Raw genomic sequence first — 72,089 nt, forward strand, 5'->3', positions numbered from 1 at the left:
GCAGCTATGTTCAGATGTCTGTGGTAAGCCACTGAGCTTTAGTTTAAAGTGGAAGGATTACGTCAGTATTATAGAGGTTTTTCGAGACACAGATGTAGCATCTTTCAACGCAATCCCAGACACAACAAAGCATTTGAGCCCGTGTTTCAACCTCTTGTGGTCCTTTGAATTATAATGTTGTTGTGTCTGAGAGGCAAAAGGTGAAATTTTATATCTGTTGTAGCACTGCAAACCCCTTAAGTCAGGAGGCTGGGACAGGTATTTGTTGAACAAAGCCTTTCCCCTGGAACACACATCCTACCTCTACTGCGTGTCTGCGTCTGACTTTTTTCAGCGACTGTGTAAACACAGCAGCCACACAACCAACCTCGGACGCACTGCAGACGGCCGCTTCACTTCACCTCAGGAGGAGGAGCCTATTTTTTCAGGGGGACGCGCGTCTCTCTCTCGAGTCTCACTACGTTAATTGATAGAGAAATACTCTGTTGAGAGTCATACCAGCAGCATTCACTGTAGTTTCACAATTTCCCTGTTTGTTTCTTTCAAATGAAAACTTCCCAAAGGGAGGATTACTGTCGACATCAATATTAATCATATGCATCATAAAATGACATGAAACAACTTAATATGGGAATTATATATGAAAACTCTATGTAGAAAGACAGGGCTTTTAGGAGCAGCGCAGCAGCATTTGAGATGTTGTATGTGTGTCTGAAAACAGAGCGAGAGAGGCAGCAGTAACAGACACGCTCCAGAGGTAGACGCAGGATGTGTGTTCCAGGGGTTTGACTTTACGACCGTCCCCACACTGTCTCCTGCCAACACTCACCCTGCATTCCAATAGTAGTTGCACTTCCCCTTGTTCATTTACCCTCAGCCCTTGGCATGACGTAACAGCATACGTTGCACGGAGGGAACTTGGAGAGCGGAGGGAGACTGGGCGGGGGAGGAGCGGAGGATTTAAATGGAACCCACTTGCCCACTTGCCCTTGTAGTCGCAATGGACCGTCAGTTACATAGGTAGTTCTGAATGCAAATAATACAGAATTATAACATTCTGCTAAGGTAGCCTATGTTGCAGAAAGCCATTTTCATAGCATAACAAACATTGAATTTCGACACGTTAACTCAGATTATCAAGATATTGTTACTTACACATGTAAACAGTTTGCTCCGACATATTTTCTTATTTATACTTTCAACCAAAAACATTTGTTTTAAATAGTCCTCTAATTGGCAGCCATCGGTGTTATAGCAGCAATGTGTAAACTGCAATACATTCACTGGATTGTTCGTATGGAAATAGGATAGCCTAATTGAGGCGTTTTGGAATATATTTATATATATATATTTGTCCTGCGGGTGGCCGCGATGTCCCTAAAAGCATACAGTCTACCGGAAAATAAAAGGAGAAGAAGAAGAAGACGAACTGCAATGCACTGTGGGTGATATCCACCTCGGAGTGACCATCCATGTTGACTTGATCACTCAGCCCTCCGAGGGTCTATCTCACGAAGTTCACTTCAGTTTCCAGACTATTGGAACGACACTTAAGATGGCAGCGGGGATTCCCCCGAGGGCAAATGCCTAGGGCAAGTGAACGAGGGCCTGTTGAACGGGTATTGGAACGTACCCTCAGTCTTAGTTTCATTTAACCAGGAACCCAATCTTCCCCTTACCCCAGATGACCAGTTTAGAGTCATTTAACCTAGCCAAACATTACATTGCATTAATTGCCTTGCCAGATGGGCACCTCATTAAGCTTATATGGCAAACTTTTTCTGTCAGTCAACAGTTGCCTATTTACACTTGAAGCAGTCACAGAGCTTGTCAATACCCACCCTCATTTTAGTTCTGTTCTGGTCACCAACTGCTAATGTCTTTTTTCTTTCACATGTGTTAAATGTAGAAGCGTACAGTGGGTTTATCAGAGATGTTCGACTGACACAGCTTCTTTTTGCAGCTGTTAACGATGAAGTGAATATTTGCAATAGGGCCAGAAACAACTCCAAATGAATGATCATGTTGCTACATAACTGCTGGATGTGTAACTAGGCAACTGTTGCCAACAAGTTTGCCATATCAAGTTAAAAGGTGATGCTATGTGAAGCTTGTGTTCACAGATGAGTTATTTCAGACTGTAACCGAGAGATCAGAAAATAATCATATATTTATTTCAGATACAGTTTTTGAAAAAGCTGTTATACAATGTCATAATGTCATTCTTGTCTTCTTCTGAATGATCCAAATACTCTTGTACGATTAAAGGTAGAATATTTCACTCAGTTTTTAGACAGGATGGAACATTAACTGTGTGTGTGTGTGTGTGTGTGTGTGTGTGTGTGTGTGTGTGTGTGTGTGTGTGTGTGTGTGTGTGTGTGTGTGTGTGTGTGCAGCCTCACCTTTAACACACACACACACACACACACACACACACACACACAATGCATACAGGACACACTTTCTGGCACAATGCAGCCCTTAGGGATCAATTACCGCTCGCTCAGGTCTTTATCATCTCAAAGCTTTGACTATGAATACCTCCCCGCACCCCCGACTAGACACACGCTCTCTATCACACACACACACACACGGCAAGGCTATAAGCCCTTTTTGATAGTTGAGATGTATAAGCTTCTTTTCAGAATGCCCTGTCAGAGAATGTTATCTCCCGCCACAGCTAGCCAAACCGCACAATAGCCTTCATTGTAATGACTGACAGCGAGCGAGAATCCCATCTGTGGTCTGTATGTGTGTGTGTGTGTGTGTGTGTGTGTGTGTGTGTGTGTGTGTGTGTGTGTGTGTGTGTGTGTGTGTGTGTGTGTGTGTGAGACAGAGAAAGACACCCCTTCACCCCTTACTAGAGTTTACCTGTCGAATTTTTCAAGACCTCTCCATACACCTGAGACCAGTTTTGGGGGAATGATCAAACCCTGTTTATTACACACACACACACACACACACACACACACACACACACACACACACACACACACACACACACACACACACACACACACACACACACACACACACACACACAAAAGTATCTTGAGCTCTCACGTTCTCTTCCTGTCCAGATGCTACCACCATTTGTTATTATTTTGTTGGAATCAACTTTTTATCAAGGTCAGCTTACTGTGCAGTTCCAGTGAAACTGTGCGAGGGTGTGACAGCTCTAAAGGATGAACCACAGAGCTGCAGATGGGAGGACAGGAGCACAGGACATCTCATCAACATCTGGCTTTTATGGAGAATGTGAAAAACTGGTTTTAATTATAGGCACAGAGAAAACCTGCTCCATACAGTTACATGTCTCACATGGACTCAACAGATGACCTTACCAATTAAATATCCAGTAACAATCTTTAGTTTTTTTCTACTACATCTATCTTTTTTATTATCATAATCTCAGAAGTTCTCCCTAAGCTATACTGATTAAAAGATGTATGAATCAATGTTTCGCTCCAGTTTGAACACTTTAGTGTATTTGCGTCCACTCCATTCATACCCCCTCTAAAATACACCTCACATTCCGTATGGACAAAGAGTCAAACTCAGACTATCTGTATACTACATAACGTAGTATTCATTCAAAACACTGGCTTTGACGACCCCATCCTGATCAAGCTAGATCAGGAAGGGGTCCTACAGTCAGCTAGCTGTTAGCATGCTACCATTTGGTCTCTTTTGTCATGTTAAAAACGAGTCATTTTCAGACTGCTGTGGGGAATATAAACAGCGTGTTATGAGCAAAAGCTGGTTGCTTGTCCCAAAGCTAATAGCAATACACCAGTCAGGCAAAACTACCAATAAAAACTATTATTTTAGTTTCACCGTTTAAAAAAAAGCACAGGTAGCTTCCTATCCGTTGTGTTATTAAAAACGAGGCATTATTAGACTGCAAGGGGAAAGCTAAGTTAGTGTATTAGGAGCAAAACTTGGTGCTACAAATGAAGCTACATGGGCGCTAACGCTAAAAATAAGACTCAGACGATTTAAACCAGTGAAAACAGTAGCTTCAAAGTGTGATTGCTACAGGAATAGTTTCCCATCCTTTGTCCTGTTAAAAACGAGTCATTTTCAGACTGCTGTGGGGAATATAAACAGCGTGTTATGAGCAAAAGCTGGTTGCTTGTCCCAAAGCTAGTATACACCAGTCAGGCAAAACTACCAATAAGAACTATTATTTTAGTTTCACCATTTAAAAAAAAGCACAGGTAGCTTCCTATCCGTTGTGTTATTAAAAAACGAGGCATTAAAGCTGGGGTGGAGGATTTGGGGAGAAAATGGCAGTTGGGATAGAGATTTGAAACCAAATACCTCAACCGCTCCACTTGTTCTCTTTGGTCCCTCCCCTATGGTCCCTCCCTGACACGCTCTACACCAACAAAGTCGTGCCAAAGTGAATGGACAGTCCCAACAGCCAATAAGAACAGAGAATCGGAGCCTCGCTCTGATTGGTCAAAATGTACAGCTCATGTTAACTTTGACCAATCAGAAGCTGATGATTCGCCACCATCAGGCCTGACCCCCGCCTTCCCCTCGCTCATGCCGGCCGTCAGTCTCTGGCTGGGCCGTAGCCCAGCCAGAGATCTCTTCACATACTGCTGGTAGATAAGGAACCTCCATCGTGTCCCAACCATCACATCTAATGTCTTCTATTTTATTTTAATTTTTTAAACAGTCTCATTGGTGACCTGACAGCCTTTATGTTATTCAAATACAAATATTTACACACACGCACGCACACACACACGCACACGCACACACACAAAATCAGACTGTTGAATTCTTTAGTTATTTCCACAGTTTGAAAGCTTTTGAATCAAACCAAACTTTATATTTGACTAATTAAAACATTTCAGAATTGGAAGGCTTGGAAATTAATAATCAGCTCTTTTTTTTTCTTTTTTTTTTTTTTTTTTACCGTCTCATTGGTGACCTGACAGCCTTCTTTTAGTACAGTATAAGCAAACAGTTCTTTCCCATTCTCACTTTGCATGAAGTTTGAATGATGTGAAAGAAAGAAGTTAATGTTTAGTCGTTCCAGCAGCTTCATATCGACAGTCACAGACTAACAGAGGGCAGACGGGGAACAGACAACGATGGAGAAGGTTCTTCTGAGCATCATCCTGGCTTCAGGTAAGTCTTTTATATATTTATAAATGTTTTAATATAATGTATTGTGAGAAGAACACTATAGAAATAGATGTAGAAGTATTAGAAATATCGTTTTCATAAGTATTTGTTTTTATTGTTGTGTATGTTATAATCATAACCGTTTAGGAAAAATCAGTAAACGAAAACCTTTTTTTATACATTTATATAAATAAAGTTTTGAAAATTATTTCAATATGTTCTGGAGACACATTCATTAATTTCACATCACAAATAACACGTAAAAGTTAGTGTGCAGACTCTCTCTGTCCCTCTCAGTGTGTGTGTGTGTGTGTGTGTGTGTGTGTGTGTGTGTGTGTTTGTATGTGTATGTGTGTAAGTATTTGAATAACATAACACTCTCTCTCTCTCCCTCCCTCTCTCTCTCTTACACACACTCTCACTCACTCACTCACTCATGCACACACACACACACACACACACACACACACACACACACACACACACACACACACACACACACACACACAGGGAGTCGCCGTCAGGTTCCAGTCACGGAAGAGTGATGAAAGATAACCTAAAGATTAAAGTTACCCAGCTGACGTGAACTCCGCTCGTTAGTAGCTTGAGTGCAATAAAACCTTCAAAAGTAAAAAGCCTAAACTTTATAACACCTGTTCAACCAACAACCTGCATAAACGTGGACATGTAGAAAGCCATAGACTATATTAATCTGGAAATGAATGAAAGCGAACAAATGACCAATCTAACCTAAATACACTGAAGCTCCCTCTCTCTCTCAAACACTATCTCTCTCTCTCTCTCTCTCTCTCTCTTATACGCTCTTTCTCTCTCTCACACACACATACATACATACATACATACATACATACATACATACATACATACATACATACATACATACATACATACATACATACATACATACATACATACATACATACATACATACATACATACATACATACATATACACACACACACACACACACACTCTCCCTCTCCCATTCAGGAGATTAATGAAGGCAAACAAATGACCAATATAACCTAAATATACTGAACCCTGAAGACAAGACTATTATTTGGTTATTTAATATTGCCATTTTATCATTATTCATGTCTGTCTCTACAGGGCTGTGTGCTGTCTCGTCACATGCTGCACATACGTACCATTATGTTAATGAACGGAAGACCTGGACTGAAGCGCAGAGTTACTGCAGAGAACACTACACAGACCTGGCAACTGTAGACAACATGGAGGATATGAACATCCTGATCAACATGACATATACAGGGGGAGATGTAAGTTCACCTGTCTCTCTCTTTGACATTTCAAAGATTTCTTTTTAAATTTTTGAGATTATTATTTTTTTTTTCAACTTTGTAGATTTAAGGTATCGCTGTGTTCTTTTGTTTTGATGATGCCTCATGTCTTTGTCCATTTTGATGAAGAAAAAGTCAGTCTGTTTGCACAGTTTCAATCTTCAGACCCTTTTTTTTCTTGTACTCGATAGGCGTCTGTTTCAGCTTCATGTGACAGTTGAGGCTAAAGTAACACAATCAAATATTGCTTTCAGTGGGCCTGGATAGGGCTGCACCGTACTGACATGTACAGCTGGATGTGGTCACTGACAAACAGCAGTTTCTACAAACACGGAGAGATGGAGTTTAGAAAGTGGTCGCCCAGAGAACCAAACAATGAGTACAATAAAGAACACTGCGGATCGATGGGGGATGATGGACTATGGAACGATGCACCATGTAGCGAACTCTATAAGGCAGTCTGCTATTATGTCGGAGGTGAGGATATTAAGTCACACCATATAACACTCTCTTTGACATGTATGATGTATTAATCAGTGAAACAAACTAACTTTACAGTATAAAGTCATGGACACAAGTGTTGGCACCCCTGGAGTTCTGTCAGATAATGCTCCGTCTCACAGTGTTTTCCGTAGCGCCGGACGAATGGCCGTACATTAAAGCATTTCCAGCCGTCTACTCTTCCACCTCAGCTCCACAAAAAAAAATGTAAAAATTCTCTTTCCACTTGCGTCTGTCGCATAAACGTTAAACTGCGTTCTCGTGTTATACTGTTAAAGAAAGTCAGTTTAACTTAAGCTACGAACACGCAGCGAGTTTACATACAAAGTCAATTTAATATTTTGCGCTGCGCCGCGCGAATGGCCGGCCGGCATTGAGCAGTTCACGCGGCGGAGTTGAACATGATGATCTTTTTGCCGCCGGGCGCCGTGATAGCCAATCAGCATTGAGCTCCTCCCGACGTCACTCACTTCGGGACGATGGACAAAGGAAATTAAGATGAAAACATAATAGTCACAGTTTGCAGGATCCCGGTGCTCTATGACATCACCAGTGTCCTCTACAAGGACCGGAAAAAGGAGCAGGCGAGGCTCAGGGTCTTCTTTATATGTCCATGCCTTTTATATACTATCTATGGTCCATGCTCAGGGTGAGCAAGGAGGTCGGGCTCCCATAAGTTCTGTGAATATTTGTCTGTTGCCTGTGTACAGCTATCAGTTTTGCTTTATATGAACCAAGTTAGCACCGGTTAGCTTGGGTAAGGCACCATCAGCACAGCAGACTGGTCCCCTCAGCACCAGTTAGCACCAGCATATCCCCAGAGTAGAGAAGGCTACTCTGGTTGGGCGGCGGGCGGCGGACCCAATATGACCCAATATGATCACGCGGTGCGGAACCTGCTATTCGCGCGGCCAAGCGCTGCGCCGCGAGGTGCGGTGTGTTCGCACCTTCAGGGTTGTAAAGGGGTACTGGTAAATTTCCGGAAACTTTCCACAGGAACTTTTGCTTTGGAATTTTGGGAATATTCAAAATTGGGAATTATAGGAATTAACTAAATGGCGGTAATTTAAATGGTCCGTTTCATATCCAAACGTAAATATAAACAATATGTTTTGTCATAAGCAGACATCCATGCACAATCATACAATTCAAAAACATTACATATGAACAGATTTATTTGTATGTAGAACTTTATCAAGTTTTGATTATTTTATGAACAATCCATAATTTCACAGAACAACAAAAAGATGAATGTTGAGTAAAGTATTACTCATCTGTCTGACCCAACCCCAGTGTTGTGCCTGAACGCGTTCAATGAACTCGTTCATATTGGGGGCGAACGTGAACTGAACGTATGTATTTCTGCCTCATGAACGTTTTTGCGAACGCGCTCATTCTGGCGTTTGTGAACGGCGCTCTTACAGTCGTTCAATCGTTCATCGAGTGCCAGATTTCCATAGAAAACCCCCGCTAAAAGACATCGTAAACAGCCCTTAATATGTAGCTGAAAAACACCCAATCTGGCAACACATGCCACAACAGCGTCGCACCGCCGCTGCGTCATCAAAATGCGAAACACCGCGGGAAAAAAACAAAAACAAATTAATGCAGCAGCGCTTACTCAGACCCATGACTCAGACCATGGACCTAGCCTCAGGTTCTACCTCTTCTTCGTATGATTGTTACCTACCTCAGATTGTGTTTGTGTTAATAAGTATGTCAACACATCTTCTGGACTTTTTTGTTAACAGTAGGCCCTATACTGCAGTTTAGAATGGTCTCCTTGAGGGTTTTCCTAGTTTAAGTTGTAGGCTAATTTGTTTGTACAGTAGAACCTGCCTGGTATATTTTACAGTATTGCTTTCTTTGAATGAAATTTGATGTGAATTGTTTCCAGGTTTGGAAAATTATAAAAATGGAAAAACTTTTGCACCTTAACCGTTTTTGTTTGAATAATTCTTCATTTAAAAGACCATCAAACAGCAACTTTTTCCTCATGTTTTTGAGAATATACTGTAGGGGTAAAAGCTGCAGCTGGCTTCTAGTGTGGACTGAATGTTATTGAAATAATTTCTGTCAGTGGTTCTATATGGTATGTGGCAATTATTTAGAAAAATAATAGCCTGCAGCAACATATTGAAAAAAAAGAACTATGAACTAGTTCATTTTTGAACTGTGAACTTAGTTCAGAATTTTGAATTATGAACTATGAACTGAACTAGTTCATTTTAAAGTGTGTGAACTGAACTTTGAACTAGTTCAACACTGCCCAACCCATTCAATAAATTAAGTAAAATAAATAAATTCCCATGGAAAGTTTCCAACTTTGAAAATTTCCGAATTTTTCAACCCTAGTTAAACTTGAAGAGTTCAAGATCTAAACAGACCCCAGCCCCCACCCTTGCGTCTCTGAAGAATCTGCCTGCTCAACGCGGCGCTGTGTGTGTGTGTGTGTGTGTGTCTCAGTGCCGGTGCACAAATACACAAACACAAGCATGCACTCGCATGATTGTTGTGGATTTGAAAGACTTTGTAAAAAATTTTTGAACAAATTGAATGCTATCATACCTCTCCATAACAGTGCCTCTCTGTGGTTTATATTCAGGGTCAAATGTAGAGTATTATATCCTCACCAGAAACATGTCGTGGACTGAGGCTCAGAGCTACTGCAGAGAAAACTACACAGACCTGGTCAGTGTGAGAAACAATGCAGAGAACGAGAAGGTGAAAGAGCTGGTACCTCCAGGAACAGCAGTCTGGATCGGCCTTTTCAGAGACTCGTGGAAGTGGACGGACGGAAGTAATTCCTCATTTAGGTTCTGGGATAAGGGTGAACCTAATAACGACGCCGGGCCAGAGGATTGTGTGACAATAAACTTCCCCCACAACTCTGGAAAATGGCATGACTCCAACTGTAACTACAAGTTCACATTAATTTGCTACAATCTCACCGAAGGTAACCCATCTATTCAAACAAGATTTAGTATAATTTTAGCATCAAATGTCCAAAATTAGACTATAAAAATACACTTTAACAGTCTTTATGCAATTGATAGGTGTGTTCTGAAAATAAGCAACACAATGATGATCTAAATACCACATTTTCACAGTTATAACAAACAAGGCCGTATTTATAACAACATTTTAAGTGTATTAAAAAAAAAATTCAAAATGTGATTTTCAATTACAGAAAAAGTTTTTTTTTTAAATCTAAATTTTTTTATCCCTGGCAGAGTTGGCCCCCAAAGCCGCTGTGATGACAAGGCAAGTGTTCAAATTGCATCTGCGTGTAGAAGACGGTCAGGATCTGGATGACGAAGCGATGAAGGAAGCTCTCTTGGAGCAGGTAAACCATGTTTGGTTTAATTATTATTTTACGTTGAAACAGAATAACCTAATTACTCGTAAAAGGACATTTTTAAAAAGAGATTAAGAATGATTGATTCCAAGAAGAGCATTAGAAAACAGAGAAAGGGATTGCAGGTTGTAACTTCCAGGTGCACCGAGGAACTTTCAGTTTTTGTAAATTCTTGCACCCTGTGGACAAAAATGGTAGTGTTTTTACTATACCAGCTATAGTTCCAGAGTGAGCGTACCCATGACAAAGGCATACATTCAAACTATATAAAGTAGTATTCTTTGCACTGATGCTCTCGTTCTTACATGTCATTAATGATCATCAGACTAAAAATTTAATTTTTTCGGAAATATTAAAAAGTTCCTCGTAGCACCATTAAAGATGGAGTCAGCGATTCTTGAGTAATCTTGTTGGCAAAAAAGGCCATCTTGCCAGCTATTGTGGGTTATCATGACATTTGTTAACATGTCGGTTTACAGAGTCTAGGCTGTGTATAAACACTGGACTTTTTTTTCAGTGAACAAGAGTGCATTTAGCATTAGGTGTATCTATGTGAGTGATAATGCTGAGGAGTTTTGTGTCTCAGGTCAAACAGAAGCTGAAGGAGCAGGGGCTGGGACACGTCAAAGTGTCCTTCAGGAAGCAGGCGGATGGAAAGTTCTTCACCAAGGAAGAGAAGAAAAACGATGAGCTTTAAAGCCCCTGTAAACCCAAATCCACAAAATCCTTCTAACTCTATAATGTGGGGAGTTAGAAAGACTCTGAAAATAGTTAGGCGTATTTGTCAATCCAAATGAAAGATATTGGTATTTAATTTTGATACATTTTACAGACATTTGGATTAGATGAGGGGGCTTATGCTCTGGTTCTTATTATACAAATATTATTTTAAACCAATCAGGACAGTTCTCTGTGCAAACATTCTATTAAAACAATCACTGTTGCCATGGAGACCATTTGATACGGCCACGCCCACACAGTCCTGTCAAATATTCTAGACAGTAAAACTGTTTTTTTTAACTAACTTTTATAATATTTATGAACATTTATTTTCAATCTGATTTTTGTAAAAGCTTGACACACCCAACTTTAATATAATTATTATTATTTTTTTTACTATTTTAGACCAGGTTTCAAGAGGCTTTAATGTTGAATCGCTATGTGTCTGTTTTAATTCCTCAAAGTCCTCATGTAATGGGTCAGAATAGAGTTGCAGCATTCAGGTAATTATGATATGTCAGATAAATTATTAGGGCTGTTTTAGACAACTGCTTTAAAAACGCTGTAAGATAAAACAAGTTCAGATAACATACTGTGGGATAAGATTTGAACAACATTAAGGGAAGACAATTTAATGATATGAAGATCTTTGGTTTTATGAGAAACAAATTATTTCTTCTTTTAAGATTTATTAGAATCGTTTTAGGGATGCTCCGATCTTGAATTTTGTGCCGATCCCAATACACATTTTTAATATTTACTCTTTGCTACTTAAAATGTAGATAACTGTAATGTAATTGTATTGGCTGTCTCTTCTTAAAAAGGCCTAATACATATTATTTTACTCTGAATTTGGATAACATTGTCACTTAGATTAAGGTTGCTCCTTATTAAACACTCATCAAACTCATGAATAGGCCTCCAAGTATTTTTCAGTATCAGATATATTATACTTCATTATGCAATATAAAACAAATGCTAAGTGACACATTTGTATTTGGTAACCTCTTTCGATTAAAACAAACCTAAAAATGTGTGATTACTGTTAGTTAAATGTGATGCAGTAACAATAATGCCGCAGACCTCAACAAAAATTACTTTATTGTCTTAATTAGTTTAGACTAGAGTAAAAAAATTAATGAATAAAAATTAATTATTAATAATTAAAAGATCGGCCTTTGCAAATCGGCTGAAAAGCCGATCAGTCATTTAGAGATAAAATTTGACAATTTAAATCGGTGGCCGATCGATCGAAGCATCCCTACTTTTAATATAAGATTGTGTCCATATACTGTTTTGTTTTCTAGCTGTAGTGTGTCAGACTATATTCAACTTCTGAGTTATATAGAAAATAATCATTTGTTTTATTCTTAAGCTGTCATGTTACTCGTGTGATTATAATGTAACTGTAACATCTTCCAAGCAGAGCCGGCCCTAGACTTTTGGGGCCCTAAGCAGGATTCAGTTTGAACCAATTTGTGTTAATATAAAATACCAATAAGAGCAGCTGACATAATGTCCAAACTTGTAAATCTAATAATTTGTAGTGACACGGTAAATTCCATTTCACGTTAGGACAAAATATATGGCTGCTACAATTAAGATTGCTATTGCATTGCAAACAATTAGATGATATGCTAAAATAGATTTGTATTGAATGCTATTAAACATTTGGAGCACTTTCTTAAAGCAGCCACCTCCAAATGTCATAGCACATAATCTTGGGAGTGCCAACATCTCCAATTGTTGTTCAGAAAATCTTTAGTTCCTTCTAGTCTCGTATTAATTTTAAAATATATTTTCTATGGGCCTCCAGAGACCAGGGCTGACTCTTTTGAGGATTTTGATGTTTTTTTGTGTGTTTTTGTCATTTATAATCATGAATTTAATATCTTTGGTATTAAGAGTTGTTTTTGATTAATGCAATATATGAAAATGTATCTCCTTGGGCCGTGGGAAATGTATCACTTTTCTGACACTTAATATTTTAACTGATTAATTTACAAACAAAAAAATTAGTTAGACGATATTGATAGTAGACGTTAGTTGCCGCTGTAGGCGAGTAATTTTATATCACCAAGTTAAAGGTGGAGTCAGTGATTCTGGAGAACACTTGTTGTCAAATTCACTTTTGTCAAAATTAGCACATACACTGTATAAACAGGTAGGAGCAGGTAGCAGATACTCCAGAATCGCTGACTCCACTCTTAAGGATTTCATATTCAACCAACTTTCTTTAGGATACTGTTAAGATAGATAAAATAAAATGTTAATGGATGTTACTAACCACATTAACTAAATCAGATTTATTCTTGTGAAGATCTTTAAAATCGTTTTTTATGAGTAAAAAATGTGCCTTAGTATAAATTTAGACTATTAGTATAAAAAATATTCATAAGTATAATTCAGCATCTTCCCCTTTGGCCATTTCAGCCAATCAGGGTGTTTACAGCATCGGCTGAAAGGTGAAGGGGCAGTGACCTTATGATTGTATAAGAAAATAACTCAAATTAAATGAATTGTCACGTTAATAAGTTTGAAATTAAATGAGACGTTACATGACATAAAAGTACAGAATCGCATACTTTCTACTATATAGTATGTAGAAAAAAGATTTAGGATGTCCCGATTCTTGTGGCCAGATTTAGGATGGTTAGAAGTACCCGGAAGTCCTACGTCATGCGGCCAAGATTGTTAGTGTTGAAAACTGCATCCTATTTGGGGGATTCTGACCCACAATCCAGTGGGCACGTGAAATCACATCGACGAAGCCTCCATATGAAAACTAACGGGGATGCGACGGATATAAAAGCAAGATCAAGGCGCAATGTTATGATGAAATAAGAGAGTAAAGTATGTCCCAATAGTATGCATACTGCATCCTAACTAGATTCTTTTTATCGTCGGATGTAGTATGTAGAATAGAAAAAAGAAAGAGTATGCGATTCGGAACGCAACCAATGTTTTGGGAAGGTTTCTACGCACACCTTTATAAATGAGGCCCCTGGTCTCTCCTCCTCCAGGACACATGCGAGCCTTGACTCCGTGGCTCTTTGCTTCCTTTGAACGATAGAAGTAAAAACAAGGATAATATAATTACCTGTAGTGGAGCAGGGACATTATACATTTAAAATAATTTAAGGTAAATCCTATAATGCAGATGTTACAGAAAAATAAAATTACTTTTTTAGTTGCTAACTCCTCCATCAAGGCTTCCCCCGCCTCCAGCCATTCTTTCAATTGTCTATTTGACTCAGATGCCATATTTTAGACAAATATAAAACAGAAAAAGACAAAAAAAAAGGACAATCACAATAAAAAATAAAAACAAGGACAATTTTTGCTAAAAGGCAGAATGACAAAATGGCACTTAAAAGGGCCGTTGGATTTCTAAATTGTGTTATGGAGATTTGAAAGGTGGCTTGATGCGCAAGAAAAAAAAACATCAAATTAGTTTAATAATATTATTGTTGGCACTAAAATAAACATTTCTTAATGCAAAGTAACTTACAAAAAGTTCCCTTCTGTTAACTGTTTGCAATTCCGACAATGTTTGTTCTCATTTTACATTCTGCAAGTTCATATATTACCTTATATTAAGAAGCACCTTCTAATATAATTTATCTTGAATTTTTGTAATGTTGATGGTTTAATGCCAACACTGACCCAATACCAGTCAGAATAGACAACTAGTAAATATGTATAAGCATATATTATTATTACTGGCTGTTATTTCACTATTCACTTATTTTAAAAATGACCGTTTCATTCTGTATTTTTCCACATCTGTGTATTGCTAATTAGAATAAAATTGACATGAATGATGAGGATTGGACTGTATAGGTTGGAGCGAAAGCACCTTTTAATACCATCTATGGATAGCACTAGCTAGCTTTTACGTTAGCATGTGACCATAGCTTTATACAAGGTAGCCTTAAATAACATCTTCCAGAATCATTTGCAAATTGACTGTAACTTAAACATGAAACTGAACCAACTTAATGTTGCGTGATTTACAGAAACATCGCCAAAAAACAGATTAACACCTGATAAAAACGCTAATTTAGAAAAAAATATTACAGGAAGCTAACAAACTTACCGGAAAGACAGCGTTGAATTTATAGTCCATCCCCCTCTTGTTTCGTCGCACATTGATTCGTAACGGAGGTCAAAGGTCTGAATAAGGCGCCGCCCGAGCAACCACGAGCGTCTCCGAGCCGCCCCGAGACTTCAGAATGTCGTTATTTGCATGACCGCTAGAGGCGCTACATTTTGATACGCTCCAATGGGTCGTAATTTGGGGTGGTACAGACGACCTGTGCGGTCGTATTTTCTAGGAGGACAGGCTGCCAACATCATATCGTTGTCAATATTGCTTTTGACACACGGCTCTGTAATGAACCAACAATGTGGGAAAACGATCCCAAAAAACATACAGCAACATTTAGAAGATAATCGAATCCCATGCATCTATTTTAAAATAATCTCGACCACATAGAGGCTACGCAAAGGCTGAATACAAAAGCTAAGAAAAGCGATGGCCATAATAATGCAGTCTCATAAATAAGACCGGAGTAGTCTAGTCACACTAACGCATATGAAATAGGCTACACGGTTTGCTCTGAGAGAAGATTATTTTACCAGTGACATAAACACAGTAAAAAAAAAAAAACATGCTAGTTGCTATTTTTAGATACGACCCGAGCCCCGGTATTTGGAGAATTAATGTTGTTCACCGATCATCACTTAAATCATAATAAATAATTACAAGATGCCATTATAAAATTAAATTATTCAAACGAAACCATGAACGAAACACCCTTTGTATTAAAATCTTGAGTAAACGATTGATTGTAGTTTTTAAATAATTAATAATAAAAAAAGAAAATTAATGCAGCGCTGTGCTCCGCTTCCAGCATACCGGAACAAATTTTGTGCTTCGCAGGACGAGATGAAATATCCCAACTATGTTTCAAAGTCGTGCTCGGCCAGACGACAGTTATTCCTATTGAAATGCATTGGAATTCAGTTTGTCCGGACCAACACGATAAATTCAAAAATTTGTCCTTGTGTACACGATTCAATAGATTACATTTTGTGTACTATAGGACGAAATGCCGTGAGACCAGGTTGGACACACACGACAACACAACATGTTAGTTTTAAAATACTCTGCCTGAAACCATAATACATATCCTTTTTTTCCTTGTATTTTATGAGCAGTTATGGGACGGGTCCAGTTAAACAATGAACCGTCTGTTAGTGGCTCATTTGCAGCTATAGCAGCACCATAACCTCTGATTTATTTCCTGTTATGTCCCCTGCTGTTCTTTAAACATGGCTTTAATGAATCCCTCTCACTATTAAAACTAACATTGGACAGCTGGCCATCAAGCCATAAACAAAGATGATAGTTCAATACATTTTTTTTTAAAACCCACAGTGAAACAGTACAGCTATCCAAGCTCAAAGAATATTCAAATTTCAGAGATGTAAATGTTTTTCTTTTAGCATGATCTGAACTGGTGACATCAAGGCACGGGGGCCAGGCGCCAAAAATCTCCATGAATCCACCCCGAGCTTTGAGCATGCTTAAGCAATCATGACCTGGCATAAGGTCCGTGTACGTAATCAATTATTCATTTGGAAAGGTGGGGGGAAACGTCGGCCCATCTGCTGAGGGGAGCAGTCCTGGCTTGAGTTATTGAGCGGTGTGTGTGTGTGTGTGCTGTCCGCTGTTTAATAATGGTCCAGCTAGTGCTCCTTAGCAAAGGGGACACACCTCTGCATTGTCACATGTCAACCAATACGGCGGCTGACATATGTGTTTTTGTTTTGTGCCTTTTGTCTGGTACTGATTGCAATGAATTTAGTCCTGAATGAACGTTTTCTTTTCTAACAATTCTTCTAGAACAATTATTTTTAACAATGGCTGAACTTTGGCCCACGATGAGCTCCGACAAAGTATTTTTCTCTTTATTTAAGATCTTGGCTTGCCTTGCGAGCGAAGCAGCTGCAGGAGAATGACAGACAGCTCATTTTGTAGAAAGTGGATTAAAGGACTTAGAAGAGAATCATGTGTGAGCATTAGAAGTCATTTGTTCAGTGCTCGTCGACTCTTGACGCGTAGAACTCCAGCGACCCAGCCGCAGACACGGCTCACGGCCAATGTGATTAACTTGACATTCCTGAGCAAATGAGACACTAATCTGGAGAACCTGCAGATATGAGACTGAGATTTAAAGACAGGGCAAAGTATATCCAGGGGGAAATACTCACTGAAATCCTGTCTCATCTAGTATGTGCAGATTTTTAACAATAATAATTTTAATATCAGATAAGAAAATTATAATTCCATGTGCTGATTAAAATCTACTTCTACTAAGCCAGGGCTCTATCTGTGGAGCTACAATACACTCTAGAGGTTAAGATGGGCATAGTGCAGTCAGCAGGCCCTAATGCCTAACGCGCCCCACACACATCCTACCTCTACTGCGCGTCTACCTCGCGTCTGCGTCTGACTTTTGGTCACAGACTGTGAAATCAACGTAGAGCGAGCACACATCCAACCTCAGACGCACTGCTGAGGCGCGTCGGAGGCACGTCTGCAGCGCCGCTCCCCTTCACCTCAGGAGGCTCGCCTATTTTTTTCTGAGAGCAGCGCGTCTCTCTCGCGTCTCTGTGCTTTAACTGATAGAGAAATACTCTGCTGACAGTCATACCAGCAGCATTCACTCTAGTTACACGTTTACCCGGTGTGTTTATTTCAAAATATAACATCCCTCAGTCGTATACGCAAATAATCCCTTTATTTCACGATGTAATTGTGCAATCAAAATCCGAGGGATTCAAAACCTAATTTTCAATTAGTTCTGGCATTTCATTTTTGGATAAATGACACATATAGAGATCCAATATAGTGAAGAAATAAAAAAGATCATGATGAGCGCAACAGTTTTCCGTTGCTCTATCTGTGTCTACGGCCTTCTTCTTCCCCGACCACACCCCCCTCTCTCTCTCCCGTATAAATCAATAAAGTGATTTTTGAAATACTCTGCTGAGAGTCATATTGACTTCATACTGGCAGCTTTCGCTGTAGTTTCACCATTTCCTGGTGTGTCCCCTTCAAAATAAAACTTCCAACAAGCAGCAGCAGCTGCTGAGACGTTGCATGTGTGTCCGAGAAAAGTCCGAGAGAGGCAGCAGTAAGGTAACGCGCCCCACACACATCCTGCGTCTACCTCTGGAGCGCGTCGCCTTACCTTACTGCTGCCTCTCTCGGACTTTTCTCGGACACACATGCAACGTCTCAGCAGCTGCTGCTGCTTGTTGGAAGTTTTATTTTGAAGGGGACACACCAGGAAATGGTGAAACTACAGCGAAAGCTGCCAGTATGAAGTCAATATGACTCTCAGCAGAGTATTTCAAAAATCACTTTACTGATTTATACGGGAGAGAGAGAGGGGGGTGTGGTCGGGGAAGAAGAAGGCCGTAGACACAGATAGAGCAACGGAAAACTGTTGCGCTCATCATGATCTTTTTTATTTCTTCACTATATTGGATCTCTATATGTGTCATTTATCCAAAAATGAAATGCCAGAACTAATTGAAAATTAGGTTTTGAATCCCTCGGATTTTGATTGCACAATTACATCGTGAAATAAAGGGATTATTTGCGGATGTTTTATTTTGAAATAAACACACCGGGTAAACGTGTAACTAGAGTGAATGCTGCTGGTATGACTGTCAGCAGAGTATTTCTCTATCAGTTAAAGCACAGAGACGCGAGAGAGACGCGCTGCTCTCAGAAAAAAATAGGCGAGCCTCCTGAGGTGAAGGGGAGCGGCGCTGCAGACGTGCCTCCGACGCGCCTCAGCAGTGCGTCTGAGGTTGGATGTGTGCTCGCTCTACGTTGATTTCACAGTCTGTGACCAAAAGTCAGACGCAGACGCGAGGTAGACGCGCAGTAGAGGTAGGATGTGTGTGGGGCGCGTTAGGCGACGCGCTCCAGAGGTAGACGCAGGATGTGTGTGGGGCGCGTAACCCTGTATATGCTTTATATCCCACCACAATATAAGCATAGGACAGCTGTAACTCCTGCTCTGTTTTAAGGAGGTTTGTTCATTGCATCTTTACCCAAATAGCTTGGCACATCACCTTCTTTAACAGTTGGAAATGAAAGATTATGACCTGGTGTGTGTGTGTGTGTGTGTGTGTGTGTGTGTGTGTGTGTGTGTGTGTGTGTGTGTGTGTGTGTGTGTGTGTGTGTGTGTGTGTGTGTGTGTGTGTGTGTGTGTGTGTGTGTGTGTGTGTGTGTGTGTGTGTGTGTGTGTGTGTGTGTGTGTGTGTTAATAGTCTGGGTTGGGTAGTCAGGTTAATGATGCACCATGAGTATAACGTTCAATAATCTTTAAAGGTGATTTGAACACATTTAAAAGCACAAACAGCTTTTAGGAGGATCTGATTTCATAAAGTCCCGACTTTAAAAATGCCTTACACCTTTTAAATCTGCAGTATTGCATCAAGCATACAGTTTAATTCATAAGGTGGAGGAGGAAACAACAAGCTACCCAACTTTGGTCAATCCAAATGGTTCAAAATGGTAGTGTGCTGCCATCCAGTGGTGAAGTGCCTAACATACACTACAGACTGTTGCCTGCTGGAGAAAACATGACTCACTGATATGGAGGACATTACCTGTCATAAGTATAAATTAATTAATTAATAAATACTGGAATAAATGAATAAATAAATGATTAAATACATGAATAAATAAATAAAAGAAGGAACAAATAAATACATAAATAATTAAATGTAATTTATTTATTTCCTTATTTATTTATTTACACATTTATTTATTTATACGCGCATTTATTTACACATTTATTTATTTCTACATTTCTGTGTCCATATGCTAATGAGGTAGGAGGGACTTGCCTCAGTCTCATACAGGATTGGTCATATGTCAACAAATACTACTCCGACACAACCCTAATAAACGAGAAGAAGAAGAAGCGACTTCCTGTTGACAGTGTTGCCAACTTAGCGATTTTGTCGCTATATTTAGCGACTTTTCAGCCCCCCTGGCGACTTTTTTTTTCAAAAGAGCGACAAGCGATAAATATAGCTTTTTTCTAACAAAAAACAATAATATTAAAAACCTTTGATAATGTGTTTAACATGTTTAAAATGCAGCTACTTTTTAACTACTTATGCATTTAATAATCAGTAAACATTATTTACTTGACACAGACATAAATGGATCAAATAAGTTGTTTATTAAAAAATCTTCACAACAATGACAGCTAGATTTCAACAAACAAATAGTCACACAATACAAATACTTTTAATTAACTGCATCGAATCCTTCGACACATTATATGAAATACTCACATTTCATTACATTACATTAATGTAATATAAAAAAATCCACATCAGGTTGAAATCAAGACGAAAAAAAAACGTACTATGTAAATATTACTGTGATGTCTTTTACTGTGACATCACAGTAATATTTACAAAGTACGTTTTTTTTAACCCTATATTTCTCTTTCTGTGATGTCACGACAAAGAGAAATATAGGGTTAAAAAAAACACTCTTTCTGCCTTTTCTCAGGCTAGGATGAACCAATTTCAATTTTTTTCGCACATTTATACTACATAGGATCTCAGAATTCAATACACCTTCATATTCAAACCGGTGAAGTAGGCCTTTAAGTAATACCTACTGTAGGCCTATGTGTACATTGTCTTAACCTTTTGGGCATCTCAGATATCAGCAGTGATGCCAGTAACGCGTTACCGGCATCGGACCTCTTTTTTTCAGTAACGAGTAATCTAACGCGTTACTATCTCCAAACCAGTAATCAGATTAAAGTTACTCATTAAAGTCACTGTGCGTTACTTTTTCTGTCATTTTCCTTAGTAAAACATTTTACATAACTGCACAAATGACTGCGATTGCGATATAATGTAAACTAGAAATCCCGCGGAGATTTGGAAAGTACGGGCCGCCCCCGCGCGAATCGGGGAAGGGAAAAAATCACGGCCGACCCCCGCGGTCCCAGAGGCTTTACCGTAGAGCGACGCGAGCCGCGCGCGTCCGACAAACGACGAGTCGATCGGAGTCGGGGGGAAAGGGGCGTGGCCCGGCAAACATCGCGTCGTTGAATGACGGTTTTCGCATTCGTGGCGCCCCCCGCGGGTTAACCTCGACGAGCTTAGAGGGACACGCCACCGCACGTCTTCCGCACGTATCCTGCGAGTTTCACGACGATAGGACCTACGGGCAACGAGTTATGGCCAATTTGTAATTAAGCCCCGCCCCTGCGTAAACGTTTTAGTCAATGGCGGCCATGTTTTCCAAGCTATCCTACTGATATTTTTCGCAGACGTGCGTCATAGTCCCCCGGGCCTTCGTGAGAAATTTGGTGTCGATAGAGTAAAACTGGAAAAAGTTGTGGTTAAAACCCTGTTTTTCAGTGTATGCTAATTAGCCGAAAATATTTCCAGGTTGACTTTTATGGTCCAAGAGGCTTTTTTGTAGATCACCGTAACATACACCTGTGTGAGAAATTTCAAGTCAATCGGACTTACGGTGTGCGGGGCGTGGCCTCTCAAACTTTCTTCAGTCTGGGTTTAATTATAGCGCCCCCTAGCGGAAATTACAAAAAAATTCTGAGAGGCTATATTGTAGAGCACCATGAGCTGTACATGTGCAATCAATTTCAAGTCAATCGGAGTCGGGTGACTTTTGTGGCGCCCCCTATGGGTTAATCGCGATAAGCTTCGAGGGACATGCTACCACATGACTTCTGCACACACCCAGCAAGTTTGATGATGATAGGACCTATGGTTAAGGAGTTATGGCCAATTTGTGGATAGGCCCCGCCCCTGTGGCGCCCCCTACGGGTTAATCGCGATAAGCTTCATGGGACATGCTACCACATGACTTCTGCACATACCCAGCAAGTTTGATGATGATAGGACCTATGGTTAAGGAGTTATGGCCAACGTGTTATTAAGCCCCGCCCATTTGTGGCGCCCCCTATGGGTTAATCTCGATAAGCTTCGAAGGACATGCTACCACATGACTTCTGCACATACCCAGCAAGTTTGGTGATGATAGGACCTACGGTTAAAGAGTTATGGCCAACGTGTTATTAAGCCCCGCCCCTGCGTAAACTTTTCGGTCAATGGCGGCCATGTTTTTCAAGTTGTCCAACTAATCTTTTACGGGTATGTTTATTGTAGTCCTCCGGGGCTTCACGAGAAATTTGGTGTTGATACAGTCAAATTGCAGAAAGTTGTGGATAACACGCTGTTTTTCACTTTATGCTAATTAGCGGGAAATATTCCCTGAAGACTTTTTATGGTCCCAGAGGCTTTTTCGTAGAGCACCCTAACATACACCTGTGTGAGAAATTTCAAGTCAATCGGAGTTACGGCGTGCGGGGCGTGGCCTCTCAAAGTTCTTTCAGTCGGGACTTCATTACAGCGCCCCCTAGCGGAAATTCAAAAAACTGTATAATAGCACACCCCGTGGGGTGGGGACGCACGTTGTGTGAAATTTTGGCATGTCTGCGTGTAACGGTGTGGGAGGAGAAGCAGCTAGAAAATGTGAGGAAGAATAAAAAGAAGTAAGAAGTAAGAAGAATAAGTATGGTGGAGAGTAATAATTACGGGCCCTCAATGCTTGAGTGCCCGTACTTAATAAATATGCGCGCATGTGTCTCTAAACGCTCCAACTGCTCCAACCGCTCCTCTCGTCTTTTTGGTAGCGCCCCTCGTCTCTGTGTGAGTGTGTGTGTGTGTGTGTGTGTGTGTGTGTGTGTGTGTGTGTGTGTGCAGCAGCATTACGGCCGAGTTTAAGCTGAACTGTGGCGCAACACAAACGTTTTCCCCCCCATGAAATATAGCGTCTGCTATGGGGATATTTAGGATTCGGGTACGGTGACGTTGAAGAGATAGTGTTTAAAACTTGGTAATTTATAGTCACGTGGCGACCGGTGGCCGCACACACCCAGTAGCCTATATCAACACATGAGACATCGCAGAGAAAAGTCAAATGAATGCATGAGAGTGAAGGGCCAAGCACGTTAAGTTTAAAGACACTGCTACTGTCTTTGCACTTTGGAGGAATGCATTTATTTTCATGGGGGGAAAAAGTTTTTTTTTTATTACATTTTTTAAACCATAATTTTTATTATTTTGAAAACAGCTACTAGCCTACAAGCTTTATTTGATATATTTTCAATGATTCTTAATGTGTACATGTTTTAAACTGAGATATATGGGTTTCAAAACCTGTAAAGTAACGTTTAAAGTAACTTGTAATACCCTAACTTAGTTACCTTTAACATCAAGTAATCAGTAAAGTAACTAAGTTACTATTTCAAGGAGTAACTAGTAATCAGTAATCGGATTACTTTTTCAAAGTAACTGTGGCAACACTGGATATCAGTAATGCTATTGTAATTTTTTTTAAACTTGTGTTGAGATTGTCATCTTAAATTTGGAGTTAATTTACAGCAAAATATCTTCATTTATTTTACCTCTCAACATTGCCTATACATATTATAAAAACGTAAATGGTGTAGTAAAATAAAGCATGCATGACAGGTAGGCCTGCATTGTAGGCTACATAACATGAAATAGTATGATTACCCCTGACAGAGTTGTTTGCTATTTAGGCCATGATTTAGGCTAAAAATGAGCTGTGTCTGAAATCGCGCACTTCTGTACTTACACTTACTTTTTAGAGTGCACTTTGCGCAAAACCGGAGAGTGTGCCAAAATGAAGTGCACTGTAAGTTCCTCTGTCGTGCACTCAAAACGGTCTAGAACTTGAGTGTGGAGCGATGGACACTTTCCACACTCAACGGCCGCCATCTTGCCTACGTAGCGGAGAGGACGGGACATTCTAATCAAAATAGAGGAGCTTGAAGCAACCGTGGAGACGGACGCGCTCCACAAAAGTTAAATTATATATTGTTTTAGTTTTTCCGCGACTAATGTGCCTGTTTTGGCTATCGGTAACGCAAGCAGAAAAAAATACCACCGAAGAAGAACCGTCAAAATGCAAAGTCATTTCCGGTAGGTGCGCGACGGCAGTTTGGACAGTGCTCTGTAGAAATGAGAGCACTGCGTCTACAAGTAAGTGTACTGTAGGGATAATAAAGTGCACTCAATGTAAGTGCACTTACATAAGTGCGCGATTTCAGATGTCTTTACTAAGTTTAACATATTCTGTAAATCATCCTCCGATTCAGCCAGCAGAACGATATCATCCGCGTACAACAGAGTACCCACAGTCAAATCATTCAAATGTAGGCCTATACCTAAATTAGCATTCTTGATGTCAAAAGCCAGGTCATTTATATAAAGAGAAAACAAACTAGGGGACAGGACATCACCCTGTTTAACACCAAAGGGTGTTTTAAACCAGTCAGTTTGGAAATCATTTACCTGAACACATGCAACTGAGGAACTATACAGTGACTTTAGAGCTTGATAGAATTTACCATCCACACAAGCTTTAAGGCAAGCTGATCTCTATTAACCCAATCAAAAGCCTTTAGGAAATCCACAAAACATACAAAAGTAGATTTATTTTCTGCAATTCTTGTCCTGACAATTGTTGAAATTGTATGAATATGATCAATGCAGGCTCAATTCCTTCTAAACCCATTCTGTTCATCAACTAAATATTCCTCTGTTTCCAGATACTCGGTCAGCCTAGCATTCAAAATACTGCTATACAATGTATACACTGTGCTAAGAAGGCTGATTCCCCTGTAATTGAGTGGTATCCTAGGGTCACTCTTAGATGACTTTGGGATAGGTTTGATTATAGACTTATACCACACTGAAGGAACAATACTGTGTTTGAAACAAAACCTAAACAAACAGAAAAGCATGTTCAAAAGAGGAGGTGACTTTAATACTTCATTTGGGATATCTTCCACACCTACTGCTTTTTTCAGCTTAGACTTATTTATAGCAGCTTTCACTTCTTCCAAGGTAATATCACAATTCAAAAATACATTCGGTGAATAGTTCTCTCCGCCCATATTTCTCTCTAAATTGTCCTTTGATTTACATGCATCTTCAAGAAAAGCATCTTCAAAAATAGGTGGAATATTACTCCCTGAAAATAAATCAGCAAAATCAGTCTCCCACTTTTTAATTACACTGCATTCCAGGACATCATTATTTAGGACAACTTCCATAGGTATTTTCTGTATTCTCCTTGTGCCTAGTTTATTAATTTCCCTCCAAAATTGTTGAGGATTATTAGTTTGTAAAAAAATCAAATTTCAAGGACTGCCCTCTACTAAACCTCCTTTTATAGAACCTTCATTTTTTTATCAAATATAAACTGTGCTTGCCTGTAATTTTCCCTCAGTTGTCGTTTCCTCACTGGATCACCACATCGAAGAAAGTTCTTTTCAGCTATTTTTCGATCATTCCACACTTTTTGGAGCTCAGAATTCCAGAAAGGTTTAGCTAACTGCTTAAATTTGTATGGGTGTATAATGTTTGGGTTGACATTTATCTATTTCTCGAGTCATCATATCACAGAACTCATTGTACCACCGATCAACACTATTTTGTGTACTTTGACAGGATTCAAGTTGTTTTATTAACTCTAATAATGCAAAGCGACACATGTCAGAGGACAAAAAGTTATCAGGAAAAGTTCTGCATCTCTTTTTTGATTGTGAAACTGATTAATTTTCTTCTGTTATTTGAACTCCAACTTTAAATGTTAACAATAAAAGTGAGTGATCCGGTAGGTGACATCTTTCTCCAATAAGGTTCATACAGGTTGCAGCATTTTGATCCATAAGGTCTGTAGCAGTAATTACTTTTAAGGCAAGACAAGACTCAAGGCAATTATGGGGTGTGACTATATAGTCCACCACAGCTTTTCCTCTTACTGATAAGGAAGTAAAATTATCATCATTTCGATTTTTCCTACCATTTAGAACATAGCATTTAGAGTCCCTAAGAAATTCAAGGAAGGATTCACCATGGCTATTTAGTGACAGATCTAAGGCCACTCTCGATGGAACATTGTCTAAATCCCCAATACAGTCCTCTTTATCCGAAATACGACTATTAAAGTCGCCACAAATATAAATTGCGTCTGTATCCAAAGAATAAACTTGGGTTAATAAACAACTGAAAAACGCGTTACAGTCTCTTCCCCTTACAGATCCTTCTGGGGACAAATAACAGGAAAAAATCACGAAACTATACTGCAGCTCTCGATGTTCAAACCGTACTCCAATTATGCCGTCCACAGACTTATCAACAACATTTATTTTAAAGCATTCAAAAAGTTCATTTTTAACTAAGAGTATATGTTGGAAACATACATGTAATTTAATTTGCCTAAACATAGGGTTTGTATTTTTTTTCAGTTTTGTGTTGAGGTATGTTTTTTCTTAACCCATTGATGACGGCTGCTGCGTGATGCCACATTGTATCTCCTGCTTGATGCTGTGTAGCCCAGCATTGTTACTTTATCTAATTGTCATGGCAAATGCACAGTCATTTTGGTTCAAATACACATGATGTGGGTTTTGTTGATTTTTTAAGACCACGTGACCACCCAAAAGTTGTGTGGTTTGCCGAAAATCAGGTCAATCATAAAAATTAAAATAAATAATAATAATAAAAAAAATACGCAGGCTGTGTCGGCGATAGTGTAGAACAGTTAGTGGCGTTCGGAGCGCAGAATCTAGGTCTAGCCTACTATAGGCTACTGAAGAAAATCACTCAACACATTGCATCTATTTATTAACAATATTTATGAATTTAGGCTATATTTTGCTGCTCCAACTCAAATTCAGCCCAGCCAGGCGATAGTTAAGTTTCAGTTTCGTTTTCATCTCCGTGGTATAGCCGTTTGGACCAGCTGATCGGCTCCGACAGCGGGAGTCAGTCTGCGTTCCAGTTGTACTGGGAAGTCGAATTTATGGTGCCAGTGATAACTGAACTAAATAATAAAATAAAGCGTTCTTCTACTTCATATATCTGTCTATCTTTATCCCTCCACTGCACACTCAGTCACTACTATCCATGCTAAAAGGAAGCAGGATTATAACCTAATTTAGCACATTATTTTTAAATATTTTATATTATTTATTCTTTTTTTTTCTCCCCCATCTAATTTTGACGATTTTTAGAAAAATGTGTTGGTTTGTAAGCGCTAAGGGAGCATGTTTAAATAAAACCTGTGAACCTTAACTTTTAAATGTATTTTATTTCATGTTTCTATGTGCTACACAGGCTTAGATATTAAGGTTTTGGTAGACTTGACAATTCGTACTATTTTTTCAGAAAACCCTCAGGCATTAAGGACAAGCATCCTAGATTGCCATAGTCATCAATGGGTTAAGAGTTATGATGTGATTGTTAGAATATTGCAATCAACCTTGTTTTTTGTATGATTGATTTAGTATCTGCATTTCTAACCAATCCTCTATACAGATTCTTCCAACCATAAATTATTTATTAATGAACACATTTGCATTTCTTCTGGAGTCACTTGCTTCAGTCAGAGAACTTGTGTAGCCTTTGTATAACTGAGGTGTAAGTCAAGGTCCATCCAAATTATTTCCAAGGGCCAATTCACAATTATGAAGGTTAAGCACTTTGCCCCACTAAGGTACAGCATCAGCTATGTTGGTTCTTAATGTATTATTCACTTACTGATCTTCTAGCCCTGTCCTTTGAGCTTACAAGGAGCCTTTTCCATCATAAAGCTGTGTTAAATTAATTCATTTGAGCCCAACAGCAAGTCCTGTCCCAGAGCTGCCTTACTGTGATCTATAATTTGGTTAATTCAACCCAGACCATATGTCTGCAACATCTAATGAGGTTTTGATGGAAAAGATATGTGTCTACATATTGCAGTAAATACAATTCATTGCTTACTGGATATTGAGAGTACAACTATCATTTAGAGTTCATTATTTGAAGTTGACTCAAAGTCAGTGTATGAACTTGGACTTTATACAGAATGGGATGTAATCCAATAAATGATGATATACTGTAATGAGCAAAACAAGTTTATTGAAATGAAGAACATCAAAACACTTCAAATCAAAGAATTAAAAATCAAGAACATATGATCATCAGGAGACCTAAGAGTTGGAATGACTATTGAAAACATTCAGATTTGCAAAAGTTTCAGACATCAGATGTCAGACAAAGATAGTTTGGATATTTTTTGCACTGTCATTTATATATTCAGTGTTTAAAAAATACATAAGAATGTTGATGTTGCTTTAAATTCAAATCCATGTTTTAAATCTTTCACATTTGACCACAAATCAATCGGTTTTCCCTGTGGCAAAAGGAAGCAAACATTTTGCTGTGATGTATCTGAAGCCATTCTTGTGTCTTTTAATCTCTCAAGTCATTTACAGTAAAAGTAACAGAAACACCCTCTAAGACTGGAAACACCACATCAAACAGTTTGCATGCATAAAGATACAGCCTTTTCAAAAATCTAAAAGTGGTCATATGCAACCTGCCTCTCTAACAATATATGAGAAAGTGACGCCAGAGTACAAATGGCCCATTTTCAGAGGTGTAGAAAGTTTCAGCCTATGTCTGCTGTTCAAAATGTTAAACATCTTTTCCCTTTAAATGTTGAGGCTTGATTTTCTTATATTTTTTGAAAAGGCATTGTTAAAGTTTATATTAGTATATTAGTCAGATTTGTCCTTAAAGTAAGATTTGTTTTCAGTGTTGGCTTTCTAGTTGTTCACATTTCTCCGGGGTGTGTTGGAACACATTCACTGACATGGCAACCACACTGGTCAACTGAAAGGTAGGTGTGCATTATCTTGCTGCCATCAGAGCACATCATCTCCACCTCTTTCTCACTGGTTTTCATTTCTTGACAGCATGTGCATGCATGTGTCATGCGTTTGCTCTCTGCAGAGTACCTGTGAACAGACAATGTTCAATGTAAACAAACATCTTCAAAATGACTCTTCACATGAACTGATCAGGTGGTTTCAGCATGATATACCCTGCATTCTGAATCACATACTCTTTCTTTTTTCTATTCTACATACTACATCCGACGATAAAAATAACCTGGTAAGGATGCAGTAGGCGTACTATTGGGACATACTTTTACTTATTTATTTCATCATAACATTGCGCCTTGATCTTGCCTCTTGCTTCTATATCCGTCGCATCCCTGTTTGTTTTCATATGGAGACTCCGTCGATGCGACGTCACTTCAGGTTCGCACTGGATTATGGGTCAGAATCGCCCAAATAGGATGCTGTTTTCAACACTAACAATCTTGGCCGGGTGTAGTAGACATCCAGGTCTTTCTAACCATCCTAAATCTGGCCTCAAGAATCGGGACATCCTAAATCTTTTTTCTTCCATACTAAATAGTAGAAAGTATGTGATAAGGAACACAGGGTGAGTTTTCAGTACAAATCACGCAGATACTCACACTGAGGAAGAATGTCCACAGGATCCCTCACAGGCAGTGATTTCCACCGGTTCAACAGACTGGCAGTCCTTTGTCTGCAGATGGACGGTGCTTTTTATCATTTGACAGTTGGAAAGAGGAGTACCTGTGAGGAAATAGCATGAACATTTGTTTTATGTTGCTGCAAACACGACACGTAACACAAATGATCATTTCAGTGGGAAACTAAAATAAAGCTATGGTGGAACTTTAGCCTTAGAATTGACACACATGTATTATGGCGATTGGTTTTTAGATTGACCACATATGTTTACAAAATGAGTATAACTCTGCAGCTTTAACATGGCAACATTATTTTCTGTGATTTGTATCACTGTAAATACAATACCTCTCATAGCTTTCTCTTTTCAAAGCATTTTGTTAACTTTGTTTTAAGGTGCTATATGAATACAATTATTATTATTTATTTATTTTCTACTCTGTTGGCAGGACATTTCTTTGATTTATTAATCTGATGAATCCCAAAAATATCAAATTATTAGTCATAATGAAAATAGTTATTAGTTGCATCCATATTATAGTTTGACCTCTTTTGAAAAGTGCCAAGGACGCACTTGTTACTTTTTCAAGTTGTGGATGAATTTATTTTATCGAGTCATACTTACAAGTTTTGCAACAACCATCCATGTTACTTTGTTCAGTTCCCTGTAACATAAACAATATGGATTGTAAAATATACAGATAGACATCACGACAGATACAATGGCACACATGTCACTATCTAAAGATATTATTTCATTATGTACGTATTTGTGTATTTCAGCACATTTTGTGTGTTATATCCCACACATTTCTCCAACTATATACTGTAAATTAACTGATTATATTTATCATCATAGTCAATTTGGAGATAAATGTCTCTCTATGTGGCTTGCAGTGTCCATTTTGGGCTTAATACAATGTCAGTTCATTCAAAAAAAAATTGGGACTAACTATCCTGACTCAAAACTCCCAAAAGAAAAGAAAGGTCAATGCTCCTCTTAAGGCTCGTTACGCATTGCATTAGCCAAAATAGCAAAAACACTCCCATATCCAACTTTATTTCTGACAAATGAGAATTTAGAATCTTGTTTGAGATGCAGTTTGAATGCCAAGTGCAATGCAAGATGTGTCAGAATCAGTTGAGGGTCATTAACTAAGCAATACAACCGCCAGATATAAAAATGTATGCATATTTAAGGGCTGACATATACTCACAGGAATGCAGTTCTTTGGATCAAATTCAGGACATTTGACTTCACTTTTAGTGGTTATGAACTCATCCTTCTCCATTTTGCAATCATACGTGGTACAGTTGTCATTTGGTGGTGACCAAGAATTGGAAGGCTGTCAGAAAAGTAGATGATGTCACTCAGTGTACATAAAACAAATCTGACTTATACCATGATTTAAGGATACACACACAGATGCTGATGATATTTCAACAACACTCTACTTACTTCAATAATGATTGGATAATCAAAGCCTGGGACCTCCACAACACAGCTTATCTTTTTACATATTCCACAACATACCCCGGGTTGTTTTTCATACACATAGCCCTTAAAAAAACAGAACAAACCAATCACTTATTCAGAAAAAAACAGCAAAGACACAAATGCTTTCACTGTCTTTACATACCTCAATTTTTTTTTAAGTGCATGACTAAATACAAGATATGACATGAATACATATTGGTTCGGTATTTTCATTCATTTGTATTAAGCACTGGTAAGTCAACAACTGCATTGAAGAAGGCACTCCTATAATATCAAATCTATCATCATGTGCACATAAATAACAAAGTCTATGCTTCAGCAACTGTAACACACAGCAGAAGTCTTGCAGATTTCTGAAAGTAAAGCATGTGAGTGAGAATTTAAACACGTTAAACATTTTGTACGATATAAAACGTTGCTTGCTTCAAAATTAAATAAGTAAAAACAGCAGAACTCTTAAAGTTTTCATGCATAAGTACCGTTGGACAATCTTCATGACACATCATCATACTACACTGTATGATCTTCAACTTGGTATCTGGATCCTGTTCTCCTGTACACTCGCATTGTTCACATGGGCTTTTGTTGAATCCTTTACCGGGCTGTAAATAACAAAAAGTAAAGTCTGAGCCAAATTCTTTGCAAGGACAACAAAACAAATGTCCCGCTAGTCTGACGACAGGGTGTAAATACAGAAGAATGGTGACCTATGTCTAACTTGAATATTGTTCTTAAGGCTATGTTAAACTTATATCATACTTAATTGAAACAAACAAGTATACTCTTAAAAAAGAACATTTATCATATAGATAGAGTATATTATTCCTTACCTTGTATTCGGTCTCATTGAAGACACAGACGTCTTTCGATACTAGATAAAAACAAATTATAACAAATCTGATCACATTAAAGGCTTATGTAAAGTAAGTATTTCACACAATAAAACCATAATAAATGTAACTGCAGCCTATATGAAAAGCTTACCACACTTGTAAGAGGGGCAGCAAGTGTCATTTGAGACAAGGACCTCCAACTTAAATCCCAGTTCGCAACTTTGTGATTCTGATGAGCATTGGTTTCGATCACATTCTTTTGGTCAGAAGATGAGATAAGAAGTTGAGAAGTGTTGAGAGAGTGATATACCATTAGGACATAAAGCCCAGATTACCATACATTTGTAGATACAGTGACAGAAAAGGAATAACTTAAGTCTCTTAAATGTGAAAAAAATTAAATACATTCAAATACAGAATAATTGACATGAACACAATTGTTCAACGATGGCGAATATATTTCATCATAGACAATAGCTGATACTGACACGTTTGATATACTGTACAATAAAAACAACTCTTTAAATAATTATAATAAATAATAATAAGTATTTTTACATGTTCGATTGAAAGAATATTGACACCGCACTTTCTAATTATCTTTTACTTTGTACAGTGTTGTGTTGATTTTTTTTAGATAGAGAGATAAACGTTTTTATCCTCCAACTGTGACACTGCTGTTATTTAATACAAGAAGCATGTATGTATTTCTGATTTTCATTTTATTTTAGTGCAAATGTAGCTTCTTACTTTGTTGCAGTGTTAAACCAGAGCTGGGTGTTGCTGCTTATACATCAGTACTAAACTAATGACCAATGAAAACTGCAGTGATGTAAATAATGTTTTTACTTCCAAATATGCACATCTGGTGTATGTGTGCCTCTTCTATAAACTGTCATGCATATCTAAATGAAATACTTTCCATAAGTCCTTCTGTTAAAATTGTAAAACCCCAATCAGGGATAACATCTCCAGGTTACACTCAGGTCCCAGTTTATTAGGGACAGTACACCTAACTTAAACTAATGCATGTTAATTTTTTGTTGAAACTGTTTTAGAGAAGTGTTTTTGCAACTGTATAATCATGTTACAGGCTGAAGCTCCTAGCGCTGTTGAATTCTATTGGGTTAATCAGTTGACAGTTGCTAATATTACCAGGGGTAGCACCACACACTGCAGTTGTATTAAACTGTGCTAGTTTTAGGTGTGCCTGGTGTATTTGATTACCTGTTTTCACAAGATGAGTAGTTATCGTCATGATGAGTGAACTGAGCTTTGTGTGTGCAATAATACCTGTCTGTTAAAACATTATTTCGGCAGATGTACGTAGGTGTGTTATTTGAATCACTTACCACATGTCTGTCTCTCACAGCAGTTCTGTGTGCGGTTAACCAACACCATACCTTCCTCATTGCAGGTTACTGCTTCTTGTGTGGGACATGCAATAGGCTCACACTGAACACTCAGAGTTTCCTCATCACAAGAACACTGCTGACAGTCACCCTCCCAAGTGTCACCTATCTGTATGAGCAGGAATGATGTACCGAGTTAATGTTGTAACAGCAATGAATCCACAGTGATAATAATAATTTGTCATGCATTGAAGAATTTACCTGTTTAGGTTGGCCGTCAGGTCCAGTGCAGCCTTAAACAATACAAAACAATAAGTTTAACTTTGCAGCAATCCAATCCCAAGAAATATGGATTTTCTTCACAACAGTTAGGGTTAGGATTTTCTTCACATCAGAAAATGTACTTACAGGCGGAGACACAGACGTCGGACTTTGGACTGAACAAAATCATCCCCTCTGGGCAGTAACATCCCTCTGAGAATTTGCTACAAACTTCGTTGTTCTTGGCATTTTCTCCCTGGCATTGTCGTACTTCATTTTCATCATATCTACATATGAAGACAATATACACACATAGACACATTCATTTGACCATTTCACAATTATTGGCATGACTCACGGTTCGGCAGTCTCTCCTTCTCCTATGTGTGTTTTCCCTTGTCTGTCTCTCCTCTTTGTGTTCCATGTGTCTACCTCCCTGTTGGCATGTGGGCGTGGCGGCACTCCTGGGCAGACTGCTCCAGGTGTGGATCGTTGGATAATTAGACCTCGCTACTTAAGCCTGTGGACTCCTGTCGTTCAGCGCCAGAGTATACTACGTACCAGAGCGGTAACTACCCGAGACCAGGATATCTTGTTTGTTGTCTGCCTCCAGTTGGAGTTTGTTCTAACTCTGCTCCTCTTCTCTTCCGTGCCAGTTGCCTCCGCTGTTCACCGTACCTGCTCGCCTGCCTGCGGGTTTTCCGGATATCCACTTGCCTCTGCTCGCCACGCCATTCGGCCGTCCTGTGTCCTGCCAGCCTGCCTCAAATAAACTTTGTTCTAACTGACTACATGGGTTCTGTTCTGCTTTTGGGTCCAATCTCAAGCTACCACAACAATTATTTCAGATATAATAAAATTATGAACTACACGTACAATACAATGCAGACAAGTATTGTATTTCAAAGCCATGCTAGTAGCCTGATTCTAGACATCGCATTGTTGGTCTGCTCGTCCAAGGTGATATATCACAATACCTATTTGATTGATTAACATCTCATTTTGACATTCATGTTACCCACAGTTGGCTCCTAATTACTTTGGTTATCTTTTGAATTTCCCTCTAGCTCAACCATGCAGCCTTAGAAAAGCTTCTCTGAGCTGCTAGCATGTTTTATCCTCTTTTTGTCTTACAAGCTGCTGACATCATTTCATTTAGGAAATTGTTAATAGGAACAGCGATTACCTTGAATTGCAAGTTGGTGCAACAGGTTTTCCACAAGGCTGGTACACTTTATCTTCTGGACATTCATATTCTACAATAAGAAAAAGTGGATTTAAACACCAATAATCTGAAAAAGAGTAATGTGGACATCTAAAAAATAACAGTTTTTTTTCTACAAAAACAAAACCCTCCTACCACACTCTCCCTTTGTAGAATTCCTCCAGGTTACACAGATAGATGATTCTGCACACGTCATAGCGTATGCCTCCAGACTGGTACAACCAGTGGTGGCATTTGACATGTGGCAAATATCAAATTTACAGGCCTCATAAAAGGGTTCTGGGTCGATCTCTTTGTGACATTCCTCAAAAGCCCTTGATGTACATATCAAAAGGAAAGCTGTTAATCCAAATTATATTCCAGAAAATAAATGACATATTGTGGTCATGTTTATTCTTAAATTCTTACTTGCTCTTTATAATTTCACAAAGTTCAGTGTTGCAGGGATGTTGTGAAGGTGTTGGACTTGTTGGTGTTGGAGTGGGTTTCGCCGTCCCACAATATGGCTTTTTCTTATCATTTACCAACCAATAATGTCCCATCTCAGTGCATGAGGGATGAATCTCGCCATTTGGTAATCTGCAGTCATTTTTGCTGTTATTGTCACAGTAACCTGGAAGGGAAAGTGAATATTAAAAATGACAGATATTACAACCCATGTCTTACCACATTTTATTTATCTTCATGAACATCACATGCAGCCTTATCTGCTATTAATCACGTTTATTCAAACAGCAAATTGATAATCATCTTACCACAGTGTCCCTCTGTATTGCTGTGGAAAAGGGAAAATGGCAATTCAACGCTGAATAACATCCCTCCGAAGGACACAACTGCATGGATTTCTGGGATCGTCATAATCAGCCAGATGCCTCGGTTTGTTATGGTGAAGTCCTTATTAGAGTAGGTCAGCGATACATGCTTGCTGTTGATGTAAACCTAAACATTTCCAGCATTGTTTTAGGTGAAATATTGTTCATCATCTTTATCAAAATATCATTTAAGTATATATCAAGTGAAATAAATCAAATGTAGGCAGTTTAGGCACTTCGTCATGGCAAAAATTACCTTGTTCACGGTTATGGGGACTCTGTCCTGTGTAAGAATAACTTCGTAGTCTTTGTAATACACAATCAAGGCTTTTGCACAGGTCACCTTTCCAGTGGCATCACAATTTTCATTGTCAATGATAATCTTAAAATTGTGTCGAGGAATGATCTCTTTGACCAGGACATAGGTGCAGTTTTCTTGGAAGCTGTAATATTTGCCATCAAATGTCAAGTAATGAGGATCTCCCCAGCCAGAGCAAACACCTGCAAATATGACATTGTGTCATTGAGTGTTACATCAAGAAATAATTCTAGGCTATATATTGCAGTTTGCCTTTATGTGAAGCAGTCTTCAGGTGTTGCGTGAATGTGTTATTCTAATTTGATTTTACTTACATTTGCATTCATAAGTGAAACAACAGCCACCTTGATCATAAACCTTAGTTGGTCTTTGCTTATTTTCACATACAGGCATGGTGACTGGCTCACATGACACATATTCTCTTGATTCTTTTCCATTCTCACATGTCGATGTGATGCACTTGTCTGGACTCCAGGACTCACCTTCCTATCAAGGGAAAGGTAGTGCTTTAGGTGGTTTACTACAAGTCAATTAAATATTATGATTGAGCTCTATGAGCACATATGGACAACATACAGTATACCTATAATTCAGGAAACATGAAAACATGTACTTCAATAGAAGGTTAAGTTGAAATACAGTATGGGGCTCAGGTTTGTATTATAAATCTGATATAGGATTTGAAATGCTTTAATAGTTGTGGTTTTGAGATTATCTGTAGATTGTTGAGATAGGCAAGAATATTGCAACTTTTTCATTGTACATATCTTGTTCTTAGGAGAATGTGAAATGTATATTTCTTGTTTTCGTAGGGAAAAGTATGATATTTTTAATAAGACAGGCAAGGTAACAAGTGACCTTTAATATTAAGGTAGAATCACTAAAAGTGTTGTATTCAAGTTTTTATCCTGAAATATATACATAATTGTGAATTCCTAAGGCCTCTCTGAAAAGGCATGCCTGGGCTTGTCCTGGGACAGGTCAGGGGTGAGAGAGATAAGGGGGGCAGTGGGTCCTTGAGCTGGACACACACACACCCTCATCTTCCCCCCACCCTCTCCCCTCCTAATACACACACCCACTCTCTCTGTCTGCAGACTATTTAAGGCCAGGGTTTTGAGCAAGAAAGACTGCTGGTTTTTGGGGAAGTTTTGACTGTTCCACTTTTTTGTTCTTTTAGCATGGACGAAAGACTTAGAAGAAAAACTCGAAAGAAACACTCTGAATCTTTTTGAGTGCAAAATACTTAGAAAAATTTAGTCAGTTATTTTTTCTTTTCAAGAAGGGGAAGAGGCTCGGAACCAATTCTTCCTTTTCTATTCTGAGAAGTTTGGTAAGGGACCATTTGGGTGATTGATAGTAACTAATTGATGAACCAGGTTGTAAAAAAGCATCGAGTTGAGGTTTTAAAACTGTTGAACCAACTTTTCCTGATTGTTGGGTCGCAAAATCAACCTTGTCATAGCATTTGAAGATATTCAAATATATATGACATGGTTGAAAGCTCGGCCAACACCCAGAACCATTAAAGTTGTGTAGACAGTGGACAAACTTTTATACTTGATAGCACTCCAAATAGGATCTCTTGTGGATCAACCAAAAAAACTGTTGAACCAACTTTTCCTGATTGTTGGGTCGCAAAATCAACCTTGTCATAGCATTTGAAGATATTCAAATATATATGACATGGTTGAAAGCTCGGCCAACACCCAGAACTATTAAAGTTGTGTAGACAGTGGACAAACTTTTATACTTGATAGCACTCCAAATAGGATCTCTTGTGGATCAACCAAATAAACTGTTGGAACAACTTAACTTGACTATTTGTGTTGCAAAATCACCATTGTTATAAAAATTTGAAGGAATTCAAGTTTGTATAACTTTGGTTGAAAGCTCGGCCATCTAGTCAAGGATTTAAAAGTTGGCAGACAGTGGAGCTTTGAAAAACCTGAAGATGAGAATACTCCTGATCTCTTGTGGATTGAAAATTGGAGAACTCATGAGCTAAATTCAATGTGAACAAAAGACATACAACACATAAGTTAAGTATTATACTTCTCTACATATATTAACCACATTAATGGGAGTGTAGGTACTTATTTTCCTTCCTTTCATTTTATTTTATCTTTACTTTCTATATTGTGAACGTATAATCTTTTTATATTGGTTACATAAAAGTTCTTGAAAACGTTATAAATCTTTGGCCTGAATTTTTAGTTTAGTGTTGGGAACAAGGACCTAATTAGGGTTTTTCTTTAAAGAGATCGCGGCGCCTCTGAGGTAAGCAATTCAAACCTACACTACGGCTACACTACTGATAACAAAGAATACACATCCCATAAACACACTCCTTGAATTAGGAGGGAATTGCATTTATCTATTGGCCTAAGCTCATCCAGGTGTATGAACTTAGTGAGGATTTAACGGTAGTCTTTTGAAGCTAGGGGTAAATGTGAGGTATTCATCCACCAGAATAATTAAAACCCTATTATCTAATCTCCTCCTTTCTAAAAACTTATCAAGGATAAAGGTCTGAAATCTGGACTTAACCTAGGATAAAATTAGAAGTGACAATTATAAGGGTCATTAGGGGATCAACACAGGGGGAGATCTGGAGATAGGCAGGGGTCAAAGGGTAACATGCTTTAAAACCAGAGCCTTTAAGGTAATATATGGTGTGAAGGTTTTTGGTGAAAAGTAAAACCTTTTGGGAATTGTGTAAATCGGCTTTTGGTCTTTTTTTGCCATATAAAAGTGCAGGGGTCGATAAACACATACACTTTATAGTGGAACAGGTTTAAACAAGGAACAAATGAACTTGGCAGGCTATATTTACATGAAAACATCCTGATATTAATTTAGGGGTGTTTAATCTGGTGAAGGGAATACCGGCATAATCATTAAGATACACTTAGAAATGTTATTACCCTGTAAAATAATTTATTTATGGCGTTATTTCTTGTTTATTCCTTTGTTTATGTAGGAATATCTCTGCCTTTCATTCATGTATAAGTAATATATAAGTCATTAGATAATGATAAACCACTTATTTACAAAACAGTAGTATATATTTGTAGATGATTAATAAGTGATATGTTAACATAGTATAAATGTAATGTTAGTCATCTATAAAGCTTTAAGTAAATCATGAAAGCATGGAAACAAAAACAGTTAGATTAAAATCCAGTGGGTCTTTAGTGGGCAGGACATAATGGCAGGATACTTCATTTAAGGTGATCTGTTCCTAGTACATTTTTATGTAAAAAAATAAAGTCAAATACCTCTCTAGGTGGTGTGAGATATGAGCAGTCTTTGTGGGGCTTCTTTGTGGTAGTAGCTGTTGTTGCGTCAATTTGGGTTGTTGAGCCAGAGCCAGTTGTGGTGGAGGCAGGAGTGGAGGCAGGAGTTGTTGGAGAAGTAGACTGACATGGTCTAGCCAACTTCTCAACACTGCATGTCAAATTGCAATATGCAGTGAAACACCAGCCTGATCCATCAGTCTTATTGTACATGAAAGTACCTATATGAAAATGAAACCAAGGCAAATAGATACAAGTGAATAAATGAAAAACAAAACAAAAGCCAGGGTTACCAGGTTAAGTCGCCACACATTATTTTCTAAATGGACTTAAATGTAAAGTCAAAGTCGGGATCAGACCTACATTGACCATACAATATCATAAATATTTTGTGGATAAATATGTTCAATATGCCACATTCTTTGGCCACAGCATGTACTTTTCAGAAGCCATATACTGATACATATCAATTTGCAACAATGTTTCCAAAAGGATTTCAAAGGGAATGGAAGCAAAATGAATCAAGATTTGATCTCTGAGCATAAAGACCTTACAATGTTCGGTTGCATTGTAAGGACATGTCTAATTGTCCATTGCTTACCTGGAGGAAACATTTCTTCCATGTACTTGCAGAAACATAACGTTGTTCTACTTGGTGTTGAAGACTGAAGAGTTGAAGGTGTTGCAGTCGAAACAGTTTCCATTGTTGTCCCCTTTGTGGTTGCCTTTTCTGTTATCACCAATGTTGTGGGGTTTTCTGTGACTGTTGTGGATTCAGGGAATGTTGTTGTGGGGTTTTCTGTGATGGTTGTTGTTGTTGTTGTTGTTGTTGTTGTAGTACTCAATACATGGGATCCTGTTGGCGCAGCTGTTGTGGCCACTGTATTTGTAACAACCTCAGGGGTTGCTGTTGTGATGGGTATTGTAGTTTTTGTAACAGCAGTAGTAGTGGTCTTCCCTGTTGTTGCTGAAGTGGTGGATTCTATTGTGTTTTCTGTTGTTGTGGGGGGTATTTCTGTGGTTGTGGTGACAGTGGTAGACGTCTCTTTAACTGTTGTAGATTCGAGAGTTGTGGTGGTGCTGGGTTTGACTGTTGTTCCTGAGGTACTGGGCTTTTCTGTGACTGTTGTTGTGGGATTTTCTGTGGTGGTTGTTGTTGTTGTGCTCTTGATGGATTCTTCAGTGGTTGGGTTTGTCTCTGGTGTTCCTGTGGTAGTGGCAGATGTTGTAGTAGTGGCTGTAGTGGAGCTTGGTGTTGATGGTGTACAAGGGGTAACCATGCAGCATTTGATTCGTATTTCATAGTCAAGACAAACAGGAGGGTCACTTTGGTCTTTGTTATGACAGATCAGTCCATCCATTAGGTTGCAAGTCTGTATTTGACCTAAGTCATTCAAAGATATATTCTTGTACTGTGTTGCTCTACACTCTATTTCCGTAGGATTTTGGCAAACACTAAAGTTTTCAATGGGTTCATAATCTCCACCATCTGACGTCACGGTAGGATAATGCTTGCTCAACCAATCTGTCCACTGACAAACAACGTAGCCACAAGGTGTTGTTGTTGTTGGTGGTGCTGTTGTCGTTGTTGTTGTTGTTGTTGTTGTGGGGGGTATTTCTGTGGTTGTGGTGACAGTGGTAGACGTCTCTTCAACTGTTGTAGATTCAAGAGTTGTGGTGGTGCTGGGTTCGACTGTTGTTCCTGAGGTACTGGGCTTTTCTGTGGTTGTTGCTGTAGTACTGGATTTCTCTGTGACTGTTGTGGATTCAGGGACTGTTGTTGTGGGGTTTTCTGTGGTTGTGGTGACAGTGGTAGACGTCTCTTTAACTGTTGTAGATTTGAGAGTTGTGGTGGTGCTGGGTTCAACTGTTGTTCCTGAGGTACTGGGCTTTTCTGTGGTTGTTGCTGTAGTACTGGGTTTCTCTGAGACTGTTGTGGATTCAGAGACTGTTGTTCCTGGGGTACTGGGCTTCTCTGTGACTGTTGTTGTGGGATTTTCTGTGGTGGTTGTTGTTGTTGTGGTCTTGATGGATTCTTCAGTGGTTGGGTTTGTCTCTGGTGTTCCTGTGGTAGTGGCAGATGTTGTAGTAGTGGCTGTAGTGGAGCTTGGTGTTGATGGTGTACAAGGGGTAACCATGCAGCATTTGATTCGTATTTCATAGTCAAGACAAACAGGAGGGTCACTTTGGTCTTTGTTATGACAGATCAGTCCATCCATTAGGTTGCAAGTCTGTATTTGACCTAAGTCATTCAAAGATATATCCTTGTACTGTGTTGCTCTACACTCTATTTCCGTAGGATTTTGGCAAACACTTAAGTTTTCAATGGGTTCATAATCTCCACCATCTGACGTCACGGTAGGATAATGCTTGCTCAACCAATCTGTCCACTGACAAACAACGTAGCCACAAGGTGTTGTTGTTGTTGGTGGTGCTGTTGTCGTTGTTGTTGTTGTTGTTGTTGTTGTTGTTGTGGGGGGTATTTCTGTGGTTGTGGTGACAGTGGTAGACGTCTCTTCAACTGTTGTAGATTCAAGAGTTGTGTTGGTGCTGGGTTTGACTGTTGTTCCTGAGGTACTGGGCTTTTCTGTGGTTGTTGCTGTAGTACTGGGTTTCTCTGTGACTGTTGTGGATTCAGGGACTGTTGTTGTGGGGTTTTCTGTGGTGGTGGTTGTTGTTGTTGTGGGTTTTTCTGTGGTGGTTGTTGTTGTTGTTGTTGTTGTGGGGGGTATTGCTCTGGTTGTGGTGACAGTGGTAGACGTCTCTGTGACTGTTGTAGATTCCAGAGTTGTGGTGGTGCTGGGTGTGAAGGTTGTTGCTGAGTTACTGGGCTTTTCTGTGACTGTTGTGGATTCACGGAATGTTGTTGTGGGGTTTTCTGTGGTGGTTGTTGTTGTTGTTGTTGTTGTAGTATTCAATACATGGGATCCTGTTGGCGCAGCTGTTGTGGCCACTGTATTTGTAACAACCTCAGGGGTTGCTGTTGTGATGGGTATTGTAGTTGTTGTAACAGCAGTAATAGTGGTCTTCCCTGTTGTTGATGAAGTGGTGGATTCCATTGTGTTTTCTGTTGTTGTGGGAAGAACGTCTGTGGTTGTGGTGACAGTGGTAGACGTCTCTTCAACTGTTGTAGATTTGAGAGTTGTGGTGGTGCTGGGTTTGACTGTTGTTCCTGAGGTACTGGGCTTTTCTGTGGTGGTTCCTGTGGTACTGGGTTTCTCTGTGACTGTTGTGGATTCAGGGACTGTTGTTGTGGGGGGTATTTCTGTGGTTGTGGTGACAGTGGTAGACGTCTCTTTAACTGTTGTTGTTTCAATAGCTGTGGTGGTGCTCTGTTTTTCTGTGGTTCTTGTTGTTGTTGTTTCTATGATTATTAAGACAAATAAAATTATCAGATTATTATCAGGTTATATCAAACCAATAAGAAATCTTCCAAACCTCAGGTCTGCATTTTAAGTCTCTTACCACTTGTTGTAAAAGTAAAGGGTGTGGTTGATGAGTGTGTTGGATTCTGGGTAGTTGTTGGTGATGTCTGGGTTGTTGGTGTATAACAATCATAGGTGATTCTATTAATAATTCCATCCTTTCCACAATCAGCATCTATACAGGTTCCATCCCCATCATGAGTCGTATAGACTGTTTCTCCATATTCGTATACATGACCATTATGTAAGCATTTGCAATCTGCAGAAAAAAGAATATCTTAATGCACGATTCTTAGTTTTTCAACAGTTTGTCACTGAGAAAACGATCAAAAATACAGATTGATGGTTTAACTAACATAAATCAAACACAGGATTATTCAGAAAAAAAAACTCACCATGGGCATTGTAGCTGCACTCCACGTTTGTTGAAGAACATTTACTGAAAGGTAAGTGAAAGACGGACATTTTAAATACAGTGTTTAATTAAATAATGTACAATTTTTGATGTTGGAGCGTGTCAAGTTATGTTCTTGACTTTGGCCGTAAGATATCTTCACAACTACGCCATAATTGGAGGAGAAACGCAGTGCAAGTTGTGAAGATAAAGATGAGTTGAGAGCTCTGCGCACTTGTGTTCCATAACATTTTGGCCACAAGATTTGTAAAAGACACCCCTACATAAACCACTTGTATTCATGTTCCACCCCCTTTTCTACTTTTATTCAACATTCTTTAACTAGCGATATGTGATCATGAGAGCAAATAATATGGTATTGCACTGATGGTCTCATTTGCTGTACATGTAATTCATGATCATCCGAGGAAAAATAAGACTGTTTCAGAAATATTTCAAAGTTCCTCGTAGCACCTTGAACTTTATGAATATGATTAGGCCGGCTCATGATGCAAATCCCGTTATAATATAACTTCATTTTATTGAGATAATATTTGTATTCTACGTAACCGTTAACTTTTACACCAAGTGTAGAATAAGTAAGATTGAAAGTTTCCTACCAATTGTAACAGTTTTCATTTGAAGGCATGTCTTCCCCTTCTTGATAATGCTTCCCTTCGTCATCATAGCAACCACATTCAATCTGTGACACACACTTCATAGTACTGTCTTCCATATAAGGTCGTTCAGGTGGACATCTTGGATAGCAGCCTTGAAAAGATAAATGTCGCTGTAAGTTACAAACCAAATAAGTACAGACATAAAGTCTAGCCTAAACCACGTGTGAATCTCTGAATGGCGAAAGTGAACAAGGTAAAAGTAAATTAAATGACAGTAAGCACAATTATGCTTGACCATTGGGCTTAAAGAGAAAGCATTGCATGGCGACTCAACTCTACCTGAATATTTATAACACTTAAAGTACATACAACATAACTTTCATGTAATTTATACCTTCTAATGCTGGAATTTGCTGACTGTAGCACTTTCCTGAGGGATTCCTGCAAGTCTTCATGCATGGTTTTCCACATGGCTCATAGTGCCATTCACATGGTCCATCACGGTCGTAAAAACTACAGAATACAGCTAATGAAACAGGAAAATAACATAACAAGATACAAAAAACAAAATTACTAAATCATGTATACAATTTTCATAACAAATGAGTAGAAGTTAATTTTTCACATTTCATATTACATAGGACATGGTGATAATGACATTGTATTTTTTTTTTATCTCCTCGCACAAACACAAGTAAAACACTCACGGCAGACTGAGGGAGATCTCCATTTCACGCAGGATCCAGCCTTATTACAGGCTGCTGCGTAGGCGGCTACAGCCGAGCAGAAACAGTCACAATCTCCTCCTGTATTGCAGGCACATGTGTCTTTCACACAGGCATCATGATAGTTTTGGGGATCCACCTTTTTGGAACAAAATCATTGTAATTGAAAACAGAGTACATTCTGATTGCCAATTATACAAAGTCATTGCATACATAGTTTACTACTAACAAGGACTGTGTTTGCGATTACATGCCATGTGGCATTGCTTGGAAGTTTTCTTACCTTCGAATGGCATTTTTCAAATACTTCACTCTTGATAATGTTGCAGTGTTTCAATGCCCATGCCTGCCTGTGGGAGTACAGAATGCAGGGATTCTTTGGTGCGACAGCATTAGGGCAAGTAGGTGAGACTTTCCAGCTGTTTCCAAACTCATGGGCTTCAACCACAACGTCTTTGCTTCTGGTGGTGTAATCGTTCTTGATATTCCCATCAAAATTCCCACACAGACCACAGACTTTTCCCTGTAATTACATGAGATCTAGTTAATTTGTCAAGTGGTAAACCTATTCACATTAACCTACACACCTGTATATCTGCTCACTCACCTTGAATGTGGGACTGAGTTTGATCATGAGTGTTGTCTTCTTATTCCAAATTAGAACAACACCATTCTCGGCCTCAATCACAACATACAGACCTATAGAGTGCATCTTATAGGGTATTTCCTGCCCATTGTCTTGTTTGATAACATGGACATTTTCCTCCGAAAGAATAATTTCATGGTTCTGAAAGAAAAATAAACATGGTCATTTGTAATCTTGCAAGTTTTTTTTAAACAATATGTGACATGCATATCATAATGTAATGTACCCCCAAGTAGAACTTTATATTAGTGGAGCAGATGCTTTCAGTTGATGAACATGGAATGTTCTCAGTCAAGACTCTGAAGCTGCCATTGTTACTTTCTCCACAGTAATCCTGCAAGAAACTGACGTCAGTATTACAAGACTGACATTTGACAGATAACAAAGACTAAGGATACATTTGTGCCGTACCTGAGCGAAGACGTAGCCACATTCACCATTAAAAGAGAATTTCTTTTCATCAAAAGTGATGTAATGTCCTTCTCCGTATATGATACAGGTTCCATCGCAGTTACGGTTTGTACAGTCCCATGTTCGGCCTTTGCAAGTGCTTTGATTTGAAGAAATAGAGTAATGTCAATATATATATCCTCAATTTAAAAGAAACTGAACTGACCCTACATTAGTGTGGACAGGATAAAAGGGCTCACCAGGTATTACAGTCCACAGTGGTAGTCTGTCCAGGATTATAAAATTCTCCATTATATTCGCAGGGACAGTTCTCTTCCTCAACACAGCCTCCTTTATCGTCTGACATCAGGCCCGCAGGACATACACAGCCGGAGGTACAGTGACTATTGATCTAAACAGCAATAATGCATTTAACATGTCATCCTTTTGGTTTAGTATACATACTGTATGTAGAATACCTTTCAACAGACATGAACCTTTCTCAATCTTACGCATTCTGTGTTCAGTGTCTTGCAGCTTTTTTGGCACTCGGATCCCTGGTCACCTGGCTTTGCGCTTGAGCAGTTGAAGAAAACCATTGGCTCGGTGCATGCTGATGACAATGATAGTGTGTTACAAAGGATACCACTGTATGCTGCTTATATTGCTAATACTTTGCTGTGCTATGAAAGGAATTCTATGACGAGCTGAGTGCTTTCTACCTACATGTAGTCACGTGACTTCCTTTACAGTCTAGTTTTCCGCTGCGGCAGACGCTGAAATGCATAGACAGAGGGGTTGATAAATGTTGACAATGGGAGAATTTTCTAGTTTATTATTTCAAGTTTTCGACAAATGCCTTTGCTTAAACAAAAACAATCTAGGACAGGGTTACCAAACTGGCATATAGGCTTTAGATTGTCATTTTAGTTAATCTTGTATCCATCAGTATTTCTTTCAATGTAGAATAAAGTTGCAGGGAGCTGGAAACTATGTTAGGCCATAGAGAGCAAAAATCACTTGTCACCTTACTGGTCACTGGTCTATAACATATGCAAACAGACAATCACATTTTTGTTTGCAGTTTTGTGATTCCAATCCACCATACACTGTTTAGTGGATGTGGGGACACAAAAAACATACAAACAAAAGGGTCTATTTGATGTAATTAAATGAAAATTAAAATAAAAAAAGTGCAAAGGGAATTTAAAAATCATTAAAATAAGCATTTTAATAATGCAATAAGCATTGCAACGAAAATATAGGAACATTAAATCCATAACATAATTGCCTTATACTGTATTACCAAAAGAGCTATTTGCATTTGCTTAGAGACAGCTCACCAGTACACGCATGGAAATCCCCAAAAATAAATCTGTAGAAGAAAGATTTGTATGCTCTCATCTTATTAGAAATACTGAAATACTCACCAATTTTGTCCGTCAACCATGCAGGATTGCCCAGGGTGCACCAAGGTGTCTCTCACGTGACAGGGGCAATGAGAAGCTGGCACACACTGTCCATCCTCATTTAGGTAAGTTCCGTCAGCACAACCACAGCCATCGAGCGGCGTAAATTTAACTTCACATGTTGAGTCTGACTGACTAAGAGAGCGGCAAGTGCGACCACAGCTTGTCATTTGGTAGCCATAAACAAGAGTAGGAGGGCAGCCAGTCGTGTATTTCACTTTGAAAGGAGGTTTGCTTAGTATAAGATTAAAATAAATAAATACAGACTTTATTAATTTCACATTTGATAGTTTGGGTGTAACTTACGGCACGTTGTGTCCCTCCATCCCTCCAGTAAGACACCTTCAGCGGCACATGCGTGGGCATAGGAAGATAAGGCTGCACACATGCACTCCTCACTGTTTTCACAGGCGCAGGTGTCATAAATGCAAAACTGCATAAAGAGGCAGGAAAAAGCTATATCAATAGTTTAAATGTGCCATTGTTAAGTGAAATAATAAAAATGCAGAAATACACAAATTCATTAAACTGCCTATAGAAGAAGAACAAACTCTGCTTACAGCTTCGTAGTCTTCAGGGTTTATATCAGAATGACACTGGGCAAAAACCCCATTTGGGTCTGACAGCAAGGAGCACCAGTGTTTGGCATAGTTTTCTAGAAAAACCAATAAACATGTTTCATACTGACATAGTGTTGTTAGGAACGATATTAATAAATGGAGTATGATTTACGATACCTACCCCTGTCTACGCTCAACATGCAGGGGTCCCTAAGATTGTTTGTCACATCAGGGCAGTTTGTTTTGGTCTTCCATGTGTTGGCAAATATCCCAGCCGTTCCCTCAATCAATCCATTTGAGGTCCTGAAGTCATCAGCTTCCACATCATTAAAATCTCCACAGAGACCTGTTTGAAGAAAATGACGTTGACTTTACACTTCACTCCAATAATCATCACATCATAATTCAAACTATAGTTAAAAAGTTGTAAGAATTAAAATCACACCTTGGAGATTTCCCTTATTTGAAACATTGGCTATAATGTAGACCTGCATAATGGGTGTGTGCTGAATCTCAAGACGAAGCCCATAGTTTGTTTGCACTATAGTGAAGAAAGTTGATGGCTTGAAGACAGCAACGCTATCTGCAAGGGGAAATCCATTTTTAAACAATGAGATGTTTTAATTTAAGTAAACTTTATGTAAAAATATGTCTTGAGTTCATAGTACAATGAACACAATAAAAAAACACTCACTAACCATCAAAAATAGGCAGGTGAGAAACCATTTGGTTATAGATAACCTGTCCGCTGGCTTGAACTACAATCGTCTAAAGTGGGAAAAATGACACTGTGACTGTTAAAAAGTTCAGGTTAAATATCTACACACTGCCATACAGATATGAAAAAGGAAATGTCTATAAATTATATACTGTAATTTTACCTTATGGTCAGGCAGTAGTACAGTGACTGCACCCAGGCAAGTCAATTCATCAGATTTTTCACAATTGACCAGGTCACCAAGGACACTGAATTTGCCAGTGTTGTGCTAAAATCAAAAATATAAAATGAAAAAATGTTCAGGAATTGTATTTTCTTTTTTAGATTAATGAATTAATTTAAGTTGCCTCACCTTGGAGAGAACATAAGAGCATTTTCCATGGAAAGTATATGTGTTATCATCAAAGGTGGAGACGTGGGAGCCCCCCACAACAGAGCAGGTACCAGGGCAGTCTAAATCCTCACAGTTCCACAGGCCCTTGTTGCAGGTGCTGTCAACAAAGTTCAGTTAGTTCAACTGGACACACCAACTCAAATATAGATGTGGTTTACTATAAACATTACAGTGAAGATAGTAAAGGGATTACCATGTTTTACATGGCTTTGAGAAAGATTCCCCTGGTTTGTATGCCTTGCTATTGTGTATGCAGGAGCACTGGTCAACAGCAATACACCCACTCTCATTAATGTCGTCGAATACAGTCCCTTGAGAAAAACATAAAGACATGATTAATCTTTGGCCAATGGTAAACTGCTCTACAATGCAAACCCTGAAGGAGCGTGTTTTGCGATATACTTTTTACCACCTATTTTACTTAATGTCACAGCCCAAAATGTGCACTGGCTGTTTCAACTGTTTTACCCTGGGTTTCCCTTTCTCCACTTGTCTCCTGTGTTCTCCTGTCTCTCTCTCTCTGTATTTTTCTTCAGCCTTTTGTATTGTGTATTCAAGTTGATTTTGCTCATGTTTCTTTCTGCTCTTCACTAACCCTGTGTCAACCTGTGCTCTAGTATAATCGCTTGCATCTAGTTTTTACTTGTGCCCCGCCATGCCTAACTAACATTTTACAGAACAGAATTAATTATATTAATGTAATTTTAGCATATGTTTAAGGGATGTCAAAGCCAACTCCATCTCCTTCCATAGTGAAACCCAAACTGAATAATTAAGGCTAAACACCTTTGGATTTGACTGTGCATCGCCAGAAAACTTTCACTCTTTGCAGCTAACTGATAGCAGCCAAGGCTACTTACAATGATGCATCACAACAGTGCAAAGAGGAGCGTCAAGAGAGCAAGGACAAATCAAATGAATGTGATAATCTCCCTATATTAACATGAAGTAAAGCATTTAGTATTTGCGGGTAACAACAAACCAAAATACAAATTATAACTTCATCATCTCTTTTGGTTTTGAAATCAGAAAACTTACCAGATGGACAGAAGCATCCATCTACGCAGTGTTCATCACACACTTGGCTCCTCTGGGAGTCGCTGCAGGTGTCAACACAGGGACTACCACATTCCTTATATTCCTTGTTGAAAAGGCATGTTTGGCCTATTCAACACATGTCATTTTATTTTTAGAAACACTGATTCTGATATAAATACAGTGAAAATGCACAAACATGTAAATGTTTTGATTGCTGTTCTCACCACAGATATCTTCGGTCTTCCATTCTTGGGGTTTCCCGCCTAAATAAGCACACTGACGGGAGTACTCTGTTATGGTTTTACAAAGGCATGAAGAACTGCTGCTGTTACAGTTGCACATGTCCTTCTCACATGCTTCGATATACTTGTCAGTATCAAGCAGGTCTTGGCAGCTGAGGAATGCAGTTCCTGAGAGCAGCTCCTCACAGAGACTTGTCTGTTGATCAAAGTATATGATTTATTTAAATTGTACCTAAATGTCATATCAATTATTTAAAGCAAATCCATTTTGTCATACCTGCTTTGCACAGGTTGTTGTTGCGGTAGAGGACATGTCTTCACATTCTTCATTAAGATCGCTGACTTTCCACATCTCCCCAACATCTTCAGGAGTCATTGAAATCCCTGTTTCTAGAGGCAAAAGAAGTGTTTAGCAAATGTGAAGACACATTTTATAGTTTGTTTTAATCTTACTTTTTATGTATTTACCTGTGGTGAAGTCAGCACACAGACCACAGGTCTCATTCTTGAATTTTGCATCCAGCTCAACCTTAAAATCAGGTGAAAAACGACATTTGAATAAGGTGCAGAAAAGGAATATTTTACAGAACATTGCAGAAGATTGCCTTTTTTCTCCATTATATCAGAATAGAATGAAAAGTTCTAACTTTTACATAATCATTTCGCTAAACTACAATAACAGATGAAAACCATGTGATTGGGATAGAGAAAGCAGACCTTATGTGGAGAATGTTGTGACAACTACTGTTTCTCAAAAATGACATGGACAGTTTGTCATGCTCCTAGTTTCACTAATAGCCTTCCTGAGGACAGGAGACATGTTTACCTGTTTTAACAGCAACCTAAGAACTAGATTTTGTTTTGCCTTTTTTAATAATAAATATTGTCTTTAAGTGATTGAGGACTTGAAAATCGACCATTTTTAATCTGTGCAAAATGCCTTATTAAGAGCACCCTGGGCACTTCTAACATTGGTAAAATGTATCTTACTATAAACACGATCTCACAAAAATATGTTAAGTTTAGCTAAGAAGTGATCGAAATCAGCCATGTATAAATGTAGCAGTACAACTTAATATATTTTTTTAATAGATCAGGTTCTGTGCTGATCTAAGATGTATACAATCAGGTATGATATGGAGCACAATGATAAAACATACCGAAAATGAGTCTTCTTCATTCCATTTCATGACCAAACCCAGCTTAGCCTCTATCTTCACATAGGAGCAACCTCTTGCGATTGAAATGCCCGACTGGCTAAATGGTAGAGTAACACTATAGGAGACAAAAAAATCATCACAGTAACACGATATGACATTAAAGTCCGTAAAACCAATGGTAATGACATGTCATACTATCAAAACAGACTCACAGTTCCTCATTGAACCTGACGGAAGTCCCAGCTAATTCCACATCGACTCCTTCCAGGTTCATAGTTATCTTCTTTATGGTAGTGACCCCATCTATCTGTTGCCGTTTGATCAGAATGGAAAAACTCTCAAGGCTGCTCTTGCATTGGGACGCAAGGATGTAGTTGCAAGTGGAAGGAAGTTGGAAGAAGTCTCCGTTGAACGTCCTAAAATGAGAGTCTCCCCATGTGCTGCAGAACTGGTTGTTTGTTGAGATTTTCACTTCCTCACTCTTATCTTTCTCCCCACTCTTATTTTTCTTCTCTTTCTCATCACTCTTATCTTTCTCCCCACTCTTATTTTTCTTCTCTTTCTCATCACTCTTATCTTTCTCCCCACTCTTATTTTTCTTCTCTTTCTCATCACTCTTATCTTTCTCCCCACTCTTATTTTTCTTCTCTTTCTCCTCACTCTTATCTTTCTTCTCTTTCTCATCACTCTTATCTTTCTCCCCACTCTTATTTTTCTTCTCTTTCTCCTCACTCTTATTTTTCTTCTCTTTCTCCTCACTCTTATCTTTCTTCTCTTTCTCATCACTCTTCTCTTTCTCATCACTCTTATCTTTCTCCCCACTCTTATTTTTCTTCTCTTTCTCCTCACTCTTATTTTTCTTCTCTTTCTCATCACTCTTATCTTTCTCCTCACTCTTATCTTTCTTTTCTTTCTCCTCACTCTTATCTTTCTCCTCACTCTTATTTTTCTTCTCTTTCTCATCACTCTTATCTTTCTCATCACTCTTATCTTTCTCCCCACTCTTATTTTTCTTCTCTTTCTCCTCACTCTTATTTTTCTTCTCTTTCTCATCACTCTTATCTTTCTCCTCACTCTTATCTTTCTTCTCTTTCTCATCACTCTTATCTTTCTCCCCACTCTTATTTTTCTTCTCTTTCTCCTCACTCTTATTTTTCATCTCTTTCTCCTCACTCTTATCTTTCTCCCCACTCTTATTTTTCTTCTCTTTCTCCTCACTCTTATTTTTCATATCTTTCTCCTCACTCTTATCTTTCTTCTCTTTCTCATCACTCTTCTCTTTCTCCCCACTCTTATTTTTCATCACTTTCTCCTCACTCTTATTTTTCTTTTCTTTCTCCTCACTCTTATTTTTCTTCTCTTTCTCATCACTCTTATTTTTCTTCTCTTTCTCATCACTCTTATCTTTCTCCCCACTCTTATTTTTCTTTTCTTTCTCCTCACTCTTATTTTTCATCTCTTTCTCATCACTCTTCTCTTTCTCCCCACTCTTATCTTTCTTCATTTTCTCATCACTCTTATTTTTCTTGTCTTTCTCCTCACTCTTATTTTTCTTCTCTTTCTCATCACTCTTATCTTTCTCCTCACTCTTATTTTTCTTTTCTTTCTCCTCACTCTTATCTTTCTCCCCACTCTTATTTTTCTTCTCTTTCTCATCACTCTTATCTTTCTCCTCACTCTTATTTTTCTTTTCTTTCTCCTCACTCTTATCTTTCTTCTCTTTCTCATCACTCTTATCTTTCTCCCCACTCTTATTTTTCATCTCTTTCTCCTCACTCTTATTTTTCTTCTCTTTCTCCCCACTCTTATCTTTCTCCTCCCTCTTATTTTTCTTCTCTTTCTCCTCACTCTTATCTTTCTTCTCTTTCTCATCACTCTTATCTTTCTCCCCACTCTTATTTTTCTTTTCTTTCTCCTCACTCTTATTTTTCTTCTTTTTCTCCCCACTTTTATCTTTCTTCATTTTCTCATCACTCTTTTCATTCTCCCCACTCTTATTTTTCTTCTCTTTCTCCTCACTCTTATTTTTCTTCTCTTTCTCCTCACTCTTATCTTTCTTCTCTTTCTCATCACTCATATCTTTCTCCTCACTCTTATTTTTCTTCTCTTTCTCATCACTCTTATCTTTCTCCCCACTCTTATTTTTCTTCTCTTTCTCCTCACTCTTATTTTTCTTTTCTTTCTCCTCACTCTTATCTTTCTCCCCACTCTTATTTTTCTTCTCTTTCTCATCACTCTTATCTTTCTTCTCTTTCTCATCACTCTTATCTTTCTCCCCACTCTTATTTTTCATCTCTTTCTCCTCACTCTTATTTTTTTTCTCTTTCTCCCCACTCTTCTCTTTCTCCTCACTCTTATTTTTCTTCTCTTTCTCCTCACTCTTATTTTTCTTTTCTTTCTCCTCACTCTTATCTTTCTCCCCACTCTTATTTTTCTTCTCTTTCTCATCACTCTTATCTTTCTCCTCACTCTTATTTTTCTTCTCTTTCTCCTCACTCTTATTTTTCTTTTCTTTCTCCTCACTCTTATCTTTCTCCCCACTCTTATTTTTCTTCTCTTTCTCATCACTCTTATCATTCTCCCCACTCTTATTTTTCATCTCTTTCTCCTCACTCTTATTTTTCTTCTCTTTCTCCTCACTCTTATTTTTCTTCTCTTTCTCATCACTCTTATCTTTCTCCTCACTCTTATTTTTCTTCTCTTTCTCATCACTCTTATTTTTCTTCTCTTTCTCATCACTCTTATCTTTCTCCCCACTCTTATTTTTCTTTTCTTTCTCCTCACTCTTATTTTTCATCTCTTTCTCATCACTCTTATCTTTCTCCCCACTCTTATTTTTCTTTTCTTTCTCCTCACTCTTATTTTTCTTCTCTTTCTCCCCACTCTTATCTTTCTTCATTTTCTCATCACTCTTATTTTTCTTGTCTTTCTCCTCACTCTTATTTTTCTTCTCTTTCTCATCACTCTTATCTTTCTCCTCACTCTTATTTTTCTTTTCTTTCTCCTCACTCTTATCTTTCTCCTCACTCTTATTTTTCTTCTCTTTCTCATCACTCTTATCTTTCTCCTCACTCTTATTTTTCTTTTCTTTCTCCTCACTCTTATCTTTCTTCTCTTTCTCATCACTCTTATCTTTCTCCCCACTCTTATTTTTCATCTCTTTCTCCTCACTCTTATTTTTCTTCTCTTTCTCCCCACTCTTATCTTTCTCCTCCCTCTTATTTTTCTTCTCTTTCTCCTCACTCTTATCTTTCTTCTCTTTCTCATCACTCTTATCTTTCTCCCCACTCTTATTTTTCTTTTCTTTCTCCTCACTCTTATTTTTCTTCTCTTTCTCCCCACTCTTATCTTTCTTCATTTTCTCATCACTCTTTTCATTCTCCCCACTCTTATTTTTCTTCTCTTTCTCCTCACTCTTATTTTTCTTCTCTTTCTCCTCACTCTTATCTTTCTTCTCTTTCTCATCACTCATATCTTTCTCCTCACTCTTATTTTTCTTCTCTTTCTCATCACTCTTATCTTTCTCCCCACTCTTATTTTTCTTCTCTTTCTCCCCACTCTTATTTTTCTTTTCTTTCTCCTCACTCTTATTTTTCTTCTCTTTCTCATCACTCTTATCTTTCTCCCCACTCTTATTTTTCTTCTCTTTCTCCTCACTCTTATTTTTCTTTTCTTTCTCCTCACTCTTATCTTTCTCCCCACTCTTATTTTTCTTCTCTTTCTCATCACTCTTATCTTTCTTCTCTTTCTCATCACTCTTATCTTTCTCCCCACTCTTATTTTTCATCTCTTTCTCCTCACTCTTATTTTTCTTCTCTTTCTCCCCACTCTTATCTTTCTCCCCACTCTTATTTTTCATCTCTTTCTCCTCACTCTTATTTTTCTTCTCTTTCTCCCCACTCTTATCTTTCTCCTCACTCTTATTTTTCTTCTCTTTCTCCTCACTCTTATCTTTCTTCTCTTTCTCCTCACTCTTATTTTTCTTTTCTTTCTCCTCACTCTTATTTTTCTTCTCTTTCTCCCCACTCTTATCTTTCTTCATTTTCTCATCACTCTTTTCATTCTCCCCACTCTTATTTTTCTTCTCTTTCTCCTCACTCTTATTTTTCTTCTCTTTCTCCTCACTCTTATCTTTCTTCTCTTTCTCATCACTCATATCTTTCTCCTCACTCTTATTTTTCTTCTCTTTCTCCCCACTCTTATTTTTCTTCTCTTTCTCCCCACTCTTATTTTTCTTTTCTTTCTCCTCACTCTTATTTTTCTTCTCTTTCTCATCACTCTTATCTTTCTCCCCACTCTTATTTTTCTTCTTTTTCTCCCCACTCTTATTTTTCTTTTCTTTCTCCTCACTCTTATTTTTCTTCTCTTTCTCATCACTCTTATCTTTCTTCTCTTTCTCATCACTCTTATCTTTCTCCCCACTCTTATTTTTCTTCTCTTTCTCATCACTCTTATCTTTCTTCTCTTTCTCATCACTCTTATCTTTCTCCCCACTCTTATTTTTCATCTCTTTCTCCTCACTCTTATCTTTCTCCTCACTCTTATTTTTCTTCTCTTTCTCCCCACTCTTATTTTTCTTTTCTTTCTCCTCACTCTTATTTTTCTTCTCTTTCTCATCACTCTTATCTTTCTTCTCTTTCTCATCACTCTTATCTTTCTCCCCACTCTTATTTTTCTTCTCTTTCTCATCACTCTTATCTTTCTTCTCTTTCTCATCACTCTTATCTTTCTCCCCACTCTTATTTTTCTTCTCTTTCTCCCCACTCTTATCTTTCTCCTCACTCTTATTTTTCTTCTCTTTCTCCTCACTCTTATCTTTCTTCTCTTTCTCATCACTCTTCTCTTTCTCCCCACTCTTATCTTTCTTCATTTTCTCATCACTCTTTTCATTCTCCCCACTCTTATTTTTCTTTTCTTTCTCCTCACTCTTATCTTTCTCCCCACTCTTATTTTTCTTCTCTTTCTCATCACTCTTATCTTTCTCCTCACTCTTATTTTTCATCTCTTTCTCCTCACTCTTATTTTTCTTCTCTTTCTCCTCACTCTTATCTTTCTTCTCTTTCTCATCACTCTTATCTTTCTCCCCACTCTTATTTTTCATCTCTTTCTCCTCACTCTTATTTTTCTTCTCTTTCTCCCCACTCTTATCTTTCTCCTCACTCTTATTTTTCTTCTCTTTCTCCTCACTCTTATCTTTCTTCTCTTTCTCATCACTCTTATCTTTCTCCCCACTCTTATTTTTCTTTTCTTTCTCCTCACTCTTATTTTTCTTCTCTTTCTCCCCACTCTTATCTTTCTTCATTTTCTCATCACTCTTTTCATTCTCCCCACTCTTATTTTTCTTCTCTTTCTCCTCACTCTTATTTTTCTTCTCTTTCTCCTCACTCTTATCTTTCTTCTCTTTCTCATCACTCATATCTTTCTCCTCACTCTTATTTTTCTTCTCTTTCTCATCACTCTTATCTTTCTCCCCACTCTTATTTTTCTTCTCTTTCTCCCCACTCTTATTTTTCTTTTCTTTCTCCTCACTCTTATTTTTCTTCTCTTTCTCATCACTCTTATCTTTCTCCCCACTCTTATTTTTCTTCTCTTTCTCCCCACTCTTATTTTTCTTTTCTTTCTCCTCACTCTTATTTTTCTTCTCTTTCTCATCACTCTTATCTTTCTCCCCACTCTTATTTTTCTTCTCTTTCTCCTCACTCTTATTTTTCATCTCTTTCTCCTCACTCTTATCTTTCTTCTCTTTCTCATCACTCTTATCTTTCTCCCCACTCTTATTTTTCTTTTCTTTCTCCTCACTCTTATTTTTCTTCGCTTTCTCCTCACTCTTCTCTTTCTCCCCACTCTTATCTTTCTTTTCTTTCTCCTCACTCTTATTTTTCTTCTCTTTCTCATCACTCTTATCTTTCTCCCCACTCTTATTTTTCTTCTCTTTCTCCCCACTCTTATTTTTCTTTTCTTTCTCCTCACTCTTATTTTTCTTCTCTTTCTCATCACTCTTATCTTTCTCCCCACTCTTATTTTTCTTTTCTTTCTCCTCACTCTTATTTTTCTTCTCTTTCTCATCACTCTTATCTTTCTCCCCACTCTTATTTTTCTTCTCTTTCTCCCCACTCTTATTTTTCTTTTCTTTCTCCTCACTCTTATTTTTCTTCTCTTTCTCATCACTCTTATCTTTCTCCCCACTCTTATCTTTCTTCATTTTCTCCTCACTCTCATTTTTCTTCTCTTTCTCCCCACTCTTATTTTTCTTCTCTTTCTCATCACTCTTATCTTTCTCCTCACTCTTATTTTTCTTTTCTTTCTCCTCACTTTTATTTTTCTTATCTTTCTCATCACTCTTATCTTTCTCCCCACTCTTATTTTTCTGTTCTTTCTCCTCACTCTTATTTTTCTTCTCTTTCTCCCCACTCTTATCTTTCTCCTCACTCTTATTTTTCTTCTCTTTCTCCTCACTCTTATTTTTCTTCTCTTTCTCCCCACTCTTATCTTTCTCCCCACTCTTATTTTTCTTTTCTTTCTCCCCACTCTTATTTTTCTTCTCTTTCTCCTCACTTTTTTCTTTCTCCCCACTCTTATCTTCCTTTTTTTTCTCTTTCTCCATCTTGTTCTTATCATACGTCTTTTCCTCCTTATGCTCCTTCACTTTTTCCTCACTCTTTTCTTCCTTCACTTTCTCCTCACTCTTATATTTCTTATCCTCTTCCATCTGGTATATCTTATACTCCTTTTCCTTAGTTTCCGTCTCTTGCTCCTTAGTCATCCGACCCATCTTACTCATATTATCCTTTTGACCATCATAACCTATCAGACCAATTTTACCCATCCGACCCTTATCATCCATAGGATCCATCTCATCCATAGGACTCATATAACCCATACCTTAAACAAGAAAGACATTTATACAATCAGTTCACATTGTCAAATCATATCAAATCAGTTTAATTTATAAAACCCACTCTCATAAATAGTCATTTTGCCACAGGCTTCACATTCTGTACAAAATACGAAACCCCCTGCCCCTCGACCCTTGACTTGACTAAGGTACAACTCCCCCTCAAAAAACCTTTAAGCTGCTCTCTTTGTGTCCTATTCTGTATACATACCACCGTTTGCTGTAGATAGTCGGATGCACAGGGCGAGCCATGGAATCACCCATTCAAGTAGCATCCTGCCGGTTCTCATTCTCTTTGACTAGTTCCTGTCCTTACAGGTTTGTTTGAGTCAACTGACATTGCCACACTACCAATATCATGTATTATATAGTGTATTTGGTGTTTGCTGTTTAGGAGGGGTAAAAAAAGACATTGGGTGTCAACATTTGTGGTTTCTATCCATTAAGATCACACAGGTGAAGAGGTTTCTTATGATAACATCACGCTGTGTGATAAAGCATCATCATCTGCATCAGCGGAACCATTTTCAAGTTGTGGGATGTGCCTCCATATCTTATGTGTTGACAGGACATCTTAGAATAAATCCACAAATCACTGGACCATTCATAGCCCAAACATTTGCAAAATATTAAGTGACCAGAAATGTTTACCGACTGTCTAGCGCGTTTTTCCAGGTAACCTTGTTCATACAATGGTAATGGGTGGGGTGGGTGAGGCCAATTTAATTTTGAGGGTCACTTTCCATTACGATCTTTAGCCATAAATTAATCATGGCTCATGTGATGGCAATGAAGTTCGGTTGGTCGCTCAGATGTCTACTACTTGGGTTCAGATGGAAATATCTCAAAAACTAATTGATAGATTGACATCGATTTGTGTAAAGGAAATCCATGGTCTCTGAATGATGAATCCTAATGCCTTTGGGGAACTCCTGAGGTTTCCTTTAACATTCTAAACCAAGATATTGAACATGGTAACCATTATACAGTACCTGCTGAAAATCAGGCAGTTAACATTGTCATTGTAAGAATGCTAAGTACAGCATAAAATAGTTGCTATGGCTATAGACAATGTCTTTTCTCGTTTTGCTACAATTAGCATGCCCAACATTAATTATAAGCCTATTTTCTTGTTGATACAAGTGTTGCAGAAAGATTGCCATATTTACTCCCGCCTTTCCGGGTGAAAACATGAGCAGCTTCAGCAATAGATGGTGCACCAGGAGATCACAGGAGATCTGTCCTGCTCATTTTAACTCCCCTCATTACAGTAACACATACTTACCATTTGTGTAATTGAGTACGTGTAATTTATAAGACTTTGATAAATGCATTGTTCTTTCATTAAAACTTTGAGTCTAATTATAAATACTATTTATTTATGTAAACATACAGTACATGTGTTTATACTTCTTCCGCTTTTAATGTTGGTAGGTTCTGTATGTACAGTACATACAAGTATACATATATTAGCTGTATTTCAGTATGTGTAGGGATAGTTTTAGACACCAATTGTCAGAATGAACTGCTACAATAAATATTATAGTGTCAAATACAGGGCCGTAGTCAACACGAGACACAAACAGAGCTTCATTTTAATTAGATCATTCACAAATACTCTTTTTACAATATACCTAGGGGGCAAAGTGATTTTTTGGACATGGGCTGTTGTAAAAGGTTGTTCACCAGAAATTATACCTAGGACCTTCAAGGATCACAACCTGGGTGGACAACCTGGTCAACTACCTGCTGGAAAGCTAGAGGGGGCCGAAATAGAAAATCAGAACCATGATTTAATGCGAGGGTAAAATTGAATTTTTTTAACTTATAGATATCATCATGAAACTTTGCCAGTTGATTACTGGCATTAAAACAATGATTTTTTGTATTGAAGTTATTTTCATAAATGTTTGAATATATATGCAAATGTGGCATATTTCACAAATTATGCACACATTTGTATATCTTTAGAAACCGAAAATTTATATATTGGTTAAAGCCAGTGTTGGGAACGTTACTTTAAAAAAGTAATTAGTTATAGTTACTCACTACTTGTTCCAAAAAGTAACTGAGTTAGTAACTGAATTACTTTATAATAGAAGTAACTAATTACCAGGGAAAGTAACTATTTGCCTACTGTAAAAAAGAAAAAAAAAAAAGTTGCTAGGCCTATATGTCAACACATTTGGATTTTTCTGAGCAGTTTTCACAAGTCAGTTGAAATGAGTAGAACAGACAGGTAGGCCTACTTGTAGGCTACATAACCTTCAATATTTATTGCACATCAACAGACAGCAATAGGTTTATCCTGCACTTCAAGTATTTTATTCTCAACAAAAGTAGTAGAGGAAACTGCTGAATGTACCGTGCTGATCTGCTATCACTGGATTCACTTCAGGGGTGTCGGCTAAATCACCACTTAAGGCCAAAAACGTCAGACTGTGAAGCATGAGACGATGAGAGGAGGAGTAAGGATTTATCCTATGTTTATTTCCTTCTTTAACATGCACAGCAGCATACAGATCCCAGGAAAATAACAGTAGCAATATTCGTCTCGTGATGACACGCTAAACAGCTGTTGCAACCGGCGAATCGCGGCCGTTTAATAACGTGCATAAATTATAATTTATAGAGATCGGGAAACTCCATGCACTTACTCACAAGGGCGATGCAAACAAACTCAGGGAGAGCACGTTTCAACCGTGGATTGATAGGTGGTTACTGCGGCAACGTACGGTACACGCTCACACAACAGAGAGAGAAAGAAAAAGAAACTTCACTAAACAGGCGCTCCAGCTGACTGATGTGACGGCGCTAACTGACAGTTATAATGTCATCCACACTGAATAAAACACAACTTAAAACACACCGGTCTCCTCTCTAGCAGTTTGTGTAGTATGGAGCCAGGGGTGCGTTCGGATTACACAGTTTATTCAATCAATTCATAGTAACGCACCGCATTTAACGTTCAGTAACGATAACGGCGTTGTAACGACGGAAAAAGTAATTAGTTAGATTACCCCGTTACTGAAAAAAGAACGGCGTTACCTAACGCCGTTATTTTAAACGGCGTTATTCCCAACACTGGTTAAAGCAAGAGTTGAAATCTTTATTGCATTGCGACTTTATATAACAAACTTCCTCTGTGAGAAATGGTGCGACAATTCTGGTTTGATATTGTATAAATAAACGTGATTTGATAGTTTTTTTCATTACTCTGACCCAGAAATTTCAACTTCTAAATCATTTACATCAACTAAACTTTCCATAATCATTCTTAGCACTATTTGGAGGTTATTGAAGAAGGATTTATTCACATGTTGTTCATATTCTGATTTATGAGACATTTTCTTCTTCAAAATATGCCGTAATGCATTTTTGAGACCTGTACATTTTTTGATTTATAAAATTAAAAAAGGCTGTGTGAAAAATCCTTCTTTAATAACATTCAGAATAGTGCTAAGAATGAGTATTGCAATTTTAGTTGATGTAAGTGATTTAGAAGTTGAGATTTTTGGGTCAGAGTAATCAAAAAAACTATCAAATCATATCAATCTAACCACTATCAAACCAGAATTATCACACCATTTCTCACAGAGGAAGTTTGTTATGTAGAAACTTAACACACTTATAGAATGTCAAAATGCAATAAAGATTTTAACTCTGGCTTTATCCAATATCTAGATTTTAGTTTTTTAAAGATGTGCAAATGTGTGCATAATTTGTGAAATATGCCAAATTTGCATATAGGGGAGAGTGGCCTAAGTTGTGCATTTTGGAAGTTGTGCCACCCCTTGTTTCTAGAAAATCGTGGAAGAAATTTGAAATGTGACCACATATTTAAGAAGAACCATCCATTTGACTCATCCTGTAAAGAAGGGAGACACAAGGAATAAGATATAAGCACATTTAAGCTCAAAAAACTGTGTTTTGCCTTTCAAAGTAAAATTTCCATGATCAAGGTTTTTTGATTATTGTGTCTGAACAATTATAGACAAGTTTGAAAACATTTGACACATGTTTTAGTGCTTTGGTATGCTACATTTTGAGTCTATACAGTTAGCACGATGTCAGCCCTAAATTGCTGCACCATGCTTATTATCCAAATTTCTGGGATTGGGGTGATTTGTGCCAAAGGGCCTGGGTGAGTAAGTAAGTAAGTAAAATGTATTTATAAAAGCACATTTATGACAGTTTGCACTGTCCAAAGTGCTGTACATAGTGCATTCAGTAGGTAAACAATGAAGGTAAAATAACAATAACCAAAATAAAAGACGTAAAGCCCATACATCCACATAAACACAGATAGTAGTGCAGAGGTAAGATAGTTAATGGGGAGGAAACACCAGGGTGTACATATGGGTTTTGAGCCTTGATTTAAAGGCAGAAATGTAGGGGAATCACATTTGTCAGGTGCCAGTTGGTTCCACAAGCACGGAGCAACTAGTGCAAAGTACATTTCTGAGAGTTGTGCCAGTGGCATGGCTGTATACGCTGGTCACCAAAAGAAAGTGAATGTCTACAGTAGCTCAGAAAAGAGTGACATCTCAATTCCACTTAACGACACCACTGATGAGAGTTCAGATGGCCAGAAAGATGATGATGGTGACTTTGTCATTATGAGCTTTGCAGGTAAAACCATTAGATCTGCTAGGCCTTGTTTAAGAAAATTGTCCTTCAATCTTTGTCAACTATTTACTTTATTTACTTTAAATACACCTTAAATAAGTGATTGTCTAATGGATTTGTCTTGCATTACAGTTTATGAGATATATATCAATGGCACAATTCACCCCACGGTATTCTCTCCAACCGCACAACTTACACCACACCGGGGGCAAGTTGTGCATCAAGACAACTTTTTTTCCGAAAGCTATATTTCTTCAACAGTTTATTCCAGATCCAAAGTTTTTATTGCCAGGGATGCACAACACCCTGAAATATATGTACATATTTGAGTTGGAGACTTTACTGTCAAGGCCTTACTTTAAAGTCACTTTGAGTGAAAAGTTGCACAACTTAGGCCACTCTCCCCTGTTTTTTTTGAAAAAAACTTCAGTACAAAAAAATCATTGTTTTAATGCTAGTAATCAACTGGCAAAGTTTCAAGATGATATCTATAAGTTAAAAACATATGTTTTCCCCTGGCATTAAACCATGGTTCCGATTTTCTATTTCGGCCCCCTGTAGCTTTCAAGCAGGTAGTTGACCAGGTTGTCCACCCAGGTTGTGATCCTTGAAGGTCCTAGATATCATATCTGGTGAACAACCTTTTACAACACCCCATGTCTGTTTTCCAAAAAAAGAGGGTTTTGCCCCCCTGGGTAATAGCAATTATTTCGTTAAAGATGTGATGATTGTTTAGACAGTATGAGAATTAACCTTTACATCCCACATACATTAATGTGAGACATGTTTTTTATTACACTAGTGTGAAGCAAGAATGCTGCTTCTGAAGAGTAACTGGAAGTATGAGAGTGCAGGATTCATAAATACACTCAAGAAACCATATCTAAACATTTTTTCAAATTATTATGGGTTTGGATTGGGAACGGGAAATATTAGTACCGTAATATTTTCCTTAGTTGGTTTAAGTGTTGCAGGATCCTTCACAATAAGGCATATCTACCTCCTGGTTTGACTGACAGTTGTTGTGCATAACACAGGTTTTTATTGATTTCATTGATCTTGCATGTCTTCTCCCTCTCCACAACATTAGTTTGTTTTGATATAAGTACCTTCCACTCTGAATGGTTTGCTGGATTAGTTTCGTTGACAAACCCAGGAGCGGTGCAGTTTGTTAGAGGCGTGCTGGGCACACCTAACCCTACAGCCCCACCAAAAGCTACAATACGCCTTTGGGCACTCAGGTCGCTCCTGGCGCGCTGCCAGCCTTTCCAGCAGTAGCTAGCAGGGGGCGGGATGCTCGAGCAGCGATCTCACCCGGTGTGTGAATAGTCTGTCAGGTTTGCAGAAGCTATGCAGAACCAGGGCTGATAAAATACACGATTTTTCACATTTTGACTGCATATTACTTGTACAAAGGCACATTCATTTAGTCTTCAATTAAATAAAATCACATTGGGATTCATTTCATCTTTTGAGTTTATTCCTTCTTTCATTGGCCGCTGCTTCAACGATATCGATGCTCATTTGCAAAAAGTTCTTCTCTGCTCAACTTTCAATAGACGCTTTGGAAGCTCAGATGGCTGTAAACATGCTGCTTGCCACCGCTGATGCTGCTGACGCTCTTGCACGAGAGTGTACATTGAAAATGAATGGCAGCCGGCTGCCAGTGTCGCTCACGTCGTTATGGTGGAGCTGTAGGGTTAGGCTGACATGTTGCTGTCTTTTATTGGTCTCCTGACAGATGCAGATGAAATCCTGAGGAAATGCTCATGTACACAAGAAAACTTTCCAATCAATCAAATACTTGACTTCACAGGTGGCTATTCTGCAGGACCTTATAGCTTTTAAGCTTTGTTTGATTTGCGTTAACAGAATAAATAAACAATAATAAAAAAAAGAAACATACAGTACATCTACTGTATAATAATGTATGCTAGGTGCAAAACAATTAAATAAGATTAATAAATGATTGGCCTGATTCCACTGATCACTACATTTAAGATAAAACAATTACGGGTTGCTAAACACACTGTTTGGTTTCTCCAGTGCAGACAAACCCCAGCCTGAGCGCTGGCAGAAGAACAATCTGAAATATTTGGACTGCTGGGGTTGAAACATCCCCTAGCAAAGGAAAATTCAAGATGAGATCTCCTAGACAAAAAGGAGCATGATCACACAATAATTGCTGTTCAGATTTTAACCAGTTCAAGAAGACTAAGTACCAAGCTCTCCCTTAACTGCAGTGGAGCAGTGAAATAGCACTTTTGTAAAGTTAAATGCTGTAACCAAAACGGAAACTGATTTAATACAGTATACCTTGCATAAATCTATTGCTTGTATATGTATGCTTTGGTGCAGACAACAGGTGCAATGGAGAAGCAAAACCAAAACAACCCCCAAAAAGGGAATGGTTTTGCACATGGTGTCCACAGACAAAGGCTCTCTTTCCCTTTCACTATTGGTTGCATGAGGCAGTATCTGCAGACCACTTAGGTTGCACTGGTATGATCACTAGTCTATATACCTTTTTTCACAAAATGCATTTTGTCCTGTCGTACTAAACACATCACAGCTGCTTGCTGCTGGTTTACTGAGACACTTGAACGGAACAAAGCCATTGTTAATGTTATCTGTAACACATGATTTTCTTTATGGCAAGTCAAAATGTCTGCAGTGACACTACAATTTAATTAATTTTTGATTGAATTCTACAGTTTAATGAAAGTATGTATAACGTTTAATAACAGTATATTAGCAACAGGAAAAAATATTTAAAAAAATATAAATACTCAATCTGGTTTTCTATTTTGAATTTGGTCAATTGCATTACCTTTAAGTCTGTTATTTTAATAATGTGCCCAAGTACAAGCCAGTACTGTACATCACTGAGCCATATGATACAGAGGTTGACGATATATGATACATTTTATCTTTAAGAAAATGGTTGGATGTATTGATAAAAAGCACATAGGCCTACTCTGTTTTTGAAATCTGAATACATGACATTTAAAAGTATGGACATGCATGAAATACCCTTAAATTTGCGTTTCATTTTCAATTGACCTAAGTTTTAAAGTTTAACAAAGCCCTTCTTTTTTTTCAATACCCCCAATTTTTTTAAGCCCGAAAACCAGTTTGCAAAGGTTAATTGTGGTTTAATTTTCTCTGTGATATGTTTGGATGAGATTGATCAATACATTTTTGAGAAGATATACACTTTATCTATCAAGAATGATTCACAAAGTCACACTCATTTCATGAGAAGAGGTAAAAAAAAATGTTTTTCAAACTTTAGATGACGTGCAATTCAAAACCAAAACAAAGCAATCACTGAATCGAAGTTTAAACCAAAATGTTTTATTGAATAAAGCTTCAAACAAAAATGTAATCGTCTTGATCACTATACATTGGAACAAACATTTGTGTTTAAAACACTGTCCCGCTTCCCCGTCTCACTCTCCCTTGTGTCACATTCCCACAGGTGAATTAAATAAATGAATGCAATAATAACACTGTTCTACAGGGGGAGCCACACAGAATACAAACTCAAAGATATATCAATTATTATTATTTACATTCCATTATGTCCATATTTCCATTACGGCTCCAACATACCAGCCCCAAATTGTTGACGCGGTAGCAAGACAATGAATCAATTAAATAAGGAGTCAAAAGCCAACAATTTCATAAATTGACAAACATGGCATACATTTCATAGCCCATCAGAGTCTATAGATCATAATTCCTTGTAACCCATTGTTCGTTATAGTCCAATTTTTGGAAAGAAAAAGGTAATCCTTGGAATAAAAAAGTAATCCTTTGGAAAAAGTAATCCTTGGAACAAAAAGTGGGACACTGCCTAATGTGGGACACCTAAGGTCTAGAGCATTTATCTTTTATTTCTAACACATGTAAATAGATAATATTGTTGTCAAATCCAAGCAGGGGTTCCCTGTGATTGAAATCACATGAATTTACAATTTTGATTTTAAAGATAAGGGAGTCAAAAAGGAAGTAAACCATGTGAAGTCCAGACAAAGGACAGTGACATGGTTTGAGAGGAACTCAATGCTAAGGCTATACATTTTTCATTAACAAAACAATGTTGCCATTTGTTATCAGATTATGTTTATGATACAACTATGCATCAAAGTATGCAATGATATTGGGAAAATGTTTTAAGTTGTTTTTCATCTTCAATCAATCTGTAGCTGTCCCACATTCGGAAAGGTGTTTCCAAGAGTGGGACAGCATGATTTGCCTAATCTGGGACAGTCATTTAAATTGGGGAAATACACATGCAGGAAAATCAAATGTGCAATATGAATTTTATTCAAGGTTTACAGGTCTAATACTCTTATAAAGAAAGCATCCCTGAAGCAAATAGAAATTAACTAAACCCTGTGCCTAGGAAATAGTAATTTTCTCATGTTCTATGTTAACTCAATGCAATGTATTACAGGTCAGGCTATAATGGCAAAGCGCAGAGTTGGGACATGAAGCCAGTGCAAGAAAAGTATTGTTCAAATTGAAACCATCAAACCTGAGTAATGTACCTAAGACCATGAGTGTTAGCAGATACGTTTGATTTGAATTAGTTAAGGGGATATTGTTTTTTTCTGCATAATACAGACTGTCCCAGATTAGAGCGACACACTGTCCCAGATTAAAGCAAACACCTTTTCTTGAGCAATTTTGCACATGGACCACTAATATACGTGCCATCACTTCTCTGAGTATGATATCTGAATTATTTCTTCTCTTTTAATTAGCCAACATCTTGGGGATTTCAGAATGGTATCATGTATGGGTCAAATATATTGGCTTCATATGTTAATATCGTACATAAATTGAAATTGCAAAAAGTGTCCCACATTAGGGCAACTCACCCTACCGTACTTTTCGGCTTACAAGCCGCGACTTTTTCCCCGTTTTTCGACCCTGTTATTACACAGCACAGTATATATTCTGTAGCTACTGGGGATGGGCGTTAGTAATCGAGTACTCGAGTACTCCTCGTTTCAAATGATCTCGATTGGTGGATGAGGAAAATAGTTTTTTTTTTTTTTTTGTGTTTGTAGCCTTTAGGCCAGCCGGCGGGCCGCCCCTATTTTAAAATGTTATACGTGTACAAAACGGCACAAAACGGATATAAAGTTTAACAAAATTAAATATTTTGATCCAAGTTAAATGAACTAAGCATTGTGTCAAACAGAAACCGCAAATAACTGCCACCTCCGTGCAGCGCAGCCAGTGTGTGGTCTCCACAGCACCGCGGAGCTGAATGCGGTGCTGGAAAACTTGGAAAATCACGTAAAGAAGACAGGCTGACTTCGGGCACATTCGAGCAAACGATATTTAAGAAGCCTTTATTATGGAATATAGGATTGAGATTCAAAAGCCGACGGTGTAACGTTCCGTTAACGAGGAATTAGTCGCAGTAATTAGTCACGGACAGGAGTGATCATTACGCGGTTGGATATACTAGCCTACTACTTGTACTGCTTTGGACGATGCTGAAGTTGGCAGCTGATTCGCAGCAGCCGATTCGGCAGTTAAGGAAAAGTTAAGGGATTCTTAAGGAGCGGCGAAGTGACTGATTCTCCGTTGTTTAACCCCCTAAATCGCCGCAGTAAAGCCACATTAATTAGTCTAGATTATCTAAGAGAGTCTAACCATTCTTTAAAAACTGTTTAAAATTGATTTAACCTTTATTAAGTTTGTTTAAAAGAAAGAGAGGGGAGATTTCACTGCTTTTTTTGCATCTGGACCACATTAGAACTGGTCCTGATTGAAAACCACTGCACCTAGACTCTTCAAATCTGGACTAGAATATCGCAGTGAGGCTATAGATTATAAAAAACATAGTTTCTGATTTGTGAAACCTTTTTTCTATTTGTGAAAATACAATAAAGATACATTTCAAGGTTTTTTTGGGGTCCAGACCGCATTAGAACTGGTCCTGATTGAAAACCACTGCACTTAGACTCTTCAAATCTGGACTAGAATATCACAGAGAGGCTATACATTGTAGGAAACATAGTTTCTGATTTGTGAAACATTTATTCTATTTGTGAAAATGCAAATAATGCACATCTTAATGCCTTTTAGGGGTCCAGACCGCATTAGAACTGGTCCTGATTGAAAACCACTGCACCTAGACTCTTAAAATCTGGACTAGAATATCACAGAGAGGCTATACTTTGTAGGAAACATAGTTTCTGATTTGTGAAACTTTTATTCTATTTGTGAAAATGCAATAAAGATACATTTCAAGGTTTTTTTGGGGTCCAGACTGCATTAGAACTGGTCCTGATTAAAAACCACTGCACCTAGACTTTTCAAATCTGGACTAGATTATCACAGAGAGGCTATACATTATAGAAAACATAGTTTTTGATTTATGAAACATTTATTTTATTTGTGAAAATGCAAAGAATGCACATTTTAATGTTTTTTTTTGGGTACAGACCGCATTAGAACTGGTCCTGATTGAAAACCACTGCACCTAGCCTCTTCAAATCTGGACTAGATTATCACAGTGAGGCTATAGATTATAGAAAACATAGTTTCTGATTTGTGAAACTTTTTTTCTATTTGTGAAAATGCAAAGAATGCACATTTTAATGGTTTTTAGGGGTCCAGACCGCATTAGAACTGGTCCTGATTGAAAACCACTGCATCTAGACTCTTCAAATCTGGACTAGAATATCGCAGTGAGGCTATAGATTATAGAAAACATAGTTTCTGATTTGTGAAACCTTTTTTCTATTTGTGAAAATGAAATAAAGGCACATGTCAACGCTTTTTTGGGGTCCAGACCGTATTAGATCTGGTCCTGATTGAAAACCACTGCACCCAGACTCTTCAAATCTGGACTAGAATATCACAGAGAGGCTATACTTTGTAGGAAACATAGTTTCTGATTTGTGAAACCTTTTTTCTATTTGTGAAAATGCAATAAAGATACATTTCAAGGTTTTTTTGGGGTCCAGACCGCATTAGAACTGGTCCTGATTGAAAACCACTGCACCTAGACTCTTCAAATCTGGACTATAATATCACAGAGAGGCAATACATTGTAGGAAACATATTTTCTGATTTGTGAAACTTTTATTCTATTTGTGAAAATGCAATAAAGATACATTTCAAGGTTTTTTTGGGGTCCAGACCGCATTAGAACTGGTCCTGATTGAAAACCACTGCACCTACACTCTTCAAATCTGGACTAGATTATCATAGTGAGGCTATATATTGTAGAAAACATAGTTTCTGATTTGTGAAAAATGTCGGAATGTTTAAAAACAATGATTCTAAAACAGAATTCTGAATCCATGGTCTGAAAGCATTTTTCAAAATCGTGCAGTATGCTCAAACAGGGGGTGTAGTTATCCTTTAAATATGCTTTAAGTGGCACAAGCTATAAAACAGGGGCCCACACATACAGCTCCAGAAAAAAAAATTAAGAGACCAGTCTGGATTTTTCATCTTCATCACTACATAACTTATTGAAAATGACAAAAAATGTATTGGAATTTGGTAGAAATGTTGTCAGTAGTTTAAAACCAAAATGTTCATTCTACTCAAACATGTGTCTATAAATAGTAAAACGAGAGACACTGAACATTTGGAATCGTCTCAAAAAATCGTCAAAAACCTCAATTTTATATTTGCCTTTAACAGTGTTTGGGCCTGTTTTGCTTTCACAAAACACGTCAAAATATACCTCCTTTGAATTTGAATTCACTTAAGACACCAATATCCCCTAACGTATATATATTTTCACTCAACATATGACACACACAAAACATATTTTTAACAACCCTGTCGAAATTAAATAGTCTAAAACTAGATCAATTCTGATTAAAAATCTGAACTTTTCAAATAAATAAACTAGACAAACCTTTGATAGTTTTCAATTGTTCTTTTTTGCTTTCAACTTTATTTCAGACACACACACGACTTAAAGGGGAAAAGAGTGAGAGGGCAAGAGTTAGGGGGTAAGGGGTTAGGGTAAGGGATTCACACACACACACACACACACACACACACACACACACACACACACACACACACACACACACACTACAATGAGTAAGGGAATGGTAAATGGACTGTAGGCAACTTATTAAGCACTTTTCTAGTCATACTTGACCACTAAATTCTCTCTATACTGCAGTCTCACTCACACATTCACACACATAACAGTTAAGTTAAGGTGGTAAGCAATGGTAGGATGTCCTAGAGGGGGCCGACCAGTAACCATGAGGTCGCTGGTTGGATGCCATCCATCTCTACACATTGTGTCCTTGAGCAAGGCACTGTTACAGGACCAGCACTGTGCTATGGCTGACCCTGTGCTCTGACCCCCTCTGGAGTGTGCTAAGTACTGGAGAGGGGATCTGCTCAAAGACAAGAAAAACAAAAAACCCACCTTAACCTAACGGTAAATGGACCGACTTATATATCATAGTATATAGCGCTTTGCTAGTCATATACGTGACCACTCAAATTGCTATATACTGCAGTCCATTCACCCATTCACAGACAGACACACACATACATGCACACAGACAGACAGACACACACACACATACATGCACACAGACAGACAGACAGACAAACACATACATGCACACAGACAGACACACACACACACTCACAGACAGACAGACAGACGCACACACAGACACACACAAACTCGCACACACACACACACACACACAGTTCCCTCAGTCTAAGGAAGTAGGGTACGGGGAAGGCAACAGTGGGTTAATAGAGTGACAGGACAGGGTTAGGGGTTAGGGATGGTCAATTCTTGCGACCAAAGCGAAACACTCTCTTGATCAGAGAAGGTGATTTGGTCTTAACCACCTCGTCTATAGCCTCGTCTATATCTGGAGACTTAGTGTTGTCCTTCTTGCTCTGTTTAGGAAAACAATGGAAATAAAACAAAATAAGTACTAAGATAAAAGAAAGATGTATACAGCTCTGGAAAGAATTAAGAGACCACTCCAAATGTTCAGTCTCTATAGTTTTTACTATTTAGAGGCATACGTTTGAGTAGAATGAACATTTTAGTTTTATACTATAAACTACTGACAACATTTCTACCAAATTCCCCCCCAAAAATATTGTCAAGAAGAGAGTTTCCATTAAGTAATGTAGAGATGAAGATTTAAGAAAAATCCAGACTGGTCTCTTCATTTGTTCCGGAGCTGTACATATATATTCAAGTTCTTTCTATCTGGTCTAATAGATTTGGAGATCCATACCTTGGAGAAGATTTTGAAGATTTGGGATTTTTTCTTCTTCTTGGCCTTGACGTCATTTCCTTCACTTATCGAAACGGCCATTTTATATTCCTCTGGCCGCAGTGGGCTCCTGTTGTTCCTGGATCTCACCCAGGAGGTTTGGTCCTGATGTTCTGGACTGACGGAGGAGCGTTGACGTCCAGACGAGTCATCTCCGAATTCTTCCCTCGTCTGCTGCTTCTGCTTGGAAAACTTTGTCTTTAGACCTTTCAGACTCTGGAAGCCGCTCCACCACTTCGACTGCCTCTGGTCCCCTTTGATGGTTCTCCATTTCTTGGTTTTAGGGTCGAATACAATCTCAACATCTGAATTGTT

The 72,089-nt window shown here is 38.2% G+C and overlaps 1 protein-coding gene across 1 annotated transcript; it reads right to left on the reverse strand.

Moving 5' to 3' along the window:
- Positions 1–28,826: 28,826 nt before the first annotated feature.
- LOC307258446 (mucin-2-like) lies at positions 28,827–57,708 on the reverse strand (the record flags this gene model as incomplete). Its single annotated transcript, XM_080037975.1, has 34 exons — positions 28,827–29,010; positions 29,538–29,661; positions 33,291–33,408; positions 33,501–33,532; positions 33,648–33,787; positions 34,917–35,039; positions 35,254–35,338; positions 35,481–35,664; positions 35,794–36,038; positions 36,171–36,342; positions 40,790–41,261; positions 41,916–42,519; positions 42,976–43,019; positions 43,595–43,745; positions 43,989–44,120; positions 44,302–44,458; positions 44,603–44,842; positions 44,927–45,106; positions 45,192–45,299; positions 45,377–45,515; positions 45,616–45,767; positions 45,868–45,968; positions 46,082–46,131; positions 46,786–47,041; positions 47,131–47,257; positions 47,385–47,479; positions 47,566–47,730; positions 47,830–47,967; positions 49,759–49,972; positions 50,054–50,166; positions 50,245–50,305; positions 50,937–51,051; positions 51,149–51,352; positions 57,557–57,708. The coding sequence occupies 34 exons, from the start codon at positions 57,706–57,708 to the stop codon at positions 28,827–28,829; spliced, it is 5,577 nt and encodes a 1,858-aa protein (XP_079894101.1).
- Positions 57,709–72,089: the final 14,381 nt, after the last annotated feature.

Source organism: Ammodytes marinus (assembly GCF_949987685.1).
Source record: "Ammodytes marinus genome assembly, chromosome: 12".
Taxonomy (NCBI): domain Eukaryota; kingdom Metazoa; phylum Chordata; class Actinopteri; order Uranoscopiformes; family Ammodytidae; genus Ammodytes; species Ammodytes marinus.